The sequence below is a fragment of the Triticum aestivum genome, chromosome 4B (genome assembly GCF_018294505.1).
Source record: "Triticum aestivum cultivar Chinese Spring chromosome 4B, IWGSC CS RefSeq v2.1, whole genome shotgun sequence".
Lineage (NCBI taxonomy): Eukaryota > Viridiplantae > Streptophyta > Magnoliopsida > Poales > Poaceae > Triticum > Triticum aestivum.
Window position 1 is genome coordinate 402,590,231 of NC_057804.1, and position 72,089 is coordinate 402,662,319.

General features: G+C 45.1%; 1 protein-coding gene and 1 long non-coding RNA gene across 19 annotated transcripts; both read left to right on the forward strand.

The window, feature by feature from the left end:
* The first annotated feature begins 25,780 nt into the window (after positions 1–25,780).
* On the forward strand, positions 25,781–30,765 carry LOC123092362 (uncharacterized). 15 transcript variants are annotated; one of them, XM_044514129.1, is made up of 9 exons: positions 25,781–26,268; positions 26,533–26,647; positions 26,719–26,825; positions 26,912–26,983; positions 27,356–27,458; positions 27,537–27,746; positions 30,189–30,309; positions 30,555–30,654; positions 30,747–30,765. In XM_044514129.1, the coding sequence occupies exons 3-8, from the start codon at positions 26,763–26,765 to the stop codon at positions 30,643–30,645; spliced, it is 660 nt and encodes a 219-aa protein (XP_044370064.1). In that variant the 5' UTR covers positions 25,781–26,268; positions 26,533–26,647; positions 26,719–26,762; the 3' UTR covers positions 30,646–30,654; positions 30,747–30,765. The 15 variants fall into 15 exon arrangements, 9 of the variants coding, with proteins under 9 accessions (XP_044370064.1, XP_044370066.1, XP_044370068.1 ...); XM_044514131.1 differs by having other exon boundaries at positions 26,722–26,825; XM_044514133.1 differs by having other exon boundaries at positions 26,533–26,618.
* A 72-nt stretch (positions 30,766–30,837) lies between these two features.
* Positions 30,838–33,739, forward strand: LOC123092364 (uncharacterized). 4 transcript variants are annotated; one of them, XR_006444508.1, is made up of 3 exons: positions 31,127–31,260; positions 31,376–31,613; positions 31,743–33,739. It is a non-coding gene; the product is annotated as an uncharacterized lncRNA (long non-coding RNA). The 4 variants fall into 4 exon arrangements; XR_006444509.1 differs by having other exon boundaries at positions 31,134–31,239; XR_006444510.1 differs by having other exon boundaries at positions 31,242–31,260; positions 31,379–31,613.
* The last annotated feature ends 38,350 nt before the right edge of the window (positions 33,740–72,089 follow it).

The window sequence follows — 72,089 nt, forward strand, 5'->3', positions numbered from 1 at the left end:
CCATTTCGATGAGCGTCCGGTTCTTCCTCTCAACAACTCCATTTTGTTGAGGTATGTACGTAGCTGAGAACTCGTGTGAAATCCCTTCTTCATCAAGAAAGGTGTCCACATTTGCGTTCTTGAACTCCGTTCCGCTGTCGCTGCGAACCTTCTTGATCTTCACTTCAAATTGATTTTGGGCCTTCCTAGCGAAGTTTTTGAAGATCTTTTGGACCTGCGATTTATCATCGAGAAAGAACACCCATGTAAATCTTGAAAAATCATCAACTATAACTAGACCAAAAGAATTTCCACCGAGACTCTTGTAAGAGTTGGGACCAGAAAGATCCATGTGAAGTAGCTCGGGTGGTCTCCTTGTGGTCATGATGTTCTTCACGGGATGCCTTCCTCCAACCTGTTTATCTGCTTGACAAGCACTGCAAAGTCTATCCTTATCAAATATGACATCATTAACACCAAGGATATGATTCCCTTTAATAAGCTTGTCAAGGTCTCTGATACCAACGTGACCTAGTCGTCTATGCCATAACCAACCTTTTGAGGATTTAGCAATGAAGCAAGTTTTAGGTTGAGCCTTTTTAGTGAAATCAACAATGTATAGATCACCTCTACGCACACCGGTAAAGACCATTTTATGATTATCTCTACGAAACACTTGGCAATCTACTTCAGTAAATAGGACATTGAAACCGAAATCAGCAAGTCTAGATACTGAAAGTAAGTTGTAGCCAAGAGATTCAACGAGCATGACATTTTGAATGGAGCTATCATGTGATATGGCCACCTTACCGAGGCCAACCACCTTACCCTTTGAGTTGTCACCGAAAGTGACATACTTTCGAGGACTATCATTTTCAGCAAGCTTGCGAAACATGTCTTTATCTCCGGTCATGTGATCGGTACATCCACTATCAAGAACCCATTCCTTTCCTCCTGCCATATATCCCTGAAGATTTGCCATAAGACCAAAATGTCTCATTGTATCATCAAGATCAAAGTCATCATCATCATCCTCATCATAGTATCCATGTTCAACATCGTCATGTGGTGGATCAATTCCTAGTGAGAGTGATTCATTAGTATGAGTTTGACAATAATCTCCTCTATGAATTCTAGTAGCTTCAGAAATGATATCGCTAATAATTCCTACATTTCCTTTGGCACGCATAAGGTTTGTAAGTTCAAATAGACGATCACCAAACATAGGATCACTAGTATTCATCTTACTCAAAGCAATAGACTTATGAAGAATTTCATCAAGATTTTTCAAAGAATAATCAGGAAATCGTTCCTCAAGAAATTTCCATATAGTGTAGGCACACTTAAGAGTAGGCAATTTTCCAACCAAGTTTCCAGGCAAGCCTCTAGTGATAAGATTAACAGTTCTAACATTCCTAATCATGTCAATAGACTCATCAAGTGTAGGATGCATAGGATCAACATAAGGTGCACAAGGACTAGCAATGTACTTGTTCAAATTATATTGATTGAAAATTACAAGCATCTCATTTTTCCACTCATGAAAGTACTCTCCATAAGGAATAGGCACTCTATGTCTAAGACTCCCAAAGTCGACTCATCCATCTTCCTCAAATGGTGATTAAACCAAGGCAATGGAAACCTGGTTCTGATACCACTTGTAGGACCTTGAGAAGAGGTGTCTAGAGGGGGGGGGTGATTAGACACTAAGCACCAAAGTTGCAGTTTTTAACTTCTTTAAGTTTAAGTGGAGTTTAGGCACAAATTTAACATTCACAACATATAGAAAGCAAGCATGCAAAGAGTATATGAGCAGCGGAAAGTAAAGCATGCAACTTGCAAGAATGTAAAGGGAAGGGTTTTGGAGGATTCAAATGCAATTGGAGACACGGATGTTTTTGGCGTGGTTCCGATAGGTCGTGCTATCGTGCATCCACGTTGATGGAGACTTCAACCCACGAAGGGTAACTGACGGTGTCCTGGACTAGGGGGTACTCAACGCGTCGTCTCCCGATCAGTTGGATTGGGCCGAGGACCCCCATGGCCGTATACTCATGGGCCAGTCCGGACAGCTGCCGCATACAAGGAAGAATCCACAAGACTTGGCGATCAAGACAAGGACTCCTCCCCCACCGGCGTATTCGGCTAGGACTCTTGTTATCCTAGGCCTCTGGTGCATTATATAAACCGGGGCCAGACTAGTCGATAGACAGATACAACAACAATCATACCATAGGCTAGCTTCTAGGGTTTAGCCTCTCTGATCTCGTGGTAGATCAACTTTTGTACTACTCATATCATCAATATTAATCAAGCAGGAGTAGGGTTTTACCTCCATCAAGAGGGCCCGAACCTGGGTAAACATTGTGTCCCTTGCCTCCTGTTATCATTGACTCTAAGACGCACTGCTTGGGACCCCCTACCCGAGATCCGCCGGTTTTGACACCGACATTGGTGCTTTCATTGAGAGTTCCGCTGTGTGATCGGCTAAAGGATCAATGGCTCGACTGCAGGTCAACTGCGACGTTGGCTTCTTCGTCACCAGCTCGACTGGTCACCTTGGTTTGACCGAGGACTATGCCCTACCTCCGATCGTCATGTTCGTATGAAGGCCTTTATCAACACCAACTCCGATCTCTATCAAGATCATGGATGAGTCATCCATGGAGCTCGGGGGCTCAACGTCAACATTGCCCTCAGGCGACCGTGCTGTTTTTCTGGATAACAAACTTGTATCCGCTGCCACCGCCTCCTCAAGTGCCGCTTAAACAATTACTTCGATGGAATTATGCGGAATTAAGTCTACAACAACCCTGCAAAAATTTCGTCGAGTTCCGATGGAGGAATCTCTGACAATCTCCGATATACCAGAGCCCTGTTGAATCTGGACGAGAATCCGGACGAGTTTAGGGCGTGGTATCCAGCATCTAGCTCGGATGTCCTTTGGAGGATCCAACCGTTGATTTGCTGCCGAATTCCCATATCTACCACCTGTCAAAAATTCAGCTCGATCCGACCGTCCAAACTCCGGGAAACTTTCGATTAGTGCATCACTTTTTGAATCTGTTTTCTGCGCGAGAACGAATCTGACCCGAATTCATCTTCTTTATGAACGGGATCTCGGACATCCCTTTTGAAGGAAGTTTCCGTATGGGGTGTTGTGTTTTATTCTCAAACACATCCCAGTAGTATTAAAAGTATTCTTGCAATACGAACTTCACCGTCGCGCCGGTGTCAAACCAGCCCGACAACATCACCCCACGGCGGCCGACTTGCGTTAGACACGTCGTCGCTTTGTTGAGCCGAGCTCAATTTCTTCGGATCATCATCTCGGCCAGCCGAACAATAGTTCGGTATCGTGAAGGATAAATCGTCACCAACATCGCTGCCCCACGGATTACACAGAGCGGGCACACCTGCATCGCCACACGGTCGCTTCATCAAGCCGGCATCGACCACGTCACGACCTGCATCGCTGGACCGGGGGCTTCATCATCTCTTAATTAACCTACTCCGGAGACTTCGGCGTCGCTGGCCGACCAGCTCCATCACGTTAGCTAGACCGAGGGCTTTGCCTCGGCGAGCCAACCTTTGCCAGCATCGCCATGCCGTTGCTTTATCGCCCATCAGGCGATAGGTGTGCGGATTGAGTCCCAATTTTGGGAATCACCTTTCTTCGGATTGCTACAACAAATAAGCCAGGTGCTATTAATCCTAGTATTTTTTGCTTGTTAGGGTTCATTTTTCCCAATGAATTATTACTCTGGTTTATCCGTCATACGTACGCAGGTCTATCAAATGGTGGCCGCATTAACGATGGTCGCAAGGTCGTTCGATCAGTTTCTGTACATAGTCTGGCGAACGCCGCATCCGGAACTCGAACCGACCTGTGAATTCAGGCCTTGCAGGCCTTGCCATGCCTTTACCGCATCACGCCGCCGCCTGCATCGACATTGACTTCGGCGTCAGGCCATATTTCTTTTATTACTCACTTTGCATAAATTATTTGTTATGCAACAATTTTTTTTATTTTTATTATTATTACTATTATCTCTGGTTTGCACTATTTTTTGTGCACAGGAAAATGATCCAGCCGGACTATATCCTTTGGCGTCACCTCGGCTAGACGGGGGGCTTTGTCAACACTTCATTATCCCATGCCGGGGACTTCGGCATCACCCTGCCGTCCTACATTGACCGTGCTATCTCACCACTTCGGAGTGCCGAGCTCTTTGCTCCGCCACCTCGGGACCGGCTCGGGGATGGAACCTTGTCCCGCATCAAGCTCGGACCGCGTCATCAATACCAAACACATTAACCAGCTAAGTTGTCTTCATGCTCAAAGTTTTAAATTTTTAACTTGTGTTCGGCTCGGCCAAGCATTATACTTTTTTTGGAAAAAAGTTGCTTGTAAAAATTTCCTTGTCCAAACTTTGTTTGTGACGCGCAAATTCAAATACCCCGTTTACTTGGGGGCTTCCTTCATGAAGCTTTTTCCTCTTGCATATGTTTATACTTGTACGGCTTCGTTCCTTGTTCGTGTATTATGCCACAATATGCACCATATTGACTTAAGCGATTTGCAAGTTGGGTTGCCTGGCTCCTGTGCTTACCCCTACGTTCCCGATTGTTCGGCTAGGGAGTAAAGGGAGCACCTCTGCGATTGTCACGATCGGGTCACCCGAGCCGGACCTCAGACTGGGTGAAGCCGAAAGCTAGCGCTCTTATTGTTTTCAATCATGATCGGCACACAACGGAACTCATGAGTACAAAAAATCTATTGCACAAGTCTCATAATAACAATGAGCACCGAAGAAAGGTATCGGTGGGGGTACTATTTTCTTCGAAGATGCTTCTTACACTTCGCAGTAATATAGCATAAGTTCCCTGAACGCGCTTTGTCTGTTACAACCTTATGGCATGATTGCCTGGTTATTGGAAACACCGTCGATATTCTCGACAGATGGAGTACATAACACTTTTAGGTCCTTGACCGAAGAGGGAGAAGCTGACAGTCGGTTAAGACGCGTTTAAAGTTCGGTTGAACATAGATATGATATAAGTACTTCGGTAGATGCAATCATTCTTTTACCCAAGTCACTTGGTGGCTCTTAAATTTATATGAGCCGTTTTATAATAAGTGTTTTCTTCTTAGTCGTTGCAAAGTTTTTTTATTATTTATCACTCCTTTTTTCGACACAAGTGTGCGGTCACTAGCCGGGGAGCCTAATTTCTCTCTCAACGCGGCTAGAGTTTAGTTTGATAAACTAGCCTAGTAAGAAGTACTCTGCCTTCGGGATAGGAGGTTGAAGCCGTAGGCTGACCCGCTTGAAGTTTTGAGATATGATGTGTCATGTTAAAGCACGGCAGAAGCACCTTTTTCTTTCTAAAGTCCAATTTTAGGATTGGCACCGAACACTTGATCTAGTTCGCACACTAACCTTTTGAATAAGTTTTTTGGCTTTTCGAGCCCATGGCACTTTTAAACTATTTGTGTGTTTTCAGCACAAGTCTCGCAGTGCAACGCCGGACACCTTTAGAGATTCGGCAAAAAACATTCTTGGATATTGCTATATATGCATCGGTTTCGAATTGTGTCTTCGGTCAATAGTTGGCTTGCCCGGCTCCTGCGCTTGCCTCCTATGTTCCGCTTTGTTCGGCTAGGTGTGCAAAGGGAGAACCACTGCGATTGTGCTTCCAGCTCACATGGTTAAGCACCTCAGTGGAGAAAGCCGAAAACTGACTGTCACAATAAGCGTAAACTGGTCGGCGATCCGATGACGACGTTAAACGACGGGCCATTCATAACAATGGCCGAAGTGTTTACGACTTGACCTTGACTGTCGCCGAACACTACCGGGGGCTATTAACTGGCCTCCCAAACTAAATCCTCGATATTTTGCTCTTACATTGGAGTTGAGGTTTCATGATTGTGCTTAGCATGACAACCCAAAGAAAGGAGCCGATAGCGGGACTATTTTCTTTGGAAGACATTTCTTCTGTTAAACAGTAATATAACATGTCTCTCCACGTACCTTTGTTTATAAAACCGTATGGCCAGGTTGCCTTGTTTGTTGTAAATCTTTGCCCTCATAAAGGCTTTATAAAGTAGGGCAAACACTCCTCGGCTATTGGCCGAGGAGGTGGAAGCCGATGGTCGGTCAACAAAGTTTTGTACAATGCGGATCCGAGCATTAATGACGTAAAGTACTTGGATACATAGAGTCATTACACATAATTTGTGATTTTACTATGGATATCGATCCTTAATTCGGCCTCCCGTGCCTGCATTAAGGCTCGGGGGCTACTGGGCTTCGGGCTTATTATTTACAAATATTAAAGGGGCACATCCATCCCCTGATCTGGTGTTGCCACCCGACCAGTGTCCCGGGGGCTACTGCACTGCCTATTCTATGCAGAAAATTTTAAGTGCAATACAGTTTCCGAGGAGATTTTGATCCTCGGGTTGGTCGGCCGCACCCAACCTGAGTCTCGAGGACTGAGCATGCCGCTTTTTATGTCCCGAAGTATTCTGCCGAGCTAGGACTTGATCCTCTGACCGATTTTGCAAATCAACCTGAGTCTCAGCGGCTACGGGGATCAGTGGTCTTATGTCATCCTTCATGTGCATCTCAGGTTTTAGACCGATACCCACCTTGAGGGCTACTGGCTATGTATCTCGGCAGAGAATAAATTGCACCAATCAAAAATATTGACAAAAATCGGCCCACATTCGGGGAGGTGCACCACCTCGGAAGCAGTCTGGCATAAAGCTCGGGCACTAGTAGCTGGCTCCATAGAGGGCATTTCCGGCATTAAGCTCGGCTAAACTCCTTCAAACTTCTTTGAACCAAGGTGATTTACGACACCTCGGATACAGTCCGGCGTTGGAGCTCGGATACATAGTCCGGTTGTTGGAGCTCGGATACATTCCGGCGTTAGAGCCGGGAAGCAGTCCGGCATTGGTGCTCGGCTGCAAGACATACCTTGAATGCAGTCCGGCGTTAGAGCTCGGACGCAAGAGGACACTGCCTCTCGGGAACAACTCCGAACCCGAGGTGTGGCATAAAAATAACAAGGCATTGATAAAGGCCAGAAACTTAAAGGGGCTCCTCGGATACCCGACGTGTAAACTGATCGAATGCATTTCGGCGATCCTCAAGATAGAAGATGAGAAGATTTGTTGAACCACTTTTCAAGACCGGCAACCGAAGATGAAGAACAGTTTGGAAGAACCGAGAAGCGTCCCTAACTTGAAGACCGGTTCAGGGGGCTACTGACGGTGTCCTGTACTAGGGGGTACTCAACGCGTCATCTCCCGATCAGTTGGATTGGGCCGAGGACCCCCATGGCCATATACTCATGGGCCAGTCCGGACAGCTGCCGCATACAAGGAAGAATCCACAAGACTTGGCGATCAAGACAAGGACTCCTCCCCCACCGGCATATTCGGCTAGGACTCTTGTTATCCTAGGCCTCTGGTGCATTATATAAATTGGGGCCAGGCTAGTCGATAGACATATACAACAACAATCATACCATAGGCTAGCTTCTAGGGTTTAGCCTCTCTGATCTCATGGTAGATCAACTCTTGTACTACTCATATCATCAATATTAATCAAGCAGGAGTAGGGTTTTACCTCCATCAAGAGGGCCCGAACCTGGGTAAACATTTGTGTCCCTTGCCTCCTGTTACCATTGACCCTAAGACGCACTTCTTGGGACCCCCTACCCAAGATCCGCCGGTTTTGACACCGACAGTAAGGGTTGCGCGAGTCCACGGAGGGCTCCACCCAAGAAGGGTCCACGAAGAAGCAACCTTGTCTATCCCACCATGGCCGTCTCCCACGAAGGACTTGCCTCACTAGCGGTAGATCTTCACGAAGTAGGCAATCTCCTTGCCCTTAAAAACTCCTTGGTTCAACTCCACAATCTTGTCGGAGGCTCCCAAGTGACACCTAGCCAATCTAGGAGACACCACTCTCCAAAAAGTAACAAATGGTGCATTGATGATGAACTCCTTGCTCTTGTGCTTCAAATGATAGTCTCCCCAACACTCAACTCTCTCTCATAGGATTTGGATCTGGTGGAAAGAAGATTTGAGTGGAAAGCAACTTGGGGAAGGCTAGAGATCAAGATTCATATGGTAGGAATGGAATATCTTGGCCTCAACACATGAGTAGGCAGTTCTCTATCAGAAATAGGATACTGGAAGTGTAGGTTCGTTCTGATGGCTCTCTCCATGAATGAAGAGGAGGTGGAGGGGTATATATAGCCTCCACACAAAATCTAACCGTTACACACAATTTACCAATCTCGGTGGGACCGAATCAACAAACTCGGTCAGACCGATTTAGTAAACCTAGTGACCGTTAGGATTTTTGATGGGACCGAAATGCAACTCGGTAGGACCAATATGGTTAGGGTTAAGGCATAACGTAATCTCAGTGAGACCGATTACACAAACTCAGTGAGACCGATTTTGGTAATTAGCCAACCAGAGAGTTGGTCAGGCAAACTCGGTGGGACCGATTACTCAAACTCGGTGAGACCGATCTTGGTAATAAGTTAACCAAAGAGTTTGCATTGTAATCTCGGTAGTACCGATTAAACGAACTCGGTGAGACCGATTTTGATAATGGACATACACAGAGAGATTACAATCCCATCTCGGTGAGACCGAGATCCCTATCGGTGAGCCCAACTTGCCTAGGGTTTGTGGCAGTGGCTATGACATTTGAACTCGATGGCGCCGGATAGAAAGAATCGGTGTGACCGATTTTGGCTTTAGGTTTAGGTCATATGTGTGGAAGTGGGAAAGTAGTTGAGGGTTTTGGAGCATATCACTAAGCACTGTGGAGCAAGAAACTCATTAAGCAACACCTCATCCCTTCTTGATAATATTGGCTTTTCCTTTAGACTCAATGTGATCTTGGATCACTAAAATGTAAAATGAAGAGTCTTGAGCTTGAAGCTTTAGCCAATCCTTTGTCCTTAGCATCTTGAAGGAGTTCCCACATCCTTTAGTCCATGCCACTCCATTGTTGAACTTATCTGAAACATACTAGATAAAAGTGTTAGTCCAACAAGAGATATGTTGTCATTAATTACCAAAACCACCTAGGGAGCACTTGTGCTTTCATGAAGGTTGTTTGGAGTCCCGGATGTGATAATGGACATGACAAGGAGTCTCGAAATGGTCGAGACATAAGTATTGATATATTGGAAGGCTATGTTTGGACACCGGAAAGTTTCCGAGTGGTTCGGGCATTTTTCCGGAGTATCGGGAGGTTATCGAAACCCCATGGGGAGTTAATGGCCCTTAGTGGGCTATGGTGGAAGAGAGGAGGAAGCGGCCAAGGTGGGCCCTGAGGGAGTCCTGGAATAGGGGGTATCCGGACAACCAGACTATATACTTTGGCCGGACTGTTGGACTATGAAGATACAAGATTGAAGACTTCGTCCCGTGTCCGGATGAGATTCTCCTTTGCGTGGAAGGAAAGCTTGGTGAAAGATCGTGGATGTCGCCTAGAGGGGGGGTGAATAGGCGTTTTAAAATAATTACGGTAGAGGCTCGAACAAATGCGGAATAAACCTAGCGGTTAATTTGTCAAGCACAAAACCTACAACAACTAGGCTCACCTATGTGCACCAACAACTTATGCTAAGCAAGGTAAGCAACAAAGTGATAGCAAGATATATGACAAATAACAATATGGCTATCACAAAGTAAAGTGCATAAGTAAAGGGCTCGGGTAAGAGATAACCGAGGCACGAGGAGACGATGATGTATCCCGAAGTTCACACCCTTGCGGATGCTAATCTCCGTTTGGAGTGGTGTGGAGGCACAATGCTCCCCAAGAAGCCACTAGGGCCACCGTAATCTCCTCACGCCCTCGCACAATGCAAGATGCCGTGATTCCACTAAGGGACCCTTGAGGGCGGTCACCGAACCCGTACAAATGGCGACCCTTGGGGGCGGTCACCGAACCCGTACACTTTGGCAACCCTTGGAGGCGGTCACCGGTACCCGTCAAATTGCTCGGGGCGATCTCCACAACCTAATTGGAGACCCCGACGCTTGCCCGGAGCTTTACACCACAATGATTGAGCTCCGAACACCACCAACCGACTAGGGGGCCCAAGCACCCAAGATAAACAAGCTCAAGGGCACCAAGCACCCAAGAGTAATAAGCTTCTCAACTTGTAACTTCCACGTATCACGTGGAGAACTCAAACCGATGCACCAAATGCAATGGCAAGGGCACACGGAGTGCCCAAGTCCTTCTCTCTCAAATCCCACCGAAGCAACTAATGCTAGGGAGGAAAATGAGAGGAAGAACAAGAAGGAGAACACCAAGAACTCCAAGAACTAGATCCAAGGGGCTCCCCTCACATAGAGGAGAAAGTGATTGGTGGAAATGTGGATCTAGATCTCCTCTCTCTTTTCCCTCAAAAACTAGCAAGAATCCATGGAGGGATTGAGAGTTAGCAAGCTCGAAGAAGGTCAACAATGGGGGAAGAACACGAGCTCAAAGGATAAGGTTGAATGGGGAAGAAGACCCCCTTTTATAGGAGCTCCCGAATCCAACCGTTATGCTCACAGCCCGCACAGAGCGGTACTACCGCTCCAAGGAGCGGTACTACCGCTAGGGCGGTAGAACCCCTTCGAAACACAACAGCGAGGAGGCAAAAAGGCCAAAAGAACCTTCGGAGCGGTAGTACCGCTCGACCTCACGGTACTACCGCTCGACCTCACGGTACTACCGCAAATGGTAGCGGTACTACTGCTTGCGAGCGGTACTAAAAAAATACTTCTGTGCCTACTTCCGCTGAGCAAAACACGAGATTTTGGTCCGGAGCGGTACTACCGCTTAGGAGCCGCGGTAGTACTGCTCTGGTGCGGTACTACCGCTCAGGAGCCGCGGTAGTACCGCTCTGGAGCGGTAGTAAAAAATTACATCCGCTCTAGTCGCGGTAGTACCGCTGCAGCCTTTACCAAAACAACCACAACTTTTGCATCCGGACTCCGAATTCGACGAAACCAAGTTTGTTGGAAAGCTAGCGACAAGGGCCAACACAATCTTGATAGAAATATCAAGAATAAGCAAATGAGAAAAGGCCCAAAAGAAAATGGTGAGAACCCTTCCTCGGATAAGACCGGTAAAACCTCCAACACCGAAAACATCATAGAAGACGTATGCAAACTCCGTTTTCGATGAACTCAAGCTTGTCATCAAGATGACCAAAAGCTCCAAATCTCACAAGGAGAAGAACCAAACAAGAACCAATAAAGATGATGCAAGGATGCAATGGTTTGAGCTCTCTACGAACGATACGATCAAGCAACTCATCGAGAGCCCCCTTTGATAGTACGGCAATCGATCCTATAAATCGGTCTCCCACAACTACCATGAGACCGGTAAAATAGAAAACCTATCAAGGGCAAACCTTTGCCTTGCACAAAATCCACTTGAGCTAGATGATGACGATCTACTCCTCCTCAAGATGGACCACCTTTCTTGATTGCGTTGGCTCGATGAAGGCTAGTTGATTGCTCCCCCATACTCCACTATGGATGAGCCACTCTTCCGCTCATCTTCACAAGTCCATTGTCACCACAATGGACGGCAAGCTTCAAGCACTTGATCTCTTCGTGATACATCACTTGAACTTGCACACCTAACCTAACCCCACAAAGAACTCTCACGAAGACCATGGGTTAGCACACAAAGCGTAATGGACAATGCTTACCACACCATGGGATCACTTGATCCCTCGGTACATCTTGTGCGCTTTGTGTGTTGAATCTTTCCAACTCTCTTCATTTGGATGATGTCTTGAAGGTGGACATGAATGATCACACAATCTTATTCTTCAAGACATGCTTGCAATAAGCTCAACACTCACATGACCAATCTTTGGATAATTCCTTAATAACACCTTGGTCAACTCATAAACTCCTTGAAACCAACACATGGACTTCAAGAAAAGCCTATGGACAAAACCTTCAGATATAACTCAAGGCAACCATTAGTCCATAGAGATTGCCATCAATTACCAAAACCAAACATGGGGGCACCGCATGTTCTTTCAATCTCCCCCATTTTGGTAATTGATGACAATCACTTTCAAGAGAGTTTATACAAGGAGTTATGCATCACCATGCAATGCAATAACCAATGATGCATGAGAATGGGATGCAAATGCTTAGGAACCAAAACCAAAGCAAGGAGAAAACTCAGAAGAATTCTCCACAAAACTCTCTGAAACTCCTCCCCCATTGGCATCGATTGCCAAAATGGGTGAAAAGCTTAGAAGGCCAATATAAAGAGTGTTCCTCCATAAATTGTGTATCTCTCAAAAATAGAGTGGAATGCAATACACATATCCAATGGTAAATACTTGGAGGAAGACAAACTATATTGAGGCCCAAAGATTGCAAAAGAGTGATATGCCACAAAGACATAACAAAGAGAGAAACAAGCAATCGAGCAATCAAAAGATACCAATTGAAGCAAGCAATCAAATGATATCAATTGAACCAACTAGACCAAAGATCCTATGAGCCACATGAATGAAGGATATTATGATATGAGCAAAGGAGTGTTCTAAATAAGCTAGAGAAGCTCCCCATGATTTGTGCACACATAAGAATATTTGTATTTGGATACAAAGTGCACAAAATAGGATCATAGCTCCCCCAAAATCAATAGAAACTTACATCCAGTGCAAGTGAGCATATAGGAAACAAAGCCTAGCGCTTGCAACAAGCACATGGTTGAGCAACAAGTAAAAGAGGCAACTTAAGAATAGGCTCAACCAAAATGATGTGTGTGAGTCATGGCGAAGCACTTGAGAAGACTAAAAATAGGATGAGCATTAAGCATCAACATAGTCTTGAAAGAATGAGGCACACGGTGCAAGGCCTATCATTCCCACACACAACTAGCAAATGGGTTCACAAGCTTACTAATACGCATATAAAGAACCTGTGCTTGTGACAACCCGTGGTGAAGATAGAAGATGAAAGCCTCATCAAGACGAGGGATACCAATTAAGATGGCAAAAGCCTCGTAAAGACAAGCATGAGGAAAATAATCTTCACCACACAAGAGTGCATCAAGAAGCTACAAAAGAGGACACACACTCAAGGCAAAAGCTTTCACGGAGCCACCAAAGAAATAACATAAGAAAGACAAGGTGGACGTGAAAGAAAGGATATCAACTAGAGATGTAATTTCTCTCAAGTGTATAGGGTTCTATGTAGACGAAATCATGATGATATATATCTACAAAGAAGGATGTACACCCGAAATAGTTACAACACGAAGGAACAAGATATCCACAAGGAAGTCATAAATATACCAATAAGATATTTGCTTGGAAGCATAGCACTTGGCTAGATATGGTCTTATTGTATATAAATGAATTCCTAACCACACATCCATCAAAGACATCACAACTAGCAACAAGAGATCATCGTTGGGATGCTTTGAGAAAGGAAACAAGTATCACAAGATATGAAATGAATATCATGCCAAGATGCAACCTACACAAGGTTGAATGCAAGAAGGGAAAGCATGAATAGATACTTGTTACCGAGATATCATTGGAAGGATGTAGTAGATACCAATTGAAGGTAGATAGTAGTTCATTGATCATCCTAGCTTGACTCCAATATGCACATGGTGACAACACCTTCCTTGTGAGTGAGCCGAGCATCCAATGCATCTCCAAATGTTCCTAGAAGAACAACACAAACTAAACGGTACCCAAACTCATCGGGACCAAATAGTTAGAAACACCAATACATAGGACAAACTCCACATAAATATGTGCATATAGATATGAAAATGAATTTCATGCACATCTCATCCAAATTGAGACTAGGTGGAGTTTCCCCTATATATTGAGTCAAAGAAAGAAAGCATGCCAAATGAAATACATGAAGTAAACATGCATGCTCAAGACTTTCAAAACCCGAAACCAAAAGACAAAGAAATGCCAAGTGAAAAGGATACCAAATGGAGAAATCATCACTTGGAAGATATCATTAAAGATATATCAAGGAATGAGATATCCATTGATACACACTAAACTAAAGATGTCAAACTCCCAAAGAGAGGATGGTTCCAAACAAACCAAGCTCTCAACAAAGTTTCATGATGGCACAAAGTACCAAAAGAAATGGCTTGCCTTCCACCAAACACACTTGATAAGGATCACAAGAAGAGTGTTCTAAAGAAAATAGGAATAGCTCCCCCACGAGTTGTGCATTATATAGGATTTGTATTTGAATACAAAATGCACAAGGTGGGATCACCGCTTTCACTATATCTAGAAAACACTAGACAAGAACAAGAAATAAACAAGATCCACAAGTGGTATGGAAGACAACGGGAGTTGACACAAACCTTGGCAAGAGAAAAGGCAAGTAAAACAAAAGCCAATGTAAAGATGATCAACAAATTCTACCACACATAAGTGACTACCAATTGTCAAAAGACAAGAAGTATTTGGAAATAATTCCCGGTGGTAGATAACAAGGATATCCGACATCATCTTCACACCAAACACAAGCAAATTGCAACTTGTAGAGCTAACATGCCACCTAGGAACAAGATAATCTACAATATCAATTCTAGGTGACAATATCTCAAATGTACACATTTTCTAGGCTTGTAATATGCACTTAGCATATTACTCCCCCATAATGTGATACCAATAAGAACTTAACAAGAGGCAATAAGAGGAACAAACAAGAGATAATTAATGGACTATTTAGAATTTGAATTTCTCATGAGAGATATACCACCTAGCGACTAGATAATCTTGTAATATCAATACTAGATGGTATTCCTCATGTACACACATTTATAGGATTGTGAGGTGCACAAAGCACATCACTCCCCCAAAATGGGATGTTCCATTAATCTCTCACACGAGCCAACTAGGATACAAACAAGAAGCATAAAGGCTCAACGCACGACACACACGTACATGGTGTGCAAACCAACACACACATACTTGATTGCTCAAGATAAGCAAGTTGGAATCACAACATATACAAACACATGCAAGGAACAAAACCAAAACATGCAAGGGGGCAAGTAACTTTCAATGTAAGCAATTTTAAGTACAAGTTACCGCAAGGAGGCACATTGGATATAAGATATAAACTTGATGATTCAATTGACTTGGCTTGAGACAATAAGAGTGATGAAGTCCCCTTAATTCTTCATAATGTAGCCAAGTCTCCAATGCCCTCCGACAACACCTATTGATCAAGTTTGAGCTTGTTGGTCCCCAACCAAGTTGGGTCCTAAGAGGTTAGTCACAATAGGCTTGGCTACCCAAATGGTTCTTTTCTTGACACCACTTTGAGTACCAACAAACTTGGCACACACATTGCCAACCTTATCCTTCCCAAGAGAATAGATATCATCAATAATAATTGGGTTGGATAAGTTACCACTAGTGCATGAAGAAGCGACGTGACCTTTCTCATGACACAAGTAGCAACGTCTACTCTTCACTTTCTTCTCACTTGATTTCTCAACATGAGAAGCATTAACTTGAGTCTTCTTGGGAAGTGTCCTTTCTTCAACTTGAGGTTGAGCATGAGATTGAACTTGTGCCCTCTTCCCTTGTTGCTTGACACTAATGGCCTTATTCTTCAATGGGCAAGATCTAACATGATGCCCTTCTACTTTGCACTTGAAGCAAACAATCTTGGCCGAATTCTTGACTTGTTCTTGGCCCTTCTTCTTGTTCATCTTGGACTTCTTCTTCTTATTGGAGTTGAATCCAAGTCCACCTTTGTCATTGGGGGATTTTTGCACACTCAAGATATTGTTGAGTGTGGATTTCCCTTCATGACACTTTTCCAAGTCTTTCTTCAAAGAAGTGACTTGGGCCTTGAGCTCTTTGATTTCCTCTACATGGTTAGTCTCAACACAAGTACTAGAGGAAGTATAAGCTTCATCGTTAGAGCAACAAGGCAAGGAAAGCAATTCATCACAAGATGTACCAACATTGTGAGTAGATGAATTACAAGGACTAGCACATGGCAATATACTATTTTGACTAGAAGTAGTGCTAGTATCCACATGAGGCTCACTAGATGTTACCTTAGCAATCATGGCCTCATGAGCTATCTTTAGCACACTATGGGATACTAGAAGATCATCATGAGAGCTTGAGAGCTTTTCATGACTTTCTTCCAATTTCCCATAATTGCTAGATAGCACCTCAAGTTGAGCCCGTAGCTCAACATTCTCCTTCAAAATGGATGCTTCACAAGTAATAGAATTAGTAGCACAAGCATCATCATTAACAACAAGAGGAGAAGGCAACTTGGCAAGCTCTTTTAAATAAGAAGCTTCAAGTTGGGCATGAGACTCGGTGAGTTTGATGAGCTCACCCTTGATGACCCTTGAGCCATTTTCGAGGTGCTCAAAATCCTCAAGGAGTCTAGCATGAGCAACTTCAAGCTTAGCATTTTTAGTTTTGAAAACATTGGCCACCTCAAGAGCTCTATCATAGATTCCTTCACTCTAGACAATTCTAGAGCAAAAGTCTCCTCAAGAGATTCCTTGGTGGTTTGTTCAAGTTCAAGAGCTTGAGAGAGGTCCGCAATCTCATTAGCGTAATCACGCCCATGACCTTCCATTTTATCAATGGTGACCTCATGCTCCTCAAGACGAGATTCCAACTCATCAATATATTTCTTGCTCTCAATAGCAATGGACATAATTTCCATGAAGTTGGAACGAGCAATTTTATTTTTATGAAGAGCTTTAAAAACCATTTCCCCCTTAATTTTTAAGGAGGCAACATTATCATTCTCTTCATCATTATCCTCATCATCATTAGCATCAACATCATCATCAAGAGACATATTGGGGTACAAAGTAGGAGATACCTTTGACGCCTTAGCCATAAGGCAAAACGCAATAGATGATGATGTAGGATCCCTTGAGGCACCATTAAACACCACATCTTGTTCCATGGAGTGTTCGGTTTCCTCTACATTGTTAGCACAACAATTCGAGGAAATAGATGCATTTTTATCATGGCAACAAGACATAGCAAGCATATCATCATGAGATTTAGTCAAGCAATTTCTACATGATATGCAAGGACTATCAACACAAGCATGTGAAACATTTGGAGTGCTCGAAGTGTTAAAGCCCAAAGAGGGAGCATTGCAATAATATAGTGATGAAGGATCATCCACAATAAGCATACTATCATCATTGCAATGACCAACACTACTCACCATATCATTACCTTGTGGCAAACCACATGTAGGTGAAGTAGAAGAAGTTGAGAAGACTATATGACCGGAGGTGGAGGGAGAACAACCATCCCCACAAATCTTGGACACACCATATTTATCTTGAAGCTTTGTCCATAACTCATGAGCATCCCGGAACGGCATGAGTTGAAATATAACTACATTGCTCAAAGCATCGAAAAGCACATTAGAGGCTTGAGCATTGAGATAAGAGTTTTTCTCATCCTCTAAAGATAATCTTTGGGGATCCTTTGGAGGAGAAAAACCCATATCTACAATTCGCTCTAAATTTGGGTCCATGACCCTAAAGAGATTAAGCATGCGAATTACCCAAACATCAAAATTTGTGCCATCGAAACTAAGAGTGTCAGAGAATCCTAATCCTCTAGTCGACATCTTTACTCTCTAGGCGGTTAAGCCCAACAAAGAGAGACGAGGCTCTGATACCAATTGAAAGATCGTGGATGTCGCCTAGAGGGGGGGGGTGAATAGGCGTTTTAAAATAATTACGGTAGAGGCTCGAACAAATGCGGAATAAACCTAGCGGTTAATTTGTCAAGCACAAAACCTACAACAACTAGGCTCACCTATGTGCACCAACAACTTATGCTAAGCAAGGTAAGCAACAAAGTGATAGCAAGATATATGACAAATAACAATATGGCTATCACAAAGTAAAGTGCATAAGTAAAGGGCTCGGGTAAGAGATAACCGAGGCACGAGGAGACGATGATGTATCCCGAAGTTCACACCCTTGCGGATGCTAATCTCCGTTTGGAGCGGTGTGGAGGCACAATGCTCCCCAAGAAGCCACTAGGGCCACCGTAATCTCCTCACGCCCTCGCACAATGCAAGATGCCGTGATTCCACTAAGGGACCCTTGAGGGCGGTCACCGAACCCGTACAAATGGCGACCCTTGGGGGCGGTCACCGAACCCGTACACTTTGGCAACCCTTGGAGGCGGTCACCGGTACCCGTCAAATTGCTCGGGGCGATCTCCACAACCTAATTGGAGACCCCGACGCTTGCCCGGAGCTTTACACCACAATGATTGAGCTCCGAACACCACCAACCGACTAGGGGGCCCAAGCACCCAAGATAAACAAGCTCAAGGGCACCAAGCACCCAAGAGTAATAAGCTTCTCAACTTGTAACTTCCACGTATCACGTGGAGAACTCAAACCGATGCACCAAATGCAATGGCAAGGGCACACGGAGTGCCCAAGTCCTTCTCTCTCAAATCCCACCGAAGCAACTAATGCTAGGGAGGAAAATGAGAGGAAGAACAAGAAGGAGAACACCAAGAACTCCAAGAACTAGATCCAAGGGGCTCCCCTCACATAGAGGAGAAAGTGATTGGTGGAAATGTGGATCTAGATCTCCTCTCTCTTTTCCCTCAAAAACTAGCAAGAATCCATGGAGGGATTGAGAGTTAGCAAGCTCGAAGAAGGTCAACAATGGGGGAAGAACACGAGCTCAAAGGATAAGGTTGAATGGGGAAGAAGACCCCCTTTTATAGGAGCTCCCGAATCCAACCGTTATGCTCACAGCCCGCACAGAGCGGTACTACCGCTCCAAGGAGCGGTACTACCGCTAGGGCGGTAGAACCCCTTCGAAACACAACAGCGAGGAGGCAAAAAGGCCAAAAGAACCTTCGGAGCGGTAGTACCGCTCGACCTCACGGTACTACCGCTCGACCTCACGGTACTACCGCAAATGGTAGCGGTACTACTGCTTGCGAGCGGTACTAAAAAAATACTTCTGTGCCTACTTCCGCTGAGCAAAACACGAGATTTTGGTCCGGAGCGGTACTACCGCTTAGGAGCCGCGGTAGTACTGCTCTGGTGCGGTACTACCGCTCAGGAGCCGCGGTAGTACCGCTCTGGAGCGGTAGTAAAAAATTACATCCGCTCTAGTCGCGGTAGTACCGCTGCAGCCTTTACCAAAACAACCACAACTTTTGCATCCGGACTCCGAATTCGACGAAACCAAGTTTGTTGGAAAGCTAGCGACAAGGGCCAACACAATCTTGATAGAAATATCAAGAATAAGCAAATGAGAAAAGGCCCAAAAGAAAATGGTGAGAACCCTTCCTCGGATAAGACCGGTAAAACCTCCAACACCGAAAACATCATAGAAGACGTATGCAAACTCCGTTTTCGATGAACTCAAGCTTGTCATCAAGATGACCAAAAGCTCCAAATCTCACAAGGAGAAGAACCAAACAAGAACCAATAAAGATGATGCAAGGATGCAATGGTTTGAGCTCTCTACGAACGATACGATCAAGCAACTCATCGAGAGCCCCCTTTGATAGTACGGCAATCGATCCTATAAATCGGTCTCCCACAACTACCATGAGACCGGTAAAATAGAAAACCTATCAAGGGCAAACCTTTGCCTTGCACAAAATCCACTTGAGCTAGATGATGACGATCTACTCCTCCTCAAGATGGACCACCTTTCTTGATTGCGTTGGCTCGATGAAGACTAGTTGATTGCTCCCCCATACTCCACTATGGATGAGCCACTCTTCCGCTCATCTTCACAAGTCCATTGTCACCACAATGGACGGCAAGCTTCAAGCACTTGATCTCTTCGTGATACATCACTTGAACTTGCACACCTAACCTAACCCCACAAAGAACTCTCACGAAGACCATGGGTTAGCACACAAAGCGTAATGGACAATGCTTACCACACCATGGGATCACTTGATCCCTCGGTACATCTTGTGCGCTTTGTGTGTTGAATCTTTCCAACTCTCTTCATTTGGATGATGTCTTTAAGGTGGACATGAATGATCACACAATCTTATTCTTCAAGACATGCTTGCAATAAGCTCAACACTCACATGACCAATCTTTGGATAATTCCTTAATAACACCTTGGTCAACTCATAAACTCCTTGAAACCAACACATGGACTTCAAGAAAAGCCTATGGACAAAACCTTCAGATATAACTCAAGGCAACCATTAGTCCATAGAGATTGCCATCAATTACCAAAACCAAACATGGGGGCACCGCATGTTCTTTCACTTGGCGATTCGGATGTTAGATCTCCTTCTCTGTAACCGACTCTGTGTAACCCTAGCCCCGTCCAGTGTCTATATAAACCGGAGGGTTTAGTTCGTAGGACGAGAACAATCATAATCATAGGCTAGCTCCTAAGGTTTATCCTCTACGATCTCATGGTAGATCAACTCTTGTAATACTCACATCATCAAGATCAATCAAGCAGGAAGTAGGGTATTACCTCCATAGAGAGGGCCCGAACCTGGGTAAACATCGTGTCCCCTGCCTCCTGTTACCATTAGCCTAAGATGCACAGTTCGGGACCCCCTACCCGAGATCCGCCAGTTTTGACACCGACATTGGTGCTTTCATTGAGAGTTCCACTGTGTTGTCACGATAAGGCTTGATGGCTCGTCTCGTTGTCAAGGACGACATCACCTCTGGGGGAGCCCTGGCTCTAGGCCAAACTCTTCGGCTGGGCGGCTTTGTCATGACCGCCCGATCGGCTGTCACGCTGACGATGACTTCTCAGGTCATCAAAAACAGCCTCCACGTTGATTCGGAACTCGCTGAACGGATGGACCCAATGGAGCTCTCCTCCCTTAATGAGCTCTTGGATCACATCACCGCTCTGGGCGTCGCTACGGACTATGACCGGATCGGGCTTAAACCCGACCAAAGGGAGATTTACTCTCCGCCGGTCACCCATGAGATAGTGGTAGTGGAAGAGCATCATACGAACTCTCCCTCTATTTTGAGGACGAACTATGTCCGGATTTCCGAGCTCTCTGAGCCAAACACCCACTCGCGGGAGGACATGACCCAAACCCCGAATTTAGAATTGGGCAGCGGGCCGAAGAAATTGGGCAACATCCCGGAGCCCGAGCCGCTAAGCTCGGAAGCTTCTTTGCCCCTGGGTCTCAGATTGGGTCAGGATTCAGATTTAAATCCGCCCACCCACCCAGATTTATTCAATCTTTCGCATATCAGACAAGAGCCCCAAGAGACAGTACATCGTTACTGGGCCAGATTCCTCCTTGTGATAAACAAGGTAAAGGACTGTCGTGAGGAAGACGCAGTCTCCCTCTTTTCCAAAAATTGCACAGACAAAGGGATCCTCAACGCTATAAGTCGCCGTGACATAGTACACTTTGCTGACTTAGCGGCCATGGTGAAGAAGTACTGCGTGATGGAAAGTGCCTGGAAAACCCAAACAAACTTCTGGGATAATCCGGCTCTCAGTAAACCCTTCGTCCGAACTAAAAGGGCAAACTCTTGTAAGTTACCCGATTCAATTACCAAAAAACCCAAGCCTGATGCAAGGCGTGGAACCATATTGGAGGAATGGCTCAATGGGCCATGCAAAATTCACAACACACCGGATACCATGACAACACATAGCCTTAAAGCATGTTGGATACTCTGGCAGGTAGCAAGGAGCGGCGAGGATCTCCTCATAAACCATACAGCAGAGCAACATCCCGCCGGAAATAACAATGCGGTATTGACAGTCTTCAAGACTTTCGCCTCAAATAATAGGCGCAAGCAAGCTCAACGCAGTCTCGCCAAAGTTTGCCATGTGGCAACAATAAATCCATGGAACGACACGGCCATAACTTTCAATGCCAGTGACGAACCTCAATTCCGAACAGTCTGGGCACCAGCCGCCTTGGTCCTTAGTCCAATCGTGGACGGCTTCCAGCTCACTAAAGTGCTCATGGACGGCGGAAGCGGATTAAACCTCATCTACGAGGAAACCCTCAACAAGATGGAAATTGACAAGAGCCGCATCGAGCGAAGCAGCACAACCTTCAGGGGAATCATCCCTAGTCGGGAGGCACAGTGTGCGGGAAAAATCACACTGGATGTGGTATTCGGCACACCAGAGAATTACAGGTCCGAAGAAATCACGTTCCAAGTGGCCCCATTCAGCAGCAGATACCACACCCTCTTAGGGCGGGACGCATTCACGAGTTTTCAAGCTATACCCCATTACGGGTACATGAAGCTCAAAATGCCCGGAACCCAATGGAATCATCACTCTAGCTAGTGACCCGGACATCGCACTCCGTGCCAAAAATAAAACTGCCACACTAGCCCTGGAGGCATTATCCGAAGCTCTCGCGGCCGAAGAACTAACAACGCTGCACGCCACAGTGGATAGAGATGACGTGATACTCGATAAGCGACCCAAGTCCACCTCTTTCAAGCCCGCAGGCGAGATAGTCAAATTCCAGGTCCACCCAACGGACCAGCTGCCATTGGGACATAGTTGAACCCCACAATGGATGCCGCACGGCGAGATTACGTGAGAATTGGGACATCTTCGCCTGGCATCCGTCAGACATGCCGGGCATCCCATGCAGGCTGGCTGAACACAACCTCAATATACAAAAAGGATACAAGCCAGTCAAGCAGACTCTTAGGCGCTTCTCAGAGCCTAAGCGGCAAGCCATGGGAGAAGAGCTAGCGAAGCTACTCGAGGCCGGATTCATTAAAGATATAAAACATCCGGATTGGCTAGCAAACCTGGTAATGGTACCAAAGAAGGACAAATCCTGGCGCCTATGTGCCAATTTCAAGGATCTCAATAAGGCTTGCCCTAAGGATCCCTTCCCCCTCCCTCGCATTGACCAAATCATTGACGCCACCGCATGACACGACTCACTGTGCTTCCTCGACGCATACTCCGGATACCATCAAATAAAGATGGTGGAATCCGACCAAGCTGCAACGGCCTTCATAACGCCATATGGCCCCTTCTGTTTCAACACTACGCCTTTCGGGCTCAAAAACGCCGGCGCAACCTATCAACGCATGATTCAGACATGCCTGGAGAAGTAAATCGGCAAAACAGTGGAGGCATACATGGACGATGTGGTCATCAAAACAAGACACGTCGAAACTCTAATAGATGACTTGAGACTAATGTTCGATAACCTCCGAACATATGATATCAAGCTCAACCCGGAAAAATGTGTCTTCGGCGTACACTCAGGGAAGTTGCTCGGCTTCATTATTTCCAACAGAGGAATCGAAGCATCCGGCAAAAATCCGAGCTCTGTCACAATTGGCTATCCCAACAGACCTCAAGCAGATCCAGAAACTAACTGCATGTATGGCTGCCTTAAGCCGCTTTATCTCCCGATTAGGAGAAAAGACACTACCTCTTTATCGCCTTCTTCGACGCACCGAACACTTTGAGTGGACGGATGCGGCCACAGTCGGACTGGAAGAAATAAAGACCCTATTGGCCAGCAATCCAGTCCTGACCGCGCCAAATACTGGCGAACCAATGCTATTATACATAGCTGCAACACACCAGGTTGTAAGCGCAATGCTCGTCGTCGAACGAGAAGCAGACGGACACAAGTTCCCGCTCCAAAAGCCGGTATATTACGTGTCCACTGTCCTCACTCCATGCAAATCCCGATACCCACACTATCAAAAGATAGCATACGCGATCTTCATGGCATCCCGGAAGCTATGACACTACTTTCAGGAATGTTCGATTATGATGGCCTCCGAAGTACCACTCAATGACATAATAAATAACCACGACGCCACGGGACGGATTGCCGAATGGGCTATCGAGCTCCTTTCGTTCGACATTACATACAAATCACGCTGAATGGACAGAAGCCGAACTCCCTAAAGAGTAGGGCGCCTACTCCAATTGGATCATGCACTTCGACGGCTCTAAAATGCTGGCCGAACAGGGAGCAGGTGTTGTCCTGACATCCCCCACCGGAGACACGGTCCAATACGTACTCCAAATATTATACATAGATTCCAACAATGCGGCCGAATATGAGGCTCTGTTGCATGGTCTTCGGATGGCAGTCTCCATGGGCATCCAACGCCTAGAAGTGCGCGGGGACTCGAACCTCGCAATATCACAAGTAAATGGAGACTTTGATGCCAAGGATCCGAAAATGGCAGCCTACCGTAATGTCGTCCTCAAAATATCAGCTCGGTTCGAGGGGCTAGAATTCCACCATGTGGTCCGAGAAAACAATCAAGTGGCGGATGTCCTTGGCCGCATCGACGCTAAACGCGACCCCGTCCCACCTAATATCTTCTTGGTAAGGTTGTTCAAGCCATCCGTGGTATGGGAAGGGAAGACCGGCAACACCCGCCCGGCTCCGAACATAACCCCAGATTCCGAACCATCTGATGTAATCGGAGGCTCTGCCACCGAAATAACACCCCCGACCCACGAAATCATGGCTGTCATCGCCCCGTGGACCGAGCCCTTCTTAGCCTACCTAAATAGGCAAGAGCTCCCCGAGGACCAAAATAAGGCACGTTGTATTGTACGACGTTCTAAGGCCTACAAAGTCCACGAGGGAGGGCTCTATAAAAAAAGCGCCACCTGAGTGCTCCAAAGATGCATCTTCGAAGAGGAAGGGAGGCAGCTCTTGGCCGAAGTCCAAGCCGGACTCGGCGGGCACCACGCTACAGTTCGGGCACTTGTAAGCAAGGCCTTCCGCACAGGTTTTTACTGGCCGACAGCCCGGGCAGATGCACATGACCTTGTCCAACATTGCGTCGGCTGCCAACTCTTCGCCAATCAGAGCCATACGCCCCCTATCGCTCTCCAAACAATCCCCATAACTTGGCCCTTCGCGGTCTGGGGGCTGGATATGGTCGGACCTCTTAAAGGGGGAAGCCATAAGAAAAAATACTTATTGGTCATGGTGGACAAGTCCACCAAATGGATAGAAGCCAAACCAGTTAAAACGGCCGAATCCGTACTAGTGATAGACTTCATATCAGGGGTTGTACATCATTACGGTGTCCCCCACATCATCATCACTGACAATGACTCAAATTTCACAGCCGATGAGGTGAAAACCTGGTGCGGCAACATGGGCATCAAGCTCGATTACGCCTCTGTCTACCACCCCCAAACAAACGGTCAAGTCGAACGTGCAAATGGTCTCATCATGAGCAGCATCAAACCCAGACTAGTGCAATACTTGAAGGAATCAAACACGCATTGGGTCGAGGAGATCGACTCCGTACTCTGGGGGCTACGGACCACGCCTAATCATACCACCGGATCCACACCATTTTTTATGGTGTACGGCGCAGAAGCAGTGCTACCCTGCAACATAATCCATGACTCACCTCGCGTGTGCATGTACGAAGAGAAGGAAGCCGAACTAGATAGACAGGACAACTTAGATGCCCTGGAGGAGGAGCGTGACGTTGCAAAAGCCTGTTCCGCATTTATAAAACAAAAAAGAAGCTAGCCAACTCACCTCCAGGAGGCTCCCCCGATTGGGCCTTCGTGGGCCGTCGGATCTGCCCTTCAAGCGCGTCCAAGCCGTTGGATCTTCACAACGGTTAAAACTGATTTTCACCTAGCGGTCATTTTCGTTATCCAATGACGGGTAGGCTCACGCCGCATGCAGGTTGGCTGGGTTACCCGTTTTGAGGCGCAACTGGTTTTGCCCAATCAGCTTCGCGCTCGCACCCAATCACCCGTGTCTCACCCCACTCCCACCCTAGTGGCCCAGCCGCCAAACGAACCCTAGCCCTCTTTCTCCTTCCCCTCGATCCCCACGAGCCGCCGCACCCCTCCCTCGATCCCCAGTTCCCCATGATCCTCTCCTAGCCCGCAGCCGCCGGTCTTGTCTCTCCACTCTACCATGTCGTCGTCGATCCCACCGCCGGCCTTCTCCTCTGCTTGCTTCCTCCGGTTCCATGTCGCCGTCGATCCAGAGCGGCGGCGGGGTCTGCGCGGTGCGGGTGGGGATGTAGGGGAGGGGTGGGATGCAGACGATGGCGAGGAAGGCAAGCAACATCGGGGAATGAGCAGGTGAGCGATCCTTGCGTGGGGAAGGGGCAGGGTGGGGCCTCACGCACCTGCCGGCGGCCGGCGGGAGCTTGAGCTCGAGACGATGGAGGTGCTAAGGCGGGGCAGGAGAGGACGGCTCGCCGACGAGCTCGAGTTGGAGGCGGTGAGATCTTTTCCTTCATGGCTTCCCACCCGCCGAGCTCGTTGGTCCTCCTCCCTCCCCCGTGCGGCCGGCCTCGTCCTTCGTCCCTCGACCGTGCTGTGACATTGCTTCCTCAATTGGTCGCCGCCTCGTCTCGCCTGAACACGATGCCGTCCGGGGCAGCGCCGGCACCGAGGCACCACCTCTGCCTCCACCCCCACGGGGCAAAGAGCTCGAGGTGTTTGGGGGTTTCTTGTCCCTGATGTCATGTTGTGATTGGTGCAGCCGCTGGATGAGAAAGCATAGGATTCAGGAAAGCAACTGCAAGAGACGGAGAAGACGTCCCCATGGCTTCTACGAGGACCAGAAGCGTATGCCTATTATTAGAGCTTGGATAAGGGTAGGTGATGCAAGGGGTCTCGTCCTAAAATCATCTTTGTTGGTTTGGATGATTTTGCAAGTTTCTTTCAGCAGCCTGGGGTTGTTAAGAAGAGGGTCGGGATTGCCCTGGGCAGATGCTTAAATTCCTGGATGTAAACGCACACTTGCCTCCTACACAGGCCAAAATACTATTGGAGGTGTGTGTGCAGTTCTAATTTACTAACATTCTTTTTTCTTTTACAACTGACTGCATCCAACAAATGAACTGTGTGGTTGCTTTCAGATAAGGATACTTGTTTTGCATATTTGCATCTCGAAGAAGCTTGCCCACTATTGTAAGTCTGACATTTTCTTGGTAAGCAGCACAGAAGACGAAGAAGGCATCTTGTGCATGTTTTGTTGTTATAGTATATCCTTCTCTTTTCTTTTTGACACTGCCATGCTTAACATTGCACTATGTTTTACATGGGAGAAAGGTAGAAACATTAGAGAATATTATTGATATACTTGGCGCAGTTGCAACTAGAATAGTTCACGGCCTGAGGCATGTACCGATATATGCTTTTTTGAGTAGCTCCATATATACAGGTCTTATGTTTGAAATGAAGTTTTCACTGTCTTTCTTTTTACATTTGTATGAGTGTTCAGTGTATCAAGTTCCAGTTGTCTGTTATATTCTGTGTTTTCACTTCCTTCCATTAACATGGCATTATGTTTTCTTATTCAGCTTGCTTGTGGAAAAACTGGTTCTCGTTCAGTTATGCTTGTCAGTTTGATAGAAGATGGACACCCCTCTTCAAGTTGGTTTATGGGCTTGCGGAGTGTGAGAAGTAAGTTACTACTGGATCCACTTTCTTGCCACTAGCCTTGCTTGACATGTTAATTTCTCACGCTACACTTACCATCAGACCCCTGGTATGCCTCCATCCTTCGTCCCTTGCTCCGTGGCCTGGATGTCGAGGGAGGGCGAGAGGTGGTGATATGCAGGGGTGAGGGAGATGGAGGCGGTGACCTGCAGCTCCTGTTGAAGGGGCGGAGAAGAGGGGGTGCGGAGATGAGAGGCTATTGTTGTTTATTCCTTCATGCAGTATTTCTGAGTTGGTTCACTCTGAAAAAAGGTGCGTTGACGGTTTGATTTTTGCATCTGCAGCAAGTCAGATTTTTACTACTGGGGAGCATCAACCTTCTTCCCCCATGATTGCTACTTTGTTGGCACATGCTTTCTAGAATGTATGTTCTGATTGTATCCCTTGTTATGAGATAGGTACTAGCTAGAACACCCCTTTTAGTGATGTATTTCATGGTATACATACATTGTGATGGAGCATTAGTTGGCTTACCTTTTGTGTCGCTCACTCATTGACGAATTTTTCAGTTTTGGTGTTTCTGCCTTTTTGTGGCCTCTTGGTTCATGAGTATGTTCATATTGATAAATTATAGTGATATAAGTGGGGATGCAATAAATATTTGTAGGTTGCTTGTCAAATGAACCTCCCGTGTGGACCATTTACTGCTTTGTGTTATTAGGAAATTTGGTTGCAGTATTCATATAGAGAAATATGATTGACAAGTTGCAATATGATGCTCAGGCTGAAAATGATATTTGAAACTACATGTTGTATGACGATGGTGTGATTTCATAATTTGTACTAATTATATATGTATGTACACACACACACACACACACACACACACACACACACTGCAACCTGAACAATATATGTGATGCCTTTAGTAAAATGTACTGGCTGGATGTTCTAGAGTTGGAGCAGAAGGGTTGAACAAAAGCTGATCGATCTTATTATAGTCCTAGGTGTAGTGGTTTTGAACTTCAAAGGAATGGGAATGGTTTGATTGCACTCTTTAGAACAGTTTCATTTCTTTTCATAGTATTTATAATGTATTCCTTGGTGAATGTGGAGACTTAATGGCCAGTTAATTCTTTCACGCATAAATTTACAAATTCAGAATTTTCTTTCACATGGGGCTTGGCTGCTTTATGTTTATTGTGCTACTGTTCCTCATTTTTTGAAGGGTCTGAATAAAGGCATGGTTCTAGGGACAAGTAGACAACGACTAACCCGAACTATCGGGCTACAAATGCACTTCACGCCTCGTTCATTCCCCTAGGGTTTAGCCTTTCATCCACCTGCAACGTCGGGTCTGTAGCCTGGCTGTTGAAATTAGTCCACGGTTCTATGTTGGTATTCCTGTGGCAGCTTACAGCTTATTGTCGGATTTGTTGATTGTGTGAAATGTAGGTTCGAAATGACTGTTTATTTTAATGTTGCAAGTTCGTAGGACCCTTCGTGAGTGTTTGTTGTGTTGAGGCTAACTATTGGATTGAGTGGTCAAATTGGTGATATTTGAGGGTAATATTTATATCTCCTTAGCAATGAATTTGAGAAGAAATTGCTTTATTTAACTCACTTGGAGGAACATATTATGGTGATATAATGTTATAATCCCCAAACAGAAGGCCGACATACAGTACATAAATGCTTTCTTGGTGTTTAACTCTTAGAAGTTGAATTGCTTAATTCTTCGCCCTAGGAGGTTGCTTGCCCTGGCATGACAAAAATTGGATTTCTCATTTTCAACTGAGCAAAAGATAGAAAGTAGAGCTTGGGTTCTTTATTAATTGTTCATTACTGCTTTTCTTTATGGATACTTGCCTTGGCACCATCAATGCATGCCGCTTACAATGGTTGTAGTCTTCGCTTGATAACTTCTGAGCTGTTAGACAAACTAATGTTGATTGCTGTTTCTTATTCTCTTTCATCGTTTTTTTTTACTTTGCGGCCACAATACAGGCTTTCCATAAGTGGTTCCGCATCTGGGCCTGAAATGAATTTCATACTGGATGACGTTAAGTCATCTCTACTTGAGGAAATAAAATCCCACAAAAAAAGACAGGGCAAATGGATGGTAGACCTGTATGATATTGCCAGCACTCAATTTCAATGATTATCATTAGGAAATAATTTAGCAGTTTTTTTCATAAGGTTGCCAGGAGCATAGCTAAATAGTATGGATAGTGTCTCGGTGTGATATCTACTCTGGTTCTGGGTCTTGTCTCTTTCTTTCAAAATAATCAGCATAAGCGATCAAGGGAATATCAAATAGGTCATGCTTGGTGCGTCATTAGGTATTATTCAACAACTAGAATGGGTGGCATGAACCCAGAGGATATGTGTGACCATATTTTCCCCAGTTGCCAACCCGTAAGCCCCAATCGGCAGGGGATTTTAGAAATCCAAGTATTTTCAACTAACTTCAGCATTCAGACAATTATGCTCCTCTAAAATAACTAGGAGCTTCTAATTGGACCCTTCAAGCAATAGTGCTGTTAATATATTAGTTATTTTATTATGTTACTAGAGTATTAGAATAACTTCCTGATATATGTGTTTATATGATTTTTCTCACATTTAGTGCAAAAATATTGATGGCCGGGCACTATACCGTGCATAAACAAAAAAATTCAGTTTTTCTTTTCGTGATTGCAGCAGTTTTTCTGTACCAATGGTGTGACATAACACTACTCTTCACTTCCACAGGCAATGGAACACTAAATAACCTGGCAACGGATACCCTGTGGTCTACCATTATAATTATGTGTGCATTTTGGATCTATTGGATGTCTGAATGTAATGCTAATCGACATTTACTGATGCAAAGGTATGTTCTATTTGTAATATGAAATGATTCTTATTTGTACCTCCAACAGTCCTTCTCATATTTTCTATTTGTAATATGAAATGATTCTTATTTGTGGTCTAGAGCCTGGTTGTGTTTGAACAAAGTCGGTCAGAATGATATAGTTGTTTTTTCAAGTTGGTTATGTTAATTTTTACAGTATAGTGATTATTTATTAGTTCACACAGTACATACTACCACCAGCCGCTAACCACATTTTTTTACAGATTTTGCAGGGATGTAGATATATATGGTGATGTTTCACTACGATCTAAGTGTTTCAGTTCATATTTAGCAGGATCACATTTTGACCAATGACTCTTTGCTGTGAGTTATTGACAATTCCTTGATTTTTGCAACTCAGAGTGAAGATGGCCTTCCTTTGGTTGGTGTAGTGAATGAATTTTCTTCTAATTCAGGCCATGGTTGATACCGCTCCGGCTGGATCTGCCATGGAGTGGCTACCATGGCCAACTAGAGCTGGGTGTCCCTGTTTCCGACCTCAGGCGGTGAGATTAGAATCTAATTAATTATGTATCATTCGGTCCTTCCTTTGGCTATCAATCTATTGTGGTCTGCTTTTTCAAACTCATACAACAGGTTTATATTGAATTAAATTTTGTATAGATAGTTGTAGCGATTCTAGCAAAACATCTTCAAGCTTAAGTTGTTGAACTGATATATAGCTTGTTGTGTAATGCATCTTAATACCATACATGTAAGTTAATTTAGGAAATTGTGTTGCTCCGAGATAATTCTTATTTGAAGACATTACCAACGTAGGCATGTTACCTTAACAGGCAAAAAGTTATGTTGTGACTTAAAGATATGATTTATGGGCCTACCTCAGTATCTTAGGAGTTGTCCTTTCCTTGTTAACCCTGTACACTTGACAAGGCCCATCAGTTCGAGGTAGAGATAATGAAAGAACATGTATGCTTCCTTTCCTTGTTAACCCTGTACAGTTGACAAGCCTCAATTCTGAATAAAGTCGAAACCCAACTTTTACTATTCATTGACCACCATTTGCAATTGGCGCTGATGGCAGAAGGACTGAGCAAGAGGAGGAACTTCGTCGACCCAGCCGTGAGCAAATGATGCTCTGACGAGTCGATCAGGACCGTCATGGAGATCTGCCCACGGGGCCTCACCAAGGAACCAACACTGAGGCCATTAGACAAGGACGTCCTATGGAACCTGCAGTTTGCAGCCCTGGTGTAGGATGAGTCCCCGCTCTCATCATCGCAGATCCGTGCACAATCCGCAGAGTACTAACCTCTAGGCAGGTATATGTCTTTTGTGTGCAGTTTGCCACTTGCACATCTATATTCGTACTTTGGAATGATGATCCGAAATTGCAAGTAGGGTTTGAGTTCTAAAATGACATGTTGTCCATGTTCTTGCCAATCTTGCAGGCTGAGAAAAATATTGGCAAGCATTACCATTATGATCCTCCCTTGATCATCATTGTTGAAGGAAAACGTATTAGAGATGGTATTTTCAAGTTAAATGTACCAGCAGCCGATGATGGACCTTGTGATGCATATAGTTTGCATATTTCTCTTCATCCAGTTTCTTCATCCATTTTTTTCTGTTCGCTCATTTCTTCTAGCGTATTCCTAGCAGTATTTTTCAGTTGAAGGATAGATGGTCTAATTACCAAACGAATGTGTAGGCAATGCCCATTTGATTAGTTATATCCATGTAGTCTATGTTTGATAGCATAGTATTGTAAAAACCAAAGAATTTTAAAGCTACAGTATTTGCTCCTATAGGTACAAGATACCACGGTAATAATATACCAGAGTATTTAGGAGTATTGGGAATAATGCAAACCTGTTACACTAGAGCTTATATGTAAAGTAAATTAGCAACTGGCCATTTGTTAACAGTCGCACACATGTTTGTACCCGGCTCGCTGGCCGTTGCGAACTGAACAACTATGCACAAGAGCAAGCCCCAGCCGCATGCACAAACTTGAATGTCTATATGCATTAAACGGCCATACACAAAGCAAGCTTATACAACAAGAGGAGTTGAACTAGGTTGAGTTGCTGCTTCACATTGCCTGGAACGCTAGGCCATGTTCTGCATGTCGTCGCAGGCACCACGGGAGCGTCTTGGCCTTCTTTTGTGTCACCATCGAGAGGTAGCAGGAAATGTGCGTCGAGAGGCACTTGAATACGCATGTGGATTGTTTTCAGCATGGTAGTCTCAAAAAGGTGGTATTCTCAAAATACATAGAAAATGCTTTGCTATCGAATAGGGCTATAAATGCAGATTTCCTTGAAGATAGTATATTTTATAACTGTATTGCCAACGTGCTCCCATAGTTTTATCACCACAAAATAGTTCTAACTGCTCATTTAATTTTCAGTGGCATGCATGGGTGGTTGTAGTGTAGTTTTATTAATCTGCATGCATTTTCTGTGTTGATATACTATCTCAATAAATAATGAATACGTATAATATATGCAAGCTACATTCAATTAGTTTTGATACTATTCCCTTGATAGTTTGTTACATTTGAGGAGTTAGGGTACAAACGCCTGAATAAACTGAGGAGCACTGTGAAACAATTGCAATTCGGGTAGCAAATACACTTGATGCGTTGTTCCCTTTTTTGAATTGTTCATATGTTTACAACCACTTTGTTTTACTCAAATGTCGATTTGAAATCTGTCAGCATTATTTCCGGATGTGTTTGTCCTTTTGTTCTTACGTATATCTCTTGTGCTGTTAATCTAAATTACAACTTTGAATGCTACATATTGTATAGGCAGAGAGGGATTTAATGGTTAACAGCTCTTTGTGCCCCGGATTAATTTGTACTGGTTCAGGGGCTATCTTGTGTCGCTGGATGTGCTATTAAAGAGGATTTTAATTTGGTTTTTCAATCAGTGTGTCTGGGTAAGATGAATTGGTAATATTCAGCTAGCTGGAGACGGAACTACCGCTGCAATCACTACTGGAGACGGAACTACCGCTGTCACATGCCGCTTTATCAAGGGTGTTGACAAAAGGGCCATCATCACTAGAGGCTGGAGTGGCTTCTTCCGTCAGGCACACATTAAGAAAGGTCAAGCATATGCTTTCGCCTTCAAATGCACTTTCAAGGGGCTGTGCCTGATCGTCTACTCAATATAAACAGGTAGCAAGAACCCCTTGTTATATAACTTAGCATTAGTATAGATGCCTAACAAGATTTATATGTTTATCATCCTTTTGAATCTTATCTAATCACCTAAGACCATCATGTACGTTTAACTCTCGGTCATTTGCTATTTAGGCTGCTGTGTGGTAAGCCTATCTACATGCCTGGCTCATAACATTGTAAATGGTCATTTGTAAGCTTATTAGAGAACATGTATCATCAGCAACCATTTATCTATCATCAAATCGTACTTATTTCCATATGTTCCATTTTGTGTCTACATATTTTAGTGCACACTCTTTCAATACTTGGTTTGCACTCGGCTTTTGCGCCATTGCGCAACTGGTCATATGTAGGATATGTACTTTAAGAATTATGGCGTGTTCTCCTTTTTTGTTTACCTTAGCCACATAGGTTAGCCTTAGTTTATTATTATCCTTCTGTTTAGAGTAGATACAGAACTGAGGCTTACCTATGTATTTTTGATAGAAAGACTTACTTAGGTTGTGAGAGCTGCTGATGATGAGTCTATTAAAAGTCCTTGCTACATACACCATTTGTCTCTGTAAACAACATAACTAAGGCCGTATGCTTTCCAATGTGACTAAGATCTAAATTCTTGCCGAGTGTAGTTTCTAAAGTACAGAGTTGCTGAAAAGTTAAAATACATCCTTAACTGTCTGTACATCGTATACAAATATGTTTTTTTCAAGCTCAAATTTCTTAGCATGATAACCATATTTTCAACTAAAAAATGCTTCCTTAATTGGTGTGTGTACATGTTATACAAATATGATTTTTTTAAATTCACATTTTTCACCGTGATAAACATATTTTCAATATAGCATGATTTAACACATGGGCTTTCTACTACCAATACCGAATGTCCTTGCAAAATGAAACTATTTTCATCGACAACATGGCTTTAGCGGGTCTCTCGGCCATTTGGCGTAACGGGTCAATTTTTGTCAATGGGTGCAATAAAACAACAATCCTTCTATAGATTAAAACACACTGCATATACAAACCTTTTTAGATCATGTGAATGGTGAATTGTGGTTTCCTCTTTTGTCAGCTTTGCTTTCTCTGCAAAGTCACCCCAGTTGTGTGTTATGGTAGCCCTGTTGTCCACACCATTAATAAGGTGAACACGCCTTACGCACCGTCCAGATGATAGCTTGATCTTCACCCCATCAACCGGAGTAATGATGAAATCTGCCAGATGCTTCTTAGTAAACAAAGCAGAAAAATACTACATATTCAAGCTGCCTATATTCGTAGTAAACTTGCTAAAAATACAACTATGCCAACTTTACTCTCTCATCATAGTGGCCATATTTTCAAACTGAACATATTCATATTATGCAAAGTTTCCCTCTTCCCAGACTATTACTTAACAACGTAATAAACATGTTTAAAAATAGCATGATTTAGTTGAAGGTTCTTGCAACATGAAACTATTTTCATCGACAACATGTCTTTAGTAGGTCTCTGTGCCATTTGGCGCAACGGGTCAACTAGTTCTATCAGCAATAAGCTCGAAGGTATCAAAGCAGAGAAGTATGGGCCAAAACTTATAACGTTGGTGAACTAGTTCTACGCCTACCAGAGAAGAAGGACAAGCTCAAACCCAAGTGGGAGGGTCCCTTCATCATTGATAAAGTTCTCACCGGAGGAGCATACCATCTGCGCAATACATCTGACAACATATTCAAGCTGAACCCATGGAACGCGGCCAGACTCCGAAGATTCTACGCCTAGTGCTGAACTCAGTGTTCGTCTCCTTAGCTCCGCTCTTTCAATTATGTCCTCCTTCCGTTCTCGCCCTCTTTACCTTTTTCACATACAGCCTTAAATACTGTACGGATGCTTTGATCGCTCCGGCCGCACTACGCATGCTCTCTATACCTGGGGGCTTCCTATAAGGAAGTTAAATATAATTAGTCTAATGGCCCACTGCCAACCACATATGCGTTTTCTTTCCATATGTGCCTTTTCTTCACCATTATATGCATCGATATGACTTAAGTTTTGGCCAGGCTGGGTTGCCTGGCTCTTGTATTTATGCCCTACGTTTCCGGTAATTTGGCTAGGGCATAAGGAGAGCACCTCTGCGATTGTTACTGCCGGTTCAGCCGGATGTGTACCTCAGACTGGGTGAAGCCGAAAGCTAGCGTTCTTAAGGGAATATTCGGTCGGTGAACAAAAGATGTTTTCGTTTATTACAACGTGGATCCCCAGACGTTTTGTTTCCTGCGCTTTTGTTCGCAGTTCGGACATGCACATCGATGCATGCGTACCCAGGGAAAGGAACCCCTAACAAAACTATTCTCCCTGGAAGATGTTTCTTACTATCCATGTAATATAACATAACTAGTTGGGTACTTGTCTGTTCAAGCACTTATGACCCCTACGCCTGGTTTCCACGCATACCCTGGTTTTTCATAACTGAGCGGGTATTCGGATACACCTTGGACTGTCGGGTCCGGGGGCTGAAGCGAAAAGGTCCGCCATGACAAATGATTTTCAATCCGGCTAGGGACTGCATAGGTCCATTGAATTACATAGTCACTTGGACTGGCTATATTCTTCCTCTATACCATCCAACAGGCTGTCTAGCCTATAATCCTGTTGGGAATACTTTGTGGCTAACGCTACTTGATCATATACCAGACTTACAGGTATCTCTTGCCCATCTGACTCCACCGGTCCGACTTCGGCCATATGGTTCGGGTCAGCCTTGGCGTATCGCGTCTTCACCATGGCCCAGGATTCCCTAGCACCTTGTCGGCAAGCTGATATCTTCCATAATCGGAAGCGCTGCCGTGCTCCTTTGAACAACTCCACAAGCTCGCTCATGCCTCCTAGCAGGGAAGAGGATGGCCACAAGGCCTGGGCAATACCCTGCATCACCTGTCGAGCTCGCTCGTGCAGTTGTGAACGATCTTGCAGCAAATCACCTGCGGATCCGGGCATCTCCTCTCCAGGATGGCCTGTCAGCATACCTACAGACATAACTCTACCAATTCGCTTCCTCGATGAACTGTTCTGTAGCTCGTTCAAGCACTTACTATAAATGCCATGTCGAAGCCTCCTGTTCTCCTTTACGGAGTCAGCAAGCTGAGCCCGAACATCTGCCAATTCGACGTTCAGTCGGATATTGGCATCTTGGAGCTTATTTTTCTCTTGAATAGCCTGCGTTAGCACGCGCTCGCCCGCCTTCAGCTGACTTCGCAGATGTGGCTCATTATCTTTCACGATCTTTGGATTCTCTCCAGGATTATCTGCAGAATCTTTTGTTAGATTCGTCAACCATGCCGAATACATAACTGGTATACGTTCTTATAAATTCCTTTATCAAAGGTAACTATTACCAGAAGTGGCCTTTTGGGATTCCTCTACTCCGGCAACCGCGGCCTTTAGCTGGGCCTGGCATTCCTCCACCTCCTGAGATAAATGGGTATTCTTCTCTACAAGAACCTATGCATACAATGATCCTTTAATCAGTTGTGCCAACTGTTTCAAGTCTCAGGGGCTACTACTACACATACTTATCAAATTTTCTTACCCGTATATCCTTCGCATACTGGTCCGTCGCTCTGGCAAGTCCATCTTGAGCGGTGCGGATATATGCGTCTCCGGAGTTGAAGGCATTGAAAGCCTCCTCGGAAAAATACCATTGCGGAGTACGGCCCGTCTGCGCCGGTGATTCATGGCGCTCTCCACTTTGGAGTTTGTAGCGGAAAGCCTGTCCGCATCCTCTGTAGGAGGGCAATTTGACATTGCCCCTGCGTCAGCCTCCACCCGTGAGTCAGGTTCAGGAATCTGGCTGCTTGAGGCGTGGCCGGCAGGGTCTTCGGATATAGTCCGGCGGCTACTCTTTCTGCCAGGACATAATGAAAACTGTCACATTTTAGCAAAAAATAATCACAGAGCAAGTTTAATTTGTACCTCTGCGCTGATCCTAACCGCCTTCCTCTTAAGCCTGCCCGGCCCGGGTGCCCTTTGCTGATGAGCCCCCGCGGGCTCGGCAGGGCGTTCTGATGACCGTTTATATAAAAATACAACATATGTGCGTAAGGTACGGCGGAAGTTAGGGCTCCGGCTTTACTTACATTCAACGCTGGGAGTAGCCCGGGATAATCGGCGAGGATGGCCACCAAGGCGCCGTCACAGCTTGCTTGATAGAATGTCCCGTCGGCAAGCTCCACAGATATATCCGGATCTTCTTCAAGTCCAGGGTCGAAAGCCCGGCCAAGATCCTCTGGCTGCGGAGGTGGGATGTTGAACTCTTTCACGGCCCTTTTCAGTTCCTGCTTTGAAAATAGCAAGGTGAACGATTGGTGACAAAGGACACAAGAATGAATAGAGTCGAGTAAAGGATGACATCTTAACCAACTTTGGGGGTTGTACATGGAAAAACCATCCCGCGGCTTAATGCGGAGGAACTCCTCTTCTTCTCCTTTGTATAAGTCGGACAATATTCTCGCCAGAGCGGTGGCGGAGTCCGGACCTTTACGACCGCAGCGGGTGGCGTTGTCTTCTCCGTTGAAGTGCCACATGGGTTTCCCCCGATATTGCAGTGGATGCACCCCCCGCATTATGCATATTGACATGACTTCTATTATTTTCAGTCCTGATTGGGCCAGTATTCTCATCCTGCCCATCAGATAGAGGACTTCTCTATCGTCTTCCTCCTGGGGGCTCCGAGGGCGCCAACTTTGGCGTTTCTTTAGCGGGGCGTTGTTGAACTCAGGAAGGCCTGGTCGGACTGGGTCCAGAAGGGGAACATCATCTACATAAAACCACTCTGAAGGCCAGTCTTCAGATGTCTTCTTTGGAGTGTCGGACAGGTATCCGGCTTAGGCGACGCGCCATATTTTGACTCCGCCAACTTGATATATAGATCCCTCCTGATTGCGAGGGACGAGGTAGAATAGCCTCTTCCATAACCCGAAATGAGCTTCGCAGCCCAGGGATAGCTCACAGAAGGCAACGTACCCTGCGATGTGCAGTATGGAGGCAGGAGTGAAGTTATGCAGCTGGAGGCCGTAGAACTCCAGGAGCCCGCGGAGGAATGGGTGGATTGGAAACCCAAGTCCTCTCAGTAGATATGGGACAAGGCATATCCGCTCCCCTCTGGATGGGTTTGGAAAGTTCTCCGCTTGCTCCCTGCTGTTGTAGGTGGCTAGTCCGGCTCGGACGGGGACCATGTATGCAGGTGGAAGAAACCCTTGGGTCTGCAACTCTACTAAATGACTATGGGGGACAAAACACTTTTTCCAATCACTCGGCACAGAGCTACGAGAGCGAGAAGCGGAGCTGCGGCGACCGACCATGGTGGAATGGATTTTTTCGGACGCGCTCTGTTGAATGCTTGCTTGGGGGAAGATGGTGAGATTTGGATCTGAGGATCCCCGTCTCTTCAAATAGAAGGTTCGCTTACAGGGTCAGGGTGGCAAATGTAAAAATGCCCCTGCTCCCCGTATCCACCCGACACATGGAGATGGCCATTATTGAAGCACAGAAGCCGAGGAGTACAACATTAATGGGAAGCCGGACACTGTTCGCTATGACAGGAGCTCTGGATTTGGAGAAGAACCCGCCTTGCAATGCTGAAGACAATCTGCGTGCCGGACTCATCGTCATTGAAGCCTGGTTCGTGGGCTACTGAGGGAGTCCTGAAATAGGCGGTATCCGGACAGCCGGACTATATACTTTGGCCGGACTGTTGGACTATGAAGATACAAGATTGAAGACTTCGTCCCGTGTACGAATGGGACTCTCCTTTGCGTGGAAGGCAAGCTTGGCGATTCGGATGTTAGATCTCCTTCTCTGTAACCGACTCTGTGTAACCCTAGCCCCCTCCGGTGTCTATATAAACCGGAGGGTTTAGTCCGTAGGACGAGAACAATCATAATCATAGGCTAGCTCCTAGGTTTAGACTCTATGATCTCGTGTTAGATCAACTCTTGTAATACTCATATCATCAAGATCAATCAAGCAAGAAGTAGGGTATTACCTCCATAGAGAGGGCCCGAACCTAGGTAAACATCGTGTCCCCGCCTCCTGTTACCATTAGCCTAAGACGCACAGTTCGGGACCCCCTACCCAAGATCCGTCGGTTTTGACACCGACAGGCCCCCCCAAGCCCAATCTGAATTGGGAGGGGGGCTGGCCCCCCATTCCATCTCTCCCTCTCCCTCTTCCTTCTTCACCTACTCCAACTAGGGAAGGGGGGAAACCTACTCCTACTGGGAGTAGGACTCCCCCCCTTGGGCGCGCCATAGAGGGCCGGCCCTCCCCCTCCTCCACTCCTTTATATACGGGGGAGGGGAGCACCCCATAGACACACAAGTTGATCAAGTTGATCTTTTAGCCGTGTGTGGTGCCCCCCTCCACAGATTTCAACCTCGGTCATATCATCTAGTGCTTAGGGGAATCCCTGCACCGGTAACTTCATCATCACCATCATCACGCCGTCGTGTTGACGAAACTCTCCCTATGCCTCAACTGGATCTAGAGTTCGTGGGACGTCACCGAGATGAACGTGTACAAATCACGGAGGTGTCGTACCTTCGGTGCTATGATCGGTCGGATCATGAAGACGTACAACTACATCAACTGCGTTGTCATAATGCTTCTGCTTTTGGTCTACGAGGGTACGTAGACAAAACTCTCCCCTCTCGTTGCTATGCATCACCTAGATAGATCTTGCGTGATCGTAGGATTTTTTTGAAGTTACTGCGTTACCCATCAACTTGTGGTATCCTCAAATGAGGAATTTGTGACCATAGAAATAGTTGAAGAATTTGAAGTAATAGAAGCATTTGAAGTTTCAGGTGAATAATTAGCAGATTCACGTTCAATGCATTTCAGACATGGTGGAATGAATTCTTCCTGAGTGGAACTGATCTGTTGAGCAAGCAAAGAATCATTTTCCCTTTGAAGATCTTCATGACTCACCCTTAGTTTCTCAAGATCTTGCTTTCTTTGAAGAAATTCATAAGAAAGCTTCTCATGATCGGCTAAGAGTGTTCCATGATGACCTTGAAGGTTATCAAACTTGGACTGTAGTCGTTGAAGATTATCAGACAGAGTTCGAGTTTGATTCATTTCCTCACCCAAGAGGTCATCGCTTTTGCTAGCAAATTTTGAACCCTTTCCAAAGCTTTTTGTTGTTTCATGGCAATATTAGCAAGCTTGGAATAGCTAGGTTTGATGTTTTCATCAGATTCATCTTCACTCGATTCAGAGGGAGGGGTATTTGAGTACCTTGGCACCTTTTGCCATGAAGAAGCAAATTTATCGTCACGATCATCAGTGGAATTGGAGTTGCCATGTTCCTCCGTGTTGAAGATGGACTTGCTGACAAAAGTAGTAGCAAGAGCTAGGCTCGCCACACCAGAGTTTGACTCCTCAGATTCCTCCTCTTCCTCATTTTCTTCAGATTCAACTTCAGATTCCATTTCCTTTCCAATGAATGCCCGAGCGTTTCTGGAACTGTTCTTCTTATGAGATGAAGACTTTGAAGATTTTGACGATGAGGACTTTGAAGATTTCTTCTTTTTCTTCGAGTCATCTGAACTGTCATCCTTGTACTTTTTCTTCTTTGATTCCTTCACCCACTGAGGACAATCAGCAACGAAGTGACCGGACTTCTTGTTGGAAATATGCCCTAGAGGCAATAATAAAATGTTTATTATTATATTTCCTTGTTCATGATAATTGTCTGTTGTTCATGCTATAATTGTATTAACCGGAAACCATAATACATGTGTGAATACATAGACCACAACATGTCCCTAGTGAGCCTCTAGTTGACTAGCTCGTTGATCAATAGCTGATTATGGTTTCCTGACCATGGACATTGGATGTCATTGATAACGGGATCACATCATTAGGAGAATGATGTGATGGACAAGACCCAATCCTAAGCATAGCACAAGATTGTGTAGTTCGTTTGCTAGAGCTTTTCTAATGTCAAGTATCTTTCCTTAGACCATGAGATTGTGCAACTCCCAGATACCGTAGGAATGCTTTGGGTGTACCAAACGTCACAACGTAACTGGGTGGCTATAAAGGTGCACTACAGGTATCTTCAAAAGTGTCTGTTGGGTTGGCACGAATCGAAACTGGTATTTGTCACTCCGTATGATGGAGAGGTATCTCTGGGCCCACTCGGTAATGCATTATCATAATGAGCTCAATGTGACTAAGGAGTTAGTCATGGGATCATGCGTTACAGAACGAGTAAAGAGACTTGTCGGTAACGAGATTGAACAAGGTATAGGGATACCGACGATTGAATCTCGGGCAAGTAACATACCGATGGACAAAGGGAATTGTATACGGGATTGATTGAATCTCCGACATCGTGGTTCATCCGATGAGATCATCGTGGAACATGTGGGAGCCAACATGGGTATCCAGATCCCGCTGTTGGTTATTGGCGGGAGAGATGTCTCGGTCATGTCTGCATGGTTCCCGAACCCGTAGGGTCTACACACTTAAGGTTCGGTGACGCTAGAGTTGTTATGGGAAATAGTATGTGGTTATCGAAGGTTGTTAGGAGTCCCGGATGAGATCCGGACGTGGTGAGGAACTCTGGAATGGTCCGGAGGTGAAGATCGATATATTGGACGAAGGGTATTGGAGTCCGGAATTGTTTCGGGGGTACCGGGTGACGACTAGCGTGTCCGAAAGGGGTTTCAGAGGCCCAGGCAAGAGTTTGGGGGCATTATGGGCCAAGGGGAGGGGGCACATCAGCCCACTAAGGGGCTGAGCGCCCCTCCCACTCCATCTCACATAACCTGGAGAGGTGGGGGCGCCTCCTCTAGGGCAGCCACCCCTCCCGGCTTGGGGGCCAAGTTTCCTAGGGGTGGGGGCACCCAAACCTATCTAGGGTTTCCCCTGTGGCCGCCGTCCCTCCCATAGGGAAACCCTGGGGCGTCTCCTCCTCCCCCTTCCCTCTATATATAGCGAGGGAGAGAGAGGGTAGGCACACCCCTTCCTTTGGCGTAGCCCTCTCCCTCCTCCAACACCTCCTCCTCCTCTGTAGTGCTTGGCGAAGCCCTGCAGGAGAACTACAAGCTCCACCACCACGCCGTCGTGCTACAGGAGATCTCCCTTAACTTCTCCTCTCCCCTTGATGGATCAAGAAGGAGGAGACGTCCCCGGGCTGTACGTGTGTTGAACGCGGAGGCGCTGCCCGTTCGGCGCTAGACCAGATCTTCCCGATTTGAATCGCCGCGAGTACGACTCCATCATCTGCGTTCTAGTAACGCTTCCGCTTAGCAATCTTCAAAGGTATGAAGATGCACTTCCCCTCTCTCTCTCTTGTTGCTAGAATCTCCTAGATGGATCTTGGTGATACGTAGGATTTTTTTTTGAATTATTGCTACGTTCGCCAAAAGTAGCATCATGAGCTAGGTCTATGCGTAGATTCTATGCACGAGTAGAACACAAGTAGTTGTGGGCGTTGGTTTGTTCAATTTGCTTACCGTTACTAGTCCTATCTTGGTTTGGCGATACTGTGAGATGAAGCAGCCCAGACCGACCTTACACGTATGCTTACGTGAGACAGGTTCCACCGACTGACATGCACTTGTTGCATAAGGTGGCTAGCGGGTGTCTGTCTCCCCCACTTTAGTCGGATCAGATTTGATGAAAAGGGTCCTTATGAAGGGTAAATAGCAATTGGCATATCCCCGTTGTGGCTTTTGCGTAGGTAAGAAACGTTCTTGCTAGAAACCCATAGCAGCCACAAAAAACATGCAACAACAATTAGAGGACGTCTAACTTATTTTTGCAGGGTATGCTATGTGATGTGATATGGCCAAAAGAATGTGATGAATGATATATGTGACGTATAAGATTGATCATGTTCTTGTAATAGGAATCATGACTTGCATGTCGATGAGTATGACAACCGGCAGGAGCCATAGGAGTTGTCTTAATTTATCGTATGACCTGCGTGTCATTGAAAATGCCATGTAATTACTTTACTTTATTGCTAACCGTTACCCATAGTAGTAGAAGTAATAGTTGGCGAGACAACTTCATGAAGACACGGTGATGGAGATCATGGTGTCATGCTGGTGACGAAGGTGATCATGCCGCGCCTCAAAGATGGAGATCAAAGGCGCAAGATGATATTGGACATATCATGTCACCTTATGATTTGCATGTGATGTTTGTCATGTTTACATCTTATTTTCTTAGAACAACGGTAGCATAAATAAGATGATCCCTCACTAAAATTTCAAGAAAGTGTTCCCCCTAACTGTGCACCGTTGCGAAAGTTCGTTGTTTTGAAGCACCACGTGATGATCGGGTGTGATAGATTCTAATGTTCGCATACAACGGATGTAAGCTAGATTTACACATGCAAAACACTTAGGTTGACTTGACGAGCCTAGCATGTAAAAACATGGCTTCGGAACACAAGAGACCAAAAGGTCGAACATGAGTCGTATAGTAGATACGATCAACATGAAGATGTTCACCGATGATGACTAGTCCGTCTCACGTGATGATCGGACACGACCTACTTGACTCGGATCATGTATCACTTAGATGACTAGAGGAGTGTCTATCTAAGTGGGAGTTCACTAAATAATTGATTAGATGAACTTAATTATCATGAACATAGTCAAATGGTCTTTACAAATTATGTCGTAGCTTACACTTTAGTTCTATTATTTTAGATATGTTTCTAGAGAAAAAAATTAGTTGAAAGTTGACAGTAGCAATTATGCATACTGGGTCCGTAAACTAAGGATTGTCCTCAATGCTGCACAAAAGGATTATGTCCTTAATGCACCGCTCGGTGAGCTCAACCTCGAGCGTCGTCTGTGGATGTTGCGAACATCTAACATACACGTTTTGATGACTACGTGATAGTTCAGTGCGTAATGCTAAACGGTTTAGAATTGAGGCACCAAAGATATTTTTGAAACATCGCATAACATATGAGATGTTCCAAGGGCTGAAATTGGGATTTCAGGCTCGTGCCCGTGTCAAGAGGTATGAGACCTCCGACAAGTTTCTTAAGCCTGCAAACTAAGGGAGAAAAGCTCAATCGATGAGCATGTGCTCACATTGTCTGAGTACTACAATCGCTTGAATCGAGTGGGAGTTAATTTTCTAGATGAGATAGTGATGGTTCTCCAAAGTCATTGCCGCCAAGCTACTAGAGCTTCGTGATGAACTATAACATATCAGGGATAGATATGATGATCCTTGAGCTAATCGCGATGTTTGACACCGCGAAAGTAGAAATAAAGTAGGAGCATCAATTGTTGATGGTTAGTAAAACCACAAGTTTCAAGAAGGGCAAGGGAAAGAAGGGATACTTCATGAAATGGCAAATCAGTTGCTGCTCTAGTGAAGAAACCCAAGGTTGAACCCAAACCCGAGACTAAGTGCTTCTGTAATGAGGGGAACGGTCACTGAAGCAGAACTACCCTAGATACTTGGTAGATGAGAAGGCTGGCAAGGTCGACAGAAGTATATTGCATATACATTATATTAATGTGTACTTTACTAGTACTCCTAGTAGCACTAGGGTATTAGATACCGGTTCGGTTGCTAAGTGTTAGTAACTCGAAATAAAAAGCTACGGAATAAATGAAGACTAGCTAAAGGTGAGATGACGATTTGTGTTGGAAGTGTTTCCAAGGTTGATGTGATCAAACATCGCATGCTCCCTCTACCATCGGGATTGGTGTTGAACCTGAAAGTGTGTTACGTCGACTAGATGGGGGGTGAATAGGCGATTTTTATGAATTCTTCACTGAGGAATTTCACGGTGAGGAAATTCCTAAGCGAAGAACTACTTGCAGCGGAATAAGTACTCAGGTATAAGCAAAACAGAGTAACAACATAGTCATCATGATGAAATGAAAGACAAACACATAATACAGAAAGTGTAAACACAGGATAAGTAGGATGAAGACAAACAGACTAAAGAAATAGGATTGAGGAATTAGAGAAAGTCTTCAGTCAAAGTCTTCAAATAGTAATGATCAGGTACATCAACACATAAATGAGGAAATGAAAGGGTTGAGGAAATAGAACCAGTTGGCTTGGTGAAGACAATGATTTGGTAGACTAGTTCCAACTGCTGTGACAATTGTACGTCTGGTTGGAGCGGCTGAGTATTTAAACTCGAGGACAGACAGTCCCGGACACACAGTCCTCACCGTATTCTCCTTGAGCTAAGATCACACAAACCTCGCCCAACAGTAGTGGTAAGTCTTCACAGGTAACTTCCAAACCTTCACAGACTTGGTCACTCGGCAATCCACAATTCCTCTTGGATGCTCAGACCATGACGCCTAATCGTCTGGAGGGTACACAGTCCTCAAAGGTAACAACCGTCGGTTCCACACAGGAACAATCTCTTCAGTGATTCTCAATCACTTTGGGGTTTGTAGGTTTGGGTTTGGGATTTGGGTTTTCCTCACTTGATGATTTTCGCTCAAAGTCCTCGGAGGATGGGATGCTCTCAAATGACAAGTGTCAGTTTCTCTCGGAGCAGCCAACCAGCTAGTGGTTCTAGGGGGCGGCTATTTATAGCCTAGGGAGCAGCCCGACATGACAAGACATAAATGCCCTTGTTTGATATGACCGTTAGGTGGTAGGATATTTTAGGACAGCTGGCGCACGGCACAGCAACGATCGGATTTGAGGTTCGAATTCCTCAGGGCTATCATGTTCCTCACTGTGTAGGCAATCCGCACTGGCAAATTCCTAACTCCTCAGCCAGAACAAATTCCTCAGAGACCAGAAGATCTTCATCTCTTTCACTGAATAAATTGACTGAACTGATATGAGATTTCCAATGGCTTCACTCGAAGGATTGGGTAGGTGTAGGATTTTGAGATGAGCATCACTTGGAAATCTGTTTCCTTAGTATTACCTCGACCCCCTTTAACAGTATGGTGTTTCCTATGACTCAAGAAGAAGAAAATGAAACTACGAAAACAAAAGTCTTCACGCTTCAGATTCCTCGCATGAATATCGAAGTCTTTAAGGTCACACCAATTTCTTCACTTTCAAAGTCTTCAGGAGAACAAAAGTCTTCAGCCGAAGATATTCATTTTTAGGGGTCAACTTTCACCGTAAATATCAAACTCCTCATTGACTTATAGAGCCTGTGTACACTCACAAACATATTAGTCCCTTAACCTATAAGTCTTCAATACACCAAAATCACTAAAGGGGCACTAGATGCACTTACAATCTCCCCCTTTTTGGTGATTGATGACAATATAGGTTAAGTTTTCAACGTGGATAAACATATGAATTGAAAGTACTCAATATTGAGGAATTTGATTGCAAGATATATATAAGAACTCCCCCTGAAGATGTGCATAGTGAGGAATTTGCTTTTGAAGCAATGCACATTTGAAGAGTAGAATCATTGAGACCCCCCTCTATATCTTGTAATTCATACACGCATTTAACAAATGAAATGAAGAATTTGAAATGCATGATGAAATATGGTGACTGATGTGATTCAGCATGCGTGCATAGCATTAATGAGGAAATATCATGCAAAAAAACAGAGGAAAAGTATCAGATCACCATCGGACTTAAGTTTACAACTCATACAACAAAAGCTTCAGAAGAGCGAGTGTTGCAACTTAACAAAAAATGCCCATATATATAGACCCGCTTGAAGACTAACTCAAATTTCTCCCCCTTTGTCATCAAAGGACCAAAGGGGACGAAAAGTGAGGACTAACACCCCTGAAGAATTTCTTCATGAAGTCGATGGAGGAGCGTCAGCGTTGTTGGGGTCGTTTGTTGGAGAAGGGCCTGCTGCAGTGTCGTCCAGATCTTCATTTTCGTTAGTATCACGGGATGAGGAATATGAACTGGGCACGAAAGGAGGAACTGCAACTTTCTTGAATTTCTTAGGTGGGGGCTTAGACCAGCCGAAGTCCTGCTTGAAGCCCATCTGCTTGAGATCCTCATCACCATAGAGATGAGACAGACTAGCCCAGGTGCGATCGAAAACTTCATTGAGGTAGTAATGGTTCTTCTTCACTAAATTATATGTGGTAGTCATGTTGTGAAGAATTGAACAAAACTGATGTTTTACCCATTTGTGATTGCGATCCACCTTTTGATGAAGACCGAGGAGAAGCTCACGATCAGTCATCACCCTTGGAGCTGTTGCGTGAGGACTTTGCTTTGAGGCATTAGCGGCAGAATCATGAGTAGCAGAGTCATCATTGGTGGAGTATGAAGCAGCTTTGCGAAACTGTCCATCCAATGGTCGAATGCCCTCATCAATAACAGCAGTGGCCTTGCCCTTTTCATCATCTGAGGAAAATGTCTGTTTGAGGACTTCAATTGGAGGCAAGTAGCTGCCATGGTTGAGTGTATCAGCTTTGTAGTTGAGTGAAGACCTTGATCTGAGGAATCTCATAATCCAGGGAGCGTAAGGCTTCAACTCAAATGGGGACATTGCAACGTTTGTCAAAGTCCTCATGAAGAAATAATGATAGTTCACGGGAATACCGTGCATGATGTTGAAAAGAGATTCTTCATGATGCCAATGACTTCTTCATCATTCGAGTTGTGGCCTTTGATTGGACTCAATGTCTTCGTCAGGATGCGATAGACTGTCCTTGGCACATATTGCAATTCCTTCACAAGGAATTTGGTCCTTGAGGCTTGTCCAGGCTTCAGTGGCTTCATCTGCACTTGCATGAAATGATCTGACAGCTCAGGTTCAGAGTATATGAGACGTGCACCTTCTAGGGGAGGACTGACAAGCATGGCATGAAGCAATTCAGTGGCCGGTGCCTTATAGTGTGTGTTCTCTGTCATCTAGTCCAACACCCATGAGTTCACGTCTTCAACATTGCATGTGATGTTCAACGTCGCATTGAATTGAAAAATGAGTTCTTCATTCCAATCGCAGATGTTAGTGCAGAAATTGAGCAGGCCAGCATCATGAATGGCAGCGAGGACTGGCGTGCAGTAAGGCAGTGATTCCATATCCAAGTGAGGAATATGCTCATGGTCGAAGACTTTGTCTTTGTTGAAGAGCACTGAAGAATAGAAACTTGCTTGACTAGCTGTCTAGAAGCGCTTCCTCCTCAAACAAGCAGAATCATATGGATTATAATCAGTGAATAATACATGCTCATTCAAGAAGGCATCAGCCTTGAACTTCGGAGTTTTGGAGAATGGATTCTTTGGCTGTGGCTGAGGAGTGTCAGTGTGTCACGCCCAATATGCGACCCTATCCAACAGGAACTCGAAGGTCCCACCAAGGATAGACCCGCATATTGAAACGCTTTTGCAAGGTGGATATCATTACATCAACATTACATAATAGATGGGGATACATACATAAGGCATACAATGCCACACGAATACAACATCACAATACATTAGAGCATCATCCGACTACGGGTGAAACACAAACAGAAACTCAAACGACAACCACCCTGCTAGCCCAGGCTGCCGACCTGGAACCTATCCCTGATCGAAGAAGAAGCAGAAGAAGCACTCCAAAACAAGCAAACATCGCTCTCGCGGCATGATCATCGCATAACCTGTACCTGCAACTATTGTTGTAGTAATCTGTGAGCCACGAGGACTCAACAATCCCATTACCATGGGTATCAAGACTAGCAAAGCTTAAAGGGAAAGGAAGGGGTAAAGTGGTGAGGCTGCAACAGCGACTAAGCATGATATGGTGGCTAAACATACGCAAATAAGAGCGAGAAGAGAGCAAAAGGAACGGTCGTGAAGCTAGCAATGATCAAGAAGTGATCCTGAACTCCTACTTACGTCAAACATAACCCAAAACCATGTTCACTTCCCGGACTCCGCCGAAAAGAGACCATCACGGCTACACACACGGTTGATGCGTTTTAATTCGGATCTGGTGTCAAGTTATCTACAACCGGACATTAACAAATTCCATCTGCCCATAACCGCGGGCACAGCTTTTGAAAGTTTAAACCCTGCAAGGGTGTCCCAACTTAGCCCATGATAAGATCTCGCGATCAACGAAGGATATACCTTCTCCCAGGAAGACCCGATCAGACTCGGCATCCCGGTTTACAAGACATTTCGACAATGGTAAAACAAGACCAGCAAGACCGCCCGATGCGCCAACAATCCCGATAGGAGCTGCACATATCTCGTTCTCAGGGCAACACCGGATGAACACTACGTACAACTAAAACCAGACCTCGAGTTTTCCCGAGGTGGCGCTGCAAGTGGCTCTGGTTCAGACCAACACTTAGACAAGCATTGGCCCGTGGGGGGACTATAATAAAGATGACCCTTGGGTTAATTACTCCCAAGGGAAATATAGGTGGTGGTGAGGCAAATGGTAAAAACAATGTTGGGCCTTGCTGGAGGAGTTTTATTCAAAGCAAACTGTCAAGGGGGTCCCATAAATCACCCAACCGCGTAAGGAACGCAAAATCCGGGAACATAACACCGGTATGACGGAAACTAGGGCGGCAAGAGTGGAACAAAACACCAGGCATAAGGCCGAGCCTTCCACCCTTTACCAAGTATATAGATGCATTAATTAAAATAAGAGATATTGTGATATCCCAACATAATCCTGTCCACCATGGAGCAATCTTCAACTTCACCTGCAACTAACAACGCTATAAGAGGGCTGAGCAAAGCGGTAACATAGCCAAGCAATGGTTTGCTAGGAAGGGTGTCAAAGGTTAGAGGTTCATGGCAATTTGGGAGGCTTGATGAGCAAAAGATAGGTAACGCAACATAGCGATAGAACGAAGCAACTAGCATAGCAATGATAGTAGTGAGATCCAGGGTAGCGGTCATCTTGCCTGAAATCCCGCACGGAAGAAGAACGAGTCCATGAAGAAGATGAAGCCACGAAGACGAACCAAGCGTAGACGAACGAATCCTCACGATCGCATCGAAACGGGAACTATCGAAAAGAAGCACACAACATAGTAAACACACCACACATGAACAAGGCATGATGCACAAGCAAGCATGATGCATGACAAAGCTACATGAAGCTACTCATGGCAAGAGATGATGCATACAAGAGCAACACATCAAAGCAAGTTTAAATGAGGCCGAAAACAACATATAACAATTCCGGTAAGTCCTCATATGCAAATTTCGAAATTGGTCCAGATCTGATTAAACCTTATGTTCAAGTTGTTAAACAGCAAGTTAAGATGCACAAAGATGATCTACACGAGATTCTAGTCAAGTTACATATAAAGTTCATTTAGTTCGGAGCTACGGCCTAGAAGATATGAGCAAAACAAGTTAAACATGGCATTGATGCAAAATGCACCCAAACATCAAGCAAACACCTCAACACAAGGATGCAACATGATAATATGAAGCTACATGTAATTCTAAGAAAGTTCCATATAGAGCACACTCAAAACGGAGCAACGGTTCAACACACACACATGAACCAAGTTTAAAGGACAAGCTGTCCAAAACAGCAACTAGGCATCTTGCAAGAATCAAAACAACATGCTACAGGACCTCAACAAGAAAACAAAAGGCATGGGCATGATGTACAGGTAGAGCATAACAAAACATGAACACTGAGCTATCTCCAGAAATCACTAGAACATGCTCAAACACACATGGCAAGATTGCTAATAATAACAGTTCAGACTTTGCAGAAAATAACATCAGGTTGCAATGTTTAGAGCTATCAAACAACATGTTACAGGAACTTATCATGGCAAACAAAGGCATGGCATGAATCTACTAATTGGATAGAACAAGAGTGCTTTACTGACCATGAGCCAAAAAGGATCAGAAGATATGATGGCACCCATGTAAACATGGCAAGTTATATTACAGATTTATACATGGCAGGAACAACAATAAGTAGGCATGTTGGTGAGCTTGTACCACTCACCACAGAGCAATAAATGGCATGGCAAGGCAACCAACAGTAAGAAGGAATGTTTGGGAAGCTAAGCATGGCAATAACAAGTTCATAGGGTACATGGATCACTAACCACAATCATGACAACAACTGAACTTAACGCTAACAGACCGACAAAAAACATTATTTAGCAACTTTGGAGCAAGATTGCAACAAGCTACAGCAGGCTATAATTGCAACCAGGGGCATGGATGGACAGAGCATAACATGTAGAACAAAACACCCTTAGTGAACATCTCCAAAATATGCATAGAATGACTAGTAGGATCAGGTTTACCTAGCATCACGAAATAACAGATTCACCCTAGCAAAACAGTAACAACAAGTACACTACTTAACAAGCTCGATTCACTCACCACAAGTCATTGCATGACAAGATAAGCATAGCATCAGCAAGAAGACATGTTTATGAAACAAACCGAGGGAGGAACAAGTTCATAGCATGCAAGGATCAACTACAACACCCTTGGCAAAATTGAATAACATGTAAACAATCTGCCAGGAAACATTTTGTAGCAAAAGTAGAGCATGAAAATGGCACGCTAGACTACTCCATAATTGCAAAAAGGGGCATGAATGGATATAGCATAACCATATGTTCAAAACATCCTTACTGAAGTATCTCAAAATAAGCATGGATCTCTCTGTAGCAACAAGTTTACATGGCATCAAATAATAGCAGAACAGGGACTAAAATCAGCAATATCACGACGCCTAGTTTGCCTGCTTGTGCTAGTCACCAAAATGATCACAAAAATACATGGTAAGCACCTCTGTAAAGATGGCACGACATAGATCAAAACACATGTAGACATCAACCTCATAGGATGCACACATCAAACATGGCAAAAATGACAAATGCACACATTCTGTTAAGAAACAGGAACTAACATTATGAAGCACTCTTGCAATGATGATTCAGGCATCAAGATGAGCTCAAATGAACATGATGCAATGTAAGGAAATGAAGTACTCATTGAGACGAACAATTTGACATATTACACGCACGAAATAGAGCAGTATGCATGGAGTTATGATGCGATGAACATGGCATAAAAATATCACTGACTCAGGGACTTAGAGAAAAATGGACCTCGGGGGAAAGTCAAAGCGGCGGTGGATCTCGCCGGAATCGCACCGGAGTTGGCCGGAGAAGGACATGGGGGCGCGGGAAGGACGGAGGAGGCCAGCGTGGGGCGGATCTGGTCCGGATCGGCCGGATCCGGGCGCGGCAGCGGACAGGGAGGCGGGGCGACGCCGTTCTCGGGCGAGACGAGCTCCGGCGGAACGAGCTCCATGGCGGGGTCGGGTCCTACGGGAGAGAGAGAGGGAGTCAGCGAGAGGGAGAGGCAGGCCAGAGAGGAAGAGGCAGAGGGAGGCGCGACGGGGCTGGCCTGAGGAGGCACTCGCCGACGGCGGGGCTCCGGTCACCGGACGGCGCACGGCGGCGGCGGGGCGATCGGGCTCTGCCCGATCCACGCGAGGGAGGAGCGGGGCGATGGCGGGGCGCGAGGGATGGCGGGGCCCGGTTCGACCCGGCGGCGGGCCGCGGATGGGCCTCGTGGGCTACGGCGACTGGAGGCGCGGGGAAGGCACGTGGCCTCCCCTGGTTGGCTCCAAGGCGGCGGGGACGACGGCGCTGGCGAGCGGGATGGCGCCAAGTGGCGGGCAGGAGGTGGTCGGGCACGGAAAATGAGGCACCGACGGCTGGGAGGTTAGGGGAGGATGCTAGGGATAGGTTTAGCCCAAAAATGGACGTGGGGGTGTCCATTTATAGGTAGGAGGGGCTAGGTTAGGGGAATTGGGGGCTTTCGAAGCCCTCCGATCGCGATCCGACAGATCCGATCGAGGGGGAGGTTAGACAGGCCTGGGAGAGGTTGGTGGGCTGTGTTTAGATGGGCTAGGCTTGAGGGGAGAGAAGAAAAGTGCAACCCGGTAGCAGTTTCGGAGGCCGAAACGTCCGACGAAAGTATCGGCAACGGTACCGCTATATATTTAACGGTTGGGTTATCAAACGAGCTCCGAATGCGACGAAACTTGACAGGCGCTCTACCGGTGCTATACCAAGGCCACTTGTCAAGACTCGGTCCATTCCGAGAACGTTTAACACCCGCACATGAAAACAAGGTCTGAGAGGGGCGACGGGCGCGCGCGAGAGGTCCGGACTCCGAACGGACAATGGAGAGAACTGGGAGAACCCGAACGGATGCAAGTTTTGAAAAACATGCAGATGAAATGCAGATGATGACATGGCAAAATGCAACACGCAAGCAAATGACATGGCAACGAAGGCGAATAACTGGCAGACACCTGGCACATCGAATCCGAGGCGTTACAACACTCCTCCACTAACAAGAGATCTCGTCCCGAGATCTTAGGACCGAGACGGAAGGAAAAAAAAGGAAGAGGTGAAACAAGAACTCTAAAGAAGAAGCAAAGAATCGAGAGCACTTGAGAAGAAGAGAGGAACGACGAGAATGACGAGAATCGAAAGCTCACGGAATCAGATAGACTATGAAAACGCTCCGGTTAGAACGAGATAAGAAACGAATAAGACTGAAAGGATTTAGGCAGCACTCCGACTCAAAATGGAAGGAATAGAACAAGAACTTCACAAGATGGAATGACACTTGACGACATAAACAACGCAATATCTTCGGAAGAATTGAAAGAATTTGAATGAAAAGAACTTGGAATGATTGAATGGAGTTGTTGAGGAAATCAACAACGAAAAGAATAAGCTTGTTGTGGTCTTATAGGTAGCATCTCAAGATCATGAGGTGATAACCAGCTGCAAACGGAAAATATTGGATAACTTAGAAGAACGAAGAAATGCAAAACTCCACTTCAAAAGAATACGGAGACTAAATTGCACTTTGAGATGAGAAGAAAAGATACTTGAACTCCACCAACAAAATCTTGATGAACTCTGGAAGAAAAGATTAAATCATGAAGAACCACCATGAAGAACTCCGGTAACAAAAGGCTGATGAGATACAATGAAGGAAGAAAGAATAATATGAGCCTTGCAGTGATTTAGATGGAGGTTCCGACAAAATGGCCGAGGAAATTTGAACTCCGATAAAGAAAAAATGGAGAACACTTGGAACTAGAATTTATTGCACAAGAACAAACTCCGAAGGAAGGGATTACTCACTTGGATGAAATAAGAACAAGATTTATTGTATGCTTATCCTTCATCAAATTAAATTGCTGACAAGACGGATTTTGCATACTACTTATTCTTCTTGAAAAGGATTAAGGGGGACCCTAGCAAAAAACTTGAGAAAATCTTCATGAACCACCGGTAGGATTGAAAAGAACGAATGGATTAAAATGATAATCAAGGAAAAAGAATCTGAAAGAACCACCGTAAGAATTTAAAAATGACTGATGAAAGAGAATGAATCATCGGGAAGAATTAGAAGAACAAATATGCTTGACAGGATTTAGATGCAAAAGAACAAAGAGATGAAGAATTGATTAAAGAACACTTGAATGAAGCACCGGGATAATTGGATAACATTAGCTGAAATGTGAGGACGAAGAATTCTTCTGGAACGATGGCCTCCGGTCAAAAGAAACGGGAAAACAATTTCTGTCATACTCCGGATGGTTAAGAAAAGAATATCTGACGATTGGAATAATTCGAGAGGATGATATGAAGCTAGAACCACGAATCTTCGAGAGGACAGGCAAGATTTAGAGGAAAAACTCTTCTTCGATCTTCAAATGTCGACGAGAAACACCCCCAAAATTACTGAGATACTCTGGGAGAATGAAAAGCGAAGAGGTTGAGCCAACAATGAAAAATGATTTGAAATTGATCTTGGAAAAGATCTGACTGATGAAAATCATACTTACGTCACACTTTGAAAAGAATTTGAGAATGGCTCCGGAATAATTAGAAGAGTCAGGTAAGATCCTGGGAAAAGACCTATGGGTTAGGGCCCACTGAAGAGCTAACACCATTGAAAAGGATTGTTGAAAAGATAGATGATGCACCGGAACAATTGAAATATTTGAATGAGGTGACAACCTCGAATTAATTGGAACACAGACGAATCTTCTGAGATGTCTTGAACATTCCGGAAGGATAAACTGGCGAGAGACGAACGAGCAGAGAGAACACTTGGGCCAAGGAAAGGAATATAATCACCACCGCAAATTAGAATTGAATCCATCGGAGAAGAAAAAAGAGATGAAGAATGTCATACGAGACGAGAATTCACCGGTTGAAATGATTGAGAGAAGACTGAAGAGGCTCCGCACGAATGAAATTGATGCTCGAAAGAGACTCAGACTCCGGGAAGAAGAGGGTGGGAGGGCGGGAAAACAAAGGCAACTTGGAAGGGAGAACCGACAATTATCTTGAAGAGAAAACACCGGTTGAAATAATTGAGGAGAGAAAGCAAAGACTTTGCATGAGTAGGATGGATACTCGATTACGGACTCCGGCTCCGAGAAGAAAAGGGTGGGCGGGTGGGAAAAGAAAACAACTAAGGATTGAGAAATAACTTCGTTGAGAGCAAACTGAGGATTGAACTTGCAAAGATGAAGAGGGTCGAGTCAGCTTGACGAGTAATGCACCGGATCAAAAGAGCTGAGAACCAACGATCGGAAAACCAACTGCGTGATCCTAAAGAAAGTTTGAAAGGGAAGAGAAGTAATTCAAAACACCTACGTCAAGATTTCTTACCAGAGCGACGAAGAGGCTGAGGAGTAAAAAGAATTCCTACTCTCCGATATAACTACACTCCGAAAATACTTTTCTTCTAGACTCAACAACGGCCAAACTACACGATCAATCAAGGGGGCTCCTAAGGTCGGTCGAGGCTCTGATACCAACTTGTCACGCCCAATATGCGACCCTATCCAAAAGGAACTCGAAGGTCCCACCAAGGATAGACCCGCATATTGAAACACTTTTGCAAGGTGGATATCATTACATCAACATTACATAATAGATGGGGATACATACATAAGGCATACAATGCCACACGAATACAACATCATAATACATTAGAGCATCATCCGACTACGGGTGAAACACAAACAGAAACTCAAACGACAACCACCCTGCTAGCCCAGGCTGCCGACCTGGAACCTATCCCTGATCGAAGAAGAAGCAGAAGAAGCACTCCAAAACAAGCAAACATCGCTCTCGCGGCATGATCATCGCATAACCTATACCTGCAACTGTTGTTGTAGTAATCTGTGAGCCACGAGGACTCAACAATCCCATTACCATGGGTATCAAGACTAGCAAAGCTTAAAGGGAAAGGAAGGGGTAAAGTGGTGAGGCTGCAGCAGCGACTAAGCATGATATGGTGGCTAAACATACGCAAATAAGAGCGAGAAGAGAGCAAAAGGAACGGTCGTGAAGCTAGCAATGATCAAGAAGTGATCCTGAACTCCTACTTACGTCAAACATAACCCAAAACCGTGTTCACTTCCCGGACTCCGCCGAAAAGAGACCATCACGGCTACACACATGGTTGATGCGTTTTAATTCGGATCTGTTGTCAAGTTATCTACAACCGGACATTAACAAATTCCCATCTGCCCATAACCGCGGGCACGGCTTTCGAAAGTTTAAACCCTGCAGGGGTGTCCCAACTTAGCCCATGATAAGCTCTCGCGATCAAGGAAGGATATACCTTCTCCCAGGAAGACCCGATCAGACTCGACATCCCGGTTTACAAGACATTTCGATAATGGTAAAACAAGACCAGCAAGACCGCCCGATGCGCCGACAATCCCGATAGGAGCTGCACATATGTCGTTCTCAGGGCAACACCGGATGAACACTACGTACAACTAAAACCAGACCTCGAGTTTCCCCGAGGTGGCGCTGCAAGTGGCTCTGGTTCGGACCAACACTTAGACAAGCATTGGCCCCGGGGGGGGGGGGCTATAATAAAGATGACCCTTGGGTTAATTACTCCCAAGGGAAATATAGGTGGTGGTGAGGCAAATGGTAAAAACAATGTTGGGCCTTGCTGGAGGAGTTTTATTCAAAGCGAACTGTCAAGGGGGTCCCATAAATCACCCAACCGCGTAAGGAACGCAAAATCCGGGAACATAACACCGGTATGACGGAAACTAGGGCGGCAAGAGTGGAACAAAACACCAGGCATAAGGCCGAGCCTTCCACCCTTTACCAAGTATATAGATGCATTAATTAAAATAAGAGATATTGTGATATCCCAACATAATCCTATCCACCATGGAGCAATCTTCAACTTCACCTGCAACTAACAACGCTATAAGAGGGCTGAGCAAAGCGGTAACATAGCCAAGCAATGGTTTGCTAGGAAGGGTGTCAAAGGTTAGAGGTTCATGGCAATTTGGGAGGCTTGATGAGCAAAAGATAGGTAACGCAGCATAGCGATAGAACGAAGCAACTAGCATAGCAATGATAGTAGTGAGATCCAGGGTAGCGGTCATCTTGCCTGAAATCCCACAAGGAAGAAGAACGAGTCCATGAAGAAGATGAAGCTACGAAGACGAACCAAGCGTAGACGAACGAATCTTCACGATCGCATCGAAACGGGAACTATCGAAAAGAAGCACACAACATAGTAAACACACCACACATGAACAAGACATGATGCACAAGCAAGCATGATGCATGACAAGGCTACTTGAAGCTACTCATGGCAAGAGATGATGCATACAAGAGCAAGACATCAAAGCAAGTTTAAATGAGGCCGGAAACAACATATAACAATTCCGGTAAGTCCTCATATGCAAATTTCGAAATTGGTCCAGATCTGATTAAACCTTATGTTCAAGTTGTTAAACAGCAAGTTAAGATGCACAAAGATGATCTACACGAGATTCTAGTCAAGTTACATATAAAGTTCATTTAGTTCGGAGCTACGGCCTAGAAGATATGAGCAAAATAAGTTAAACATGGCATTGATGCAAAATGTACCCAAACATCAAGCAAACACCTCAACACAAGGATGCAACATGATAATATGAAGCTACATGCAATTCTAAGAAAGTTTCATATAGAGCACACTCAAAACGGAGCAACGGTTCAACACACACACATGAAACAAGTTTAAAGGACAAGCTGTCCAAAACAGCAACTAGGCATCTTGCAAGAATCAAAACAACATGCTACAGGACCTCAACAAGAAAACAAAAGGCATGGGCATGATGTACAAGTAGAGCATAACAAAACATGAACACTGAGCTATCTCCAGAAATCACTAGAACATGCTCAAACACACATGTCAAGATTGCTAATAATAACAGTTCAGACTTTGCAGAAAATAACATCAGGTTGCAATGTTTAGAGCTATCAAACAACATGTTACAGGAACTTATCATGGCAAACAAAGGCATATCATGAATCTACTAATTTCATAGAACAAGAGTCCATTACTGACCATGAGCCAAAAAGGATCAGAAGATATGATGGCACCCATGTAAACATGGCAAATTATATTACAGATTTATACATGGCAGGAACAACAATAAGTAGGCATGTTGGTGAGCTTGTACCACTCACCACAGAGCAATAAATGGCATGTCAAGGCAACCAACAGTAAGAAGGCATGTTTGGGAAGCTAAGCATGGCAATAACAAGTTCATAGGGTACATGGATCACTAACCACAATCATGGCAACAACTGAACTTAACGTTAACAGACTGACAGAAACATTATTTAACAACTTTGGAGCAAGATTACAACAAGCTACAGCAGGCTATAATTGCAACCAGGGGCATGGATGGATAGAGCATAACATGTAGAACAGAACACCCTTAGTGAACATCTCCAGAATATGCATAGAATGACTAGTAGGATCAGGTTTACATAGCATCACGAAATAACAGATTCAGCCTAGCAAAAGAGTAACAACAAGTACAATACTTAACAAGCTCGATTCACTCACCACAAGTCATTGCATGACAATATAAGCATAGCATCAGCAAGAAGACATGTTTATAAAACAAACCAAGGCAAGAACAAGTTCATAGCATGCAAGGATCAACTACAACAACCTTGGCAAAATTGAACATGTAAACAATCTACTAGGAAACATTTTGTAGCAAAAGTAGAGCACGAAACTGACATGCTAGACTACTCCATAATTGCAAACAGGGGTATGAATGGATAGAGCATAACCATATGTTCAAAATATCCTGACTGAAGTTTCTCAAAATAAGCATGGATCTCTCTGTAGCAACAAGTTTACATGGCATCAAAATAACAGCAGAACAGGGACTAAAATTGTAACATCCCAAATTTTCAATTTGGAATGTTATACATTAGATCATCATGCATATCATATTTTTCTCGCATTTTCCGATCCTAGAAAATTTCACGCAACTCAAGGACCCTCGGAGAGAGTTGGAAGTTTCATTATTTTCATATTTGGGATTCTCAAATTTTGAAAATAGGATCATTTGGATTTATTTAATTATCTTCATAAAGTTTTTCCTATAAAAAAATTTTTAAGAGAGGGAATAATATGACTTTCCCAATATTTAGGAAAAATGAAGATATTATAAATAAATCAAGATTTGGTTTTGGAAGATTTATTTTGCTTAGGCAAAAAAAAAATGAGCATTTTAAAAATTTATGCATGTTTGCCGTTTTAAAGTTCTTTTTGTTCGACTCATTTTTAGGAGTCGGGGAAAATTTGTTTTATTTAATTTGGAGTTCAATTGGTATTTTTTTAATTCATTTGGTTTAATTTTAAAAAAAAAACAGCGCCCCCCTGGGCCAAGGCCCAGCCGGCCCAGCCAGCAAGGCCCGGCCCAGCGCCCCGCCTCCCTCTCCCTCGCGCGCACGCAGCCGCCCGAGCGGGAGCTGCCCCGCCGCCGCACGCCTCCCGGAGTCCGGCTCCGACCCGGCGCCCCCTGCCCCTTCCCCAAGCCACCCGGCGACCCCCCCCCTCTTAAATACTCGCCCCCCCCCTCTCTCTCACCGCCGCCGCCTCACCTGACCCGCGCCGAACCCCGCCGCCGCGAGGAAGCCGCCGCCGCCGCCGTTTCCCGCCGTCGCCGGAACCCTCGCCGCCCCTCGCCGCCCCCTCCCGACCCCGCCGGACCTCCCGCCACCCCGGAGCCCCGCCGGAGCCTCGCCGGCGAAGACCACCGGAGGTAGCCACTGCCCCGCGCCCCGATCCGGTTTTCCCTAAAAAAAATCGATCCGGTTTATTTAAAAAAAAACTAGATTGGTTTTATTTTTTTTCGGTTTTCTTATTTAACGAACGTTCACCGAACCGTTCGTTTCAATGAATGTGTTTGTTGGATTAGTTCTGTTAACGAACGTCCGTTATTTAAACCGCTCGTCATTTTTCTTTTATTCGGATTTAATCCGTTATTTCTCTGATTCGATTTCCGATCCAATTTTCAAATCTGTTTTATTTCTTGCTCGTTTATCGGAATCAGGTGATTCAAACGCCTGGAGTTTCGTAACGAAACCGCCGTTCCGACTAACTAACTTTCACAGAGTTTTGCTACTGTGAAATTTTGACCTAATTTCAGATTTCTAAACCGAGTCGTTCTCTCTCGAGTTCCGACTTTCGATGCCTTATTTGATTCGATTCTTTCGCAACCAGGGTTCTTAAGTTGAACTGTCTGGTTAGATCTTTTATTCGAGATTTCCCTGTGCATTAGATGAGTACTTATTGTATGCTTGTTGTTTGTCTGCGTTAGATCACCCGGATTGCGCCGCTTGTTACTTCGAATCTCTAGAACACGCGGATCATCAGCAAGGCAAGTAACACTTGATCATATCTTTCCTACTACCCAGTTTTATTGCATTAGATCAAACCCTCAAACACTTGCATTGTTTAGGATCTAAATTAAATTGTGGGATTGGGAAGTAGATGAGGTAGTACCTATTACCTGTTACTTATGAAACCTTGGGAGTTACTTCTACGTTTGCTTATTATGCTATGCTATGCTAGTAGACGTGGATTGGGTGAGTGATATCCATGACAGATGTGAGATTGATAATTTTAATGGTTTATCTAAGGTGGCAACCTAAACACACATCTGGGTGGATTGAGGCACCTGATGTCTATCAGGACTTGCCTGTTTTTTTTTGGACCGCCACCCAGGCTCAAAGGGATCATAAGATATTTCAAACTGGAAACTTCCGTGTGCAGCCACATGCTACTATGGGCTCTAGCATAGTTGACTAAGTTGTGCGAACTCTTACGGGGTGGACTAGCAGATGTAGGGGATGTAGGTGTACCGGTCTACCCCACATGTAAGGTGCTAGTGCTTCTGAAAGACTATGTCTCGGTCATCCGTTTCTCAAACACCATGCAGTGCGAGGAAACAAACGGAGGCGATCGAGTCATGTGGGAAAAAGTGCGCAAACCTCTGCAGAGTAACAAACTAATCATGATTAGCCGTGTCCCCGGTTATGGACGTTTTGAGTATCTAGTACTTGAATATCATTGTGAATCTCAACATGTTACTTCTAATAAAAGCTATTGGGTTTTTAATGAGTACTTTTAATTGGGATTGAGGATGCTGTCAACCATTCTCAATGTTTAACAACCACCATGATAGTTAAACAAAATTATTCCTTTGATGTAGGGAAAAATTTGCTTTTCGCAAAAACTGTAACCATAGAGCCTTACCACCAGCCAAATATGCATGTAGTATAGGCTTATTGTTTCATTACTCTCTATGTGTTACATTGCCAGCATATTCCATGTGCTGACCCGTTTTCGGGCTGCAACGTTAATGTTGCAGACTTTTCAGACGACGATTGAGGTGCGTTTAGGTCGTGGTTCTATACTCAGTGATGCCGATGGAGTTGATGGACTCACTTATCTTCCAAGCCTTCCGCTGTTATCGTTATTAGATGGCCTTAAGCCATGATTATTGTAATAAGTTTTTTTAGCCATCGATGTAATAAGTGTGTGATTGCAACTCTGCTATAAAACCTCGATGTACTGTGTGGTGTCAGCATTACTGATCCAGGGATGGCACCGTAGCACAGTAGACGTGATCCATTCGGGTCAGGTCGCTACAGAGATGGTATCAGAGCACACGCTGACTATAGGACACGACCACTAAGTTAAAGCCATAGATCACTACTCTCCTCTCATTTTCTAACTCCTCATCTTTTCTACTCTATTAGGATGACGAACGTGAAGATTAAGTACACCCAACCGGATGAAGGCACACCATTTGGATTTCACTTGAAGGAAGTTACCAAGTACCTGGACATTGGACTACCAAGTTTCACCGGGACTTTCAACGCCACTCTGCCTGAAGAGGAGCGCTGGAAGATTCACGCTCACGTTCCAGGAAGGACATTCGCCCCAATCACCAAGCCCATAGATAGTGTTTTCAATGCACCAACCTGGAGTCTAGGAAGGAGCATGGCATCTCATATCACCATAGGACGCATTGGAGAAGTTTATCAAGAAGACCTCAAGGACACCATCTACCAGATTTGCGGACGCCGAGATGACAAATGGGACATAGTTAATACCAAGAAGGATAGATCCATTGCAGTTTTTATCCAGGAGTTAAACCAGCACATTCGACGCCATGAGAACCAGATGTGCAATGATATGGTAGAGTTGAAGAATGCAAAGGCAAGGATCATCGAGCTAGAAGGAGAACTAAAGTCTACACGCAAGGACTACATGGACGAGATCGTAGCTCTAGCAAGACACAATAACGATCTTAAGCAGGAGATTGAAGGACTCAAGAGGAAGTTAGCATCCCAGGAGGACGACAAGTACGTCGCATGTCCGGACAGCTACATCAACATCGACGACACCGATTCGGATCCAAGTGAACCCGATTTTGAAGACGAAGCTGGAGCAGACATCATGGAATCTTCCACCGGTTCAAATTAGTAGATGACCACCACATATTAGTAGTATTTCCCCCCCCCATGTAAACATTATAGTACACGCACTTGCGATAGTTAGATCGTTGTAAGCCTTGTTTGATTGAATGGAGTGATTTTGTGTGCATTTGCTCATGTGCATTTGGGTAGTGATTCCCCTTAGACCTCATTCTATTCTAAATTTCTCTTCTTTTCTAAACCCATCAGATGCCTCCGAGACGTGACCCTGAATTCGTTTTCCCGCCAGAGATCACCCAACTGATCCAGCAACAGAACACCCTGATTCAAACATTGGTGCAGAACCAGGGCAACAACAACAACAACCCACCCCCACCACCTGCGGATCATTTGACTCGTTTCCTTAGACTAAATCCGCCGGTGTACTCCAGTAGCACCGAGCCGATTGTAGCAGATGATTGGCTCCGCAAGATAGGAAGGGAGTTGACCACTGCAGGATGCACAGATGGAGAAAGAGTGAAGTTTGCAGCACATCAGCTTGAAGGACCCGCAGCCGCATGGTGGGAGAATTTCACAGCCACTTACCCGGTAGACACTGTCACATGGGATCAATTTCAGCAAGCTTTTCGCACTGCCCATGTCTCAGCAGGAGCCATGGCCATGAAGAAGCGTGAGTTTCGCAACTTACGCCAAGGAGGAAGGACTGTTGGCCAGTACGTGGATGACTTTAGCAAATTAGCCCGTTATGCCCCAGATGACGTTGCTACGGATGTAGCTAAGCAGGAGAAGTTTCTGGAAGGACTGAATGATGAACTAAGCATGCAGTTGATGGTAGCAAATTTCAATAACTACCAGGAGTTAGTAGACCGAGCCCTTATGATTGAAGGAAAGCAGTAGCAAATTGAGAATCGTAAGAGGAAGTATGGACAGGGGAATTATAACTCTGGAGCCCAGCAGAAGCCCCGTTTTACCCCTAAACCGGGATTTAAGTTTCAGCACACCCATGGAGGAGGTAGCTCGCACAACCATAATGGCCACAAGAATGGTAATGGGAATGGAGGAAGCAACGGCCAGAACCGAACAACCCCATCAACCCCAACCAAGAGAGACCTGAGTCAAGTCACCTGTTTCAAGTGTTCGAAGACCGGACATTATGCCAATGAATGTCCTGAAGGCCAGAATGGAAATGGCAATGGAAGCTCTGGGAAGAACCCAACCCTTTCAATAGGGGACAGGTGAACCACGTTAATGTGGAGGAGATTGAAGATCAGCCCGATGCAGTAATCGGTAAGTTTTTGGTTAAGTCATTTACTGCACTCGTTCTTTTTGATACTGGTGCATCGCATTCATACATATCAAGGGGATTTGTGGAAAAGTATAGCCTGCCCACTAGGATTCTTAAAACACCTATGCTAGTAAGCTCGCCAGGAGCAGAATACATGGCCAGACAAGGATGTTTTCAAGTACCATTGAGTATAGGAAGGCATGTATTCCCAACGGATTTAATTATTCTGGAATCCCAAGGTCTGGATGTGATTCTTGGTATGGATTGGCTGTCGATGTATGGAGGAAACATCGATTGCGCCAGTAAGACAATTTTGCTTACCACACCAGAAGGAAGAAGGATCAAGTATGTATCCCGGCATGTGCCAAACAGGACACAAGTGAATTGCTTATCAGGAGTTGTGCAGGAGGAAGTACCAGTGGTAAAGGATTTTCCTGATGTATTTCCTGAGGAATTACCAGGCATGCCACCGGATAGAGACATTGAGTTTTTGATTGAGTTATTGCCAGGTACAGGTCCAATATCGAAGCGACCGTACCGGATGCCAGCAAAGGATTTGGTGGAAATTAAGAATCAGATTAAGGAGTTATTGGATAAAGGTTACATTCGCCCAAGCTCTTCACCTTGGGGATCACCCGTTTTGTTAGTGGAGAAGAAGGATGGATCTTTGAGAATGGTTGTTGATTATCGTGAATTGAATGCGGTAACAATCAAGAACAAGTACCCACTACCAATGATAAATGATCTGTTTGATCGTTTGCAAGGAGCCAAAGTGTTTTCCAAGATCGACTTGCGATCAGGGTACCATCAGTTGAAGATTCGGGAGCAAGACATACCCAAGACTGCATTTACCACGAGATATGGACTGTACGAGTATACCGTTATGTCATTTGGATTGACTAACGCACCTGCCTATTTCATGAACCTGATGAACAAAGTGTTTATGGAGTTTTTGGATAAGTTCGTCGTGGTGTTCATAGATGACATTTTGATTTTCTCGAAGAATGAAGAGGAACACAAGGAACACTTGCGATTGGTTTTGGAGAAGCTAAGAGAACATCAGTTATACGCCAAGTTCAGCAAATGTGAGTTTTGGCTAAAGGAAGTTGGATTTCTTGGACATGTTATATCCGGAGAAGGAATAGCAGTTGACCCCACAAAGGTTGAGACCGTAACTAATTGGGAAGCACCAACGACAGTTGGAGAGATTCGGAGTTTTCTTGGACTCGCAGGATACTACCGAAGATTCATTGAGAATTTCTCAAGGATTGCTAAGCCTATGACTGAATTGTTGAAGAAGGATAACAAATTCATATGGACTGAGGACTGTGAGGCAAGTTTTCAGGAGTTGAAGAAAAGATTGGTTACCTCACCAGTTTTGATATTGCCAGATCAGACTAAGGATTATGAGGTGTATTGCGACGCTTCACGTCGAGGACTTGGAGCAGTGCTTATGCAGGAAGGAAGAGTTGTTTCGTATGCTTCACGACAACTTAAGCCCCATGAGTTGAATTATGCCACTCATGATTTGGAGTTAGCAGCCGTTGTGCATGCCCTGAAGACGTGGAGACATTTTCTCATTGGAAATCATTTTGAAGTATATACGGATCACAAGAGTCTGAAGTACATCTTCACACAGAAGGAATTGAATCTCAGACAAAGGAGATGGTTAGAACTTATCAAGGATTATGATATGAGATTGCATTAACACCCCGGAAAAGCTAATGTCGTAGCAGACGCATTGAGCCGTAAGAGCCACGTCAATACCCTAATGATGGGAGGAATACCCAATGAGTTAGCCGAGGACCTTCGAGAGCTATGTTTGGAAATAGTTCCGAGAGGCTATGTAGCAACATTGGAGATTCAGTCGACACTGATGGACAAAATCAGAGAAGCCCAAAAGGCTGATAAGGAAGTTGCCTCTATAAAGGAGAAAATGGGCAAAGGAAAGGCTAAAGGATTTCGTGAGGATGAACACGATACCCTATGGTTTGAAAACTGTGTTTATGTGCCCAATAACCCAGAAATCAGGAAGTTGATTTTACAAGAAGCCCATGATTCACCCTATTCGATTCACCCAGGAAATACCAAGATGTATTTGGATTTGAAGAACACTTTCTGGTGGACCGGAATGAAGAAGGATATTGCGGAGTATGTAGCTATTTGCGATGTATGTCAGAGAGTAAAGGCAGAACATCAGAAGCCAGCAGGATTGTTACAACCGTTGCCGATACCCGAATGGAAGTGGGATAAACTAGGCATGGATTTCATCACAGGTTTGCCAAAGACCCGTTCAGGATATGACTCGATTTGGGTTATAGTCGACCGTTTAACAAAGGTAGCTCATTTCATTCCAGTCAAGACTACCTATAGCAGTGCTAAGTTGGCAAAGATATACATGACCAGAATTGTGTGTTTACACGGAGTTCCGAGGAGCATCGTATCAGATAGAGGAACCCAGTTTACCTCGAAATTTTGGAACCAGTTGCACGAGACATTGGGAACTAGATTGGAATTCAGTACAGCTTTCCACCCACAGACCGATGGACAGACTGAGAGAGTCAACCAGATTTTGGAAGATATGCTGAGAGCTTGTGCACTAGATTATGGATCTAGCTGGGATGATAATTTGCCGTATGCAGAATTTTCCTACAACAACAGTTACCAAACCAGCTTGAAGATGGCACCTTTCGAGGCTCTGTATGGAAGAAGGTGCAGGACACCGTTGTCCTGGAACGAAGTTGGAGACCGTCAATTCTTTGGACCAGATTTGATTAAGGAGTCTGAACAGAAGGTTAAGTTGATTCGAGACAGGCTCAAGGTAGCCCAGTCCAGACAGAAGAGCTATGCCGATTCAAAGCGCAAAGCGATTGAGTATGAAGTTGGAGACAGAGTATATCTCAGAGTATCCCCGCTTCGAGGAGTTAAGCGTTTTGGAGTTAAAGGAAAGTTAGCACCCCGTTTCGTTGGACCATATGAGATTTTGCAACGTATGGGAGAAGTCGCGTATAAGTTGGAACTACCAAAAGGACTGTCAGGAGTTCATGATGTATTCCATGTTTCTCAGTTGAAGAAATGTCACCCAGAGATAGCAGAGGTACCGTTGAGAGACACAGTGCCACTAGAAGCAATTCAGTTGAGGGATGACTTGACATATGAGGAAAAACCTGTTAAGATTCTCGATTATGCCAGCAGAGTTACCCGCAGCAAAGTTATCAAATTTTGTAAAGTTCAGTGGAGCCACCACACTGAGGATGAAGCCACCTGGGAAAGAGAGGAAGTTTTGCTCAAGGACCACCCTCACCTATTTTCTAGCCAACCCGAATCTCGAGGGCGAGATTCATCTTAAGGGGGTAGGTTTGTAACATCCCAAATTTTCAATTTGGAATGTTATACATTAGATCATCATGCATATCATATTTTTCTCGCATTTTCCGATCCTAGAAAATTTCACGCAACTCAAGGACCCTCGGAGAGAGTTGGAAGTTTCATTATTTTCATATTTGGGATTCTCAAATTTTGAAAATAGGATCATTTGGATTTATTTAATTATCTTCATAAAGTTTTTCCTATAAAAAATTTTTAAGAGAGGGAATAATATGACTTTCCCAATATTTAGGAAAAATGAAGATATTATAAATAAATCAAGATTTGGTTTTGGAAGATTTATTTTGCTTAGGCAAAAAAAAATGAGCATTTTAAAAATTTATGCATGTTTGCCGTTTTAAAGTTCTTTTTGTTCGACTCATTTTTAGGAGTCGGGGAAAATTTGTTTTATTTAATTTGGAGTTCAATTGGTATTTTTTTAATTCATTTGGTTTATTTTTTTTAAAAAAAACAGCGCCCCCCTGGGCCAAGGCCCAGCCGGCCCAGCCAGCAAGGCCCGGCCCAGCGCCCCGCCTCCCTCTCCCTCGCGCGCACGCAGCCGCCCGAGCGGGAGCTGCCCCGCCGCCGCACGCCTCCCGGAGTCCGGCTCCGACCCGGCGCCCCCTGCCCCTTCCCCAAGCCACCCGGCGACCCCCCCCCTCTTAAATACTCGCCCCCCCCCTCTCTCTCACCGCCGCCGCCTCACCTGACCCGCGCCGAACCCCGCCGCCGCGAGGAAGCCGCCGCCGCCGCCGTTTCCCGCCGTCGCCGGAACCCTCGCCGCCCCTCGCCGCCCCCTCCCGACCCCGCCGGACCTCCCGCCACCCCGGAGCCCCGCCGGAGCCTCGCCGGCGAAGACCACCGGAGGTAGCCACTGCCCCGCGCCCCGATCCGGTTTTCCCTAAAAAAAATCGATCCGGTTTATTTAAAAAAAAACTAGATTGGTTTTATTTTTTTTCGGTTTTCTTATTTAACGAACGTTCACCGAACCGTTCGTTTCAATGAATGTGTTTGTTGGATTAGTTCTGTTAACGAACGTCCGTTATTTAAACCGCTCGTCATTTTTCTTTTATTCGGATTTAATCCGTTATTTCTCTGATTCGATTTCCGATCCAATTTTCAAATCTGTTTTATTTCTTGCTCGTTTATCGGAATCAGGTGATTCAAACGCCTGGAGTTTCGTAACGAAACCGCCGTTCCGACTAACTAACTTTCACAGAGTTTTGCTACTGTGAAATTTTGACCTAATTTCAGATTTCTAAACCGAGTCGTTCTCTCTCGAGTTCCGACTTTCGATGCCTTATTTGATTCGATTCTTTCGCAACCAGGGTTCTTAAGTTGAACTGTCTGGTTAGATCTTTTATTCGAGATTTCCCTGTGCATTAGATGAGTACTTATTGTATGCTTGTTGTTTGTCTGCGTTAGATCACCCGGATTGCGCCGCTTGTTACTTCGAATCTCTAGAACACGCGGATCATCAGCAAGGCAAGTAACACTTGATCATATCTTTCCTACTACCCAGTTTTATTGCATTAGATCAAACCCTCAAACACTTGCATTGTTTAGGATCTAAATTAAATTGTGGGATTGGGAAGTAGATGAGGTAGTACCTATTACCTGTTACTTATGAAACCTTGGGAGTTACTTCTACGTTTGCTTATTATGCTATGCTATGCTAGTAGACGTGGATTGGGTGAGTGATATCCATGACAGATGTGAGATTGATAATTTTAATGGTTTATCTAAGGTGGCAACCTAAACACACATCTGGGTGGATTGAGGCACCTGATGTCTATCAGGACTTGCCTGTTTTTTTTTGGACCGCCACCCAGGCTCAAAGGGATCATAAGATATTTCAAACTGGAAACTTCCGTGTGCAGCCACATGCTACTATGGGCTCTAGCATAGTTGACTAAGTTGTGCGAACTCTTACGGGGTGGACTAGCAGATGTAGGGGATGTAGGTGTACCGGTCTACCCCACATGTAAGGTGCTAGTGCTTCTGAAAGACTATGTCTCGGTCATCCGTTTCTCAAACACCATGCAGTGCGAGGAAACAAACGGAGGCGATCGAGTCATGTGGGAAAAAGTGCGCAAACCTCTGCAGAGTAACAAACTAATCATGATTAGCCGTGTCCCCGGTTATGGACGTTTTGAGTATCTAGTACTTGAATATCATTGTGAATCTCAACATGTTACTTCTAATAAAAGCTATTGGGTTTTTAATGAGTACTTTTAATTGGGATTGAGGATGCTGTCAACCATTCTCAATGTTTAACAACCACCATGATAGTTAAACAAAATTATTCCTTTGATGTAGGGAAAAATTTGCTTTTCGCAAAAACTGTAACCATAGAGCCTTACCACCAGCCAAATATGCATGTAGTATAGGCTTATTGTTTCATTACTCTCTATGTGTTACATTGCCAGCATATTCCATGTGCTGACCCGTTTTCGGGCTGCAACGTTAATGTTGCAGACTTTTCAGACGACGATTGAGGTGCGTTTAGGTCATGGTTCTATACTCAGTGATGCCGATGGAGTTGATGGACTCACTTATCTTCCAAGCCTTCCGCTGTTATCGTTATTAGATGGCCTTAAGCCATGATTATTGTAATAAGTTTTTTTTTAGCCATCGATGTAATAAGTGTGTGATTGCAACTCTGCTATAAAACCTCGATGTACTGTGTGGTGTCAGCATTACTGATCCAGGGATGGCACCGTAGCACAGTAGACGTGATCCATTCGGGTCAGGTCGCTACAAAAATCAGCAACATCACGACGCCTAGTTTGCCTGCTTGTGCTAGTCACCACAATGATCACAAAAATACATGGTAAGCACCTCTGTAAAGATGGCACGACATAGATCAAAACACATGTAGACATCAACCTCATAGGGTGCACACATCAAACATGGCAAAAATGACAAATGGACACATTGTGTTAAGAAACAGGAACTAACATTATGAAGCACTCTTGCAACGATGATTCAGGCATCAAGATGAGCTCAAATGAACATGATGCAATGTAAGGAAATGAAGTACTCGTTGAGGCGAACAATTTGACATATTACACGCACGAAACGGAGCAGTATGCATGGAGTTATGATGCATGAATATGGCATAAAAATATCACTGACTCGGGGACTTGGAGAAAAATGGACCTCGGGGGAAAGTCAAAGCGGCGGTGGATCTCGCCGGAATCGCACCGGAGTTGGCCGGAGAAGGACGTGGGGGCGCCGGAAGGACGGAGGAGGCCAGCGTGGGGCGGATCTGGTCCGGATCGGCCGGATCCGGGCGCGGCAGCGGATAGGGAGGCGGGGCGACGCCGTTCTCTGGCGAGACGAGCTCCGGCGGAACGAGCTCCACGGCGGGGTCGGGTCCTGCGGGAGAGAGTGGGAGTCAGCGATAGGGAGAGGCATACCAGAGAGGGAGAGGCAGATGAAGGCGCGGCGGGGCTGGCCTGAGGAGGCACTCGCCGGCGGCGGGGCTCCGGTCGCCGGACGGCGCACGACGGCGGCGGGGAGATCGGGCTCTGCCCGATCCACGCGAGGGAGGAGCGGGGCGATGGCGGGGCGCGAGGGCTGGCGGGGCCCGGTTCGGCCCGGTGGCGGGCCGCGGATGGGCCTCGCGGGGCGCGGGGAAGGCACGTGGCTTCCCCTGGTTGGCTCCAAGGTGGCGGGGACGGCGGCGCTGGCGAGCGGGACAGCACCAAGTGGCGGGCAGGAGGTGGCCGGGCATGGAAAATGAGGCGCAGGCGGCTGGAAGGTTAGGGGAGGATACTAGGGATAGGTTTAGCCCAAAAATGGACGTGGGGGTGTCCATTTATAGGTAGGAGGGGCTAGGTTAGGGGAATTGGGGGCTTTCGAAGCCCTCCGATCGCGATCCGACGGATCCGATTGAGGGGGAGGTTAGACAGGCCTGGGAGAGGTTGGTGGGCTGTGTTTAGATGGTCTAGGCTTGAGGGGAGAGAAGAAAAGTGCAACCCGGCAGCAGTTTCGGAGGCCGAAACGTCCGACGAAAGTACCGGCAACGGTACCGCTATATATTTAACGGTTGGGCTATCAAACGAGCTCCGAATGCGACGAAACTTGACAGGCGCTCTACCGGTGCTATACCAAGGCCACTTGGCAAGACTCGGTCCATTCCGAGAACGTTTAACACCCGCACATGAAAACAAGGTCTGAGAGGGGCGACGGGCGCGCACGA

Excerpts from the sequence above, each read along its gene's own strand:
- LOC123092362 (XM_044514125.1), top strand. The coding sequence starts at position 25,957 with ATGTCGTCGTCGATCCCACCGCCGGCCTTCTCCTCTGCTTGCTTCCTC. Across the intron at positions 26,648-27,355 it reads TTATTAGAGCTTGGATAAGG|CTTGCTTGTGGAAAAACTGG; the intron begins GTAGGTGATGCA and ends TTTCTTATTCAG. Across the intron at positions 27,747-30,188 it reads TTGGTTCACTCTGAAAAAAG|GCAATGGAACACTAAATAAC; the intron begins GTGCGTTGACGG and ends TCACTTCCACAG.